At 43.7% G+C, this 72,089-nt stretch overlaps 1 protein-coding gene across 3 annotated transcripts; it reads left to right on the top strand.

The window, feature by feature from the left end:
- The first annotated feature begins 20,952 nt into the window (after window positions 1-20,952).
- rrm2 (ribonucleotide reductase M2 polypeptide) lies at window positions 20,953-46,024 on the top strand. 3 transcript variants are annotated; one of them, XM_078213143.1, is made up of 11 exons: window positions 20,953-21,017; window positions 27,990-28,085; window positions 28,181-28,255; window positions 28,597-28,749; window positions 31,065-31,181; window positions 31,275-31,408; window positions 31,495-31,589; window positions 33,047-33,180; window positions 36,499-36,603; window positions 45,283-45,396; window positions 45,478-46,024. In XM_078213143.1, exons 2-11 carry the CDS (start codon window positions 28,002-28,004, stop codon window positions 45,628-45,630), a joined length of 1,164 nt encoding a protein of 387 aa, XP_078069269.1. In that variant the 5' UTR covers window positions 20,953-21,017; window positions 27,990-28,001; the 3' UTR covers window positions 45,631-46,024. The 3 variants fall into 3 exon arrangements, with proteins under 3 accessions (XP_078069269.1, XP_078069270.1, XP_078069268.1); XM_078213144.1 differs by lacking the exon at window positions 20,953-21,017 and adding an exon at window positions 27,185-27,203; XM_078213142.1 differs by lacking the exon at window positions 20,953-21,017 and adding an exon at window positions 27,770-27,868.
- Window positions 46,025-72,089: the final 26,065 nt, after the last annotated feature.

Raw genomic sequence — 72,089 nt, 5'->3', positions numbered from 1 at the left:
AGAGTTTTAACAACACCAGGTTAAAGTCCAACAGGTTTATTTGGTAGCAAATGCCATTAGCTTTTGGAGCGCTGCCCCTTCGTCAGATGGAGTGGATATCTGGAGTGGATGAACGACACCAGCTTCTCTAATGTATCCCTGTTACTGAAATCTCATTGTCATAAACATTTTCTGTGTCATCTCTAAGTCTTCAAGTCCTTCCTACAGAGCAGTGCTCACAATTGGACATAATACTCCCATAAAGACCAAACTAATGTTTTGCAAATGTTTATCAGAACCGCATTATTTTTGTATTCTATGCCTGAGACAGATTTGCAAATTAGTGTTCTAAGTGTAGAGTTTCAGATATTAGGAATGGACATCAGAAATCTAACGTGGAAGTCAGCATATCTTGCATGTTTTGTTCTCATCCATAAACTTTATGATCTAAGGACTTTGCTGAGTTTCCTATCGTGCTTCGATCAGCATTCTATTAAATGATTCTATCAGGGTAAATGGCAGTCAGATTTATAATTGGAATAGCATATTGTCTAATGGTGTAAAATGTTTTTTTTAAATTTTATCAGACAAGTTTCAGAATATATTTTTCAGTGTTTGATTTTTAGCTCAGACAGATAACACAAGGTAGAGACTGACAGTATCTTCCCTGATCCTAGTTTTCATTTGTTTTGCTCTTTCCTACAAATTTCTTGAAGTTTGAACGTTTCTCAGTGTTTTGTTGATAATTATAAATTGAGAACTTTGTAATTAATGACAATTATTTTGGCCACAGATCTTTCTGTTTCTCACACTCTCTGGTATCCACCACCTCCAATGTCAATGTCCAGATCCTAAACTATAGAATTTCATCATGAGGTTGGGGAGCTTGTGAGTATTTATTTAGATCTGATCCATAGGCGCTTAATGGGAGCTGTACTTTTCACCCTGCTCCTGTGTAATCACTATAGGCAAAGTGCACACACAGGGGTAACAAATGTTTCATGACAAGCAGTGGGAAGGGACTACTAGAGAATTCTGGCTTTTGTAGACAAGTATGTGAAAAATAATGAATCATGGGATTTCAGTTCCCACAATGCAGTTACAAAATCCAGGGTGTACTTTAATAAACTTGCAAACCATTTACCAATTATAAATTTAAGGCGCCAATGGGTCGGGTCCCCGGGGTCCGCCCCCCCCCCCCCCCCCCCCGCAAAATGCCCGCCACCTTCAGCTTTTAAACAACTCATGCCAGTTCCAGAAAATGCTGGGAAAACTCCGCAGTTCTGGCAGCATCTGTGGAGAGAGAAACATAGTTAACTTTCCGATCCCAATATGACTTCTTCAGAGTCTTACGGACTCCAAACGTTTACTGTGTTTTTATTTCAGATTTCTGGCATCCTCAGTATTTTGCTTTTATTTCATGCCAGCTCGTTCGTGACATTTTTTGTGTTGATCAGAAGGGAAGTTGGGATTTGTGATGGGGTCGGAGGGACATGTTTATGCGGTCCTTCAGTACCAATCTCAAGGCTGTCAGTAGGGTCAGTTACCTCGCCAGGCTTGAAGCATAAAGAATGACCTTTTCAAAAGAAATAAAATGGCTGCATTTAAAGCAAGTTCGAATCCCCCGTGGAAGGTAGACCACGAATGTTATAATGGGAAGATAGTCCGTGGTATGAATTTCCAATCCAGGCACAGAGCGACATACATTGGAAGCAGATATTTGATTTTGTATAATCTACCTTGAGAAAGAATAGCAAAAGTCACTAATCATAACCATGTGTTGTATAAAGGTAGATAAACAATATTACGAGTAGATTTACACAATTTGTACCTTTCACTATCATTAACGTGTATTTTTTTATGAACTTGGACTCAGTCTTGTGAGGTATTGGTTCAGTAAGTTTGCTGCAATGCTGTGGTTGGATGAATTGCATTCACTTTGAATAGCAATATCTCAGGAAACGTCATGTCCTCCAATCCAGGTCCGGGTCTACTGTATCTGTAGGTAACGCCACAAGAGATCTATCAGGGGATCTACTGGGGTGGCACGGTAGCACAGTGGTTAGCACTGCTGATTCACAGCTCCAGGGACCTGGGTTCGATTCCGTTTGGGTCACTGTCTGTGTGGAATTTGCACATTCTCCTCGTGTCTGCGTGGGTTTCCTCCGGGTGCTCCGGTTTCCTCCCACAGTCCAAAGATGTGCAGGTTAGGTTGATTGGCCATGCTAAAATTGCCCCTTAGTGTCCTGCGATGTGTAGGTTAGAGGGATTAGCGGGTAAATGTGTAGGGATATGGGGGTAGGGCCTGGGTGGGATTGTGGTCGGTGCAGACTCGATGGGCCAGATGGCCTCTTTCTGCACTGTATCGTTTCTATGATTCAGTTTTAAATCAATTTGCCAGCGAAAACTAAACATAGCTGCCAATAAATCAATGTTAGCGCGTTCAACGCCCATACTTCAGAATGGATCCGAGTGATCGAATTGCTCATTGGGATTCATTTTCTGAAGAACGACCATGATTCTACCTTATTTTATATATCCACAGTTGTCAGGAAATGACAAGCGTTTATTCTCCTTCAATGATAATCAGAAACCATCGTTCCAACACCTTTTAGCCCGAGAAATCTCAGCCAGTAACATTTGCAGAGATGTTCAGTACAAGTGCTCACTTTTAGTGACCTGATTTAAATGGCGTTTTGTAATTGTTGCTTAGGATCCCGATGGTAAATGATTGAATTTTCTCTTTGTGAAGAGTTGTACATTCCTTCATGGGACGAAGGGCATCCCAGAGATCACTGACAAAGCCATTCATTCAGTATGTTTTTACAACGCTAAGGCAACAGAACGGGTAGATAAATTCCACCCCCGCTTCATCTTTTCATGTTAGTTCGAGTCGGACGTCAGTAGATTGGTATGTTTACTGACAATCTGAACCTTTCCGATGGAAATGGGCAGAGGGTGACACAGTCCTATCTGCACTGGCTTCTCTTGCCTGTGGCATGTTCCCTCCGTTATTTTCATAGATAGCGACTGAAAGTCAGACTGCGCAAACTTCCCGACCCGCCGCCAATGAGATCCTAATGGCCAGCAGTTCTTTAGGAGCGATAGTAGGGGATTATTAATAGACCAGGGTTGGACTATGAACTAGACCCGAATTTTGACGGGACGGCAGAGGAAGCTTTTGATATTTATACCTACTTGGGTAGCTAACAGGATTATGGCAACTTTACGCGAGATCTGCAGAGAGATTCCTTGAAATAAACAGAGACACTCAAAATTGATATTGAATAGAACCAAGATAGACTGCATCACAACCTTTTCTGCTAGCCTCAATGGGGTGGTTGAAACGAGGTCTCCTGCACCAGAGGGAACCTGGCTAGAGTAATGGAACTCACAGGTTGGGATTCGCTGCAGACCCAGCCTAGTGGAACAGCAGTGGATCAGTGGATCAAGTAAGGGTATACTGATGTGTGTAGGGCCATTAATAGTACCATGTGGGGGACCGGGCCTGACCTCTTTTTAGATCAAACCAAATAAACAAACTCAAATTAAGTCAGGACAAAGTAAAAGGGGCAGCTTCGCAAAAGGAGGGGGGACAGCCCAAACAAAAATCAAAGTACAAAGGAAACTTGAAAACATCAAATTAAAATGTGATTATCAGGGTCGATAACGCACCCCAACCCCTGCGGTACCCAACGGGCACGGAAGGCGTCAACCGCGCCCGTGGACACCGCATGCTCCCTCTCCAGGGACACCTGGCCGTGAACATAGCCGCGGTAGAGGGGCAGACAGTCAGGATGGACGACCTCCTCGATCGCCCACTGGCTGGACCTGTAAATGGCGTGTTTTGCCAGGCCCAGGAGCAGGTTCATGAGGAGGTCGCCATCCCGACCCTCCCCTCTCCACACCAGATGTCCATAGATCAGGAGCGTGGGACTGAAGTGCAAACAAAACACCAATAAAAGGTTCTTCAGGAAAACAAAAAGGGAGTGCAACCTAAGACACAAAACATAGACATGGTCCACGGACTCCACAAGGCCACAGAAGGGGCAGTCTTCGGAGCCTATGAACCAGTGAATCCTACGGTTGTGCGGAACTGCTGCATACATCACCCTCCACCCCAGGTCCCCGACGTAATTGGGGGAGATCCCTCCGTAGAGGGACCTCCACCGGGGACCTCCGCCGCCCGGCGGCAACAAGGCCCGCCAAGGTGTATCCGGGCGACGGGCAAGGACGCGGTAGTGGAAGGTGTGCAGCAGCAGCTCGCACAGGACCGGGCCTGAGTCATGGTCTGGATCCTCAAAGACAGTTTTCTCTTCAGTTCCTTTCTGAAGAGGGCTAATACGTAACCTTGTGTCACGTTTTCAGGGGCAACCCAGGATTTCCCCATATTGTGCAGCCTTTTCTTCTGGACCCCTTCCTATCCCCCCCCCGCACCCCCCCCCCCCCCCCCCCCCATTAATTGAACAAATCTCGCTTCAGATTCACAGACTCATCTGCTGTGCATTTCAGCACTTTCTGGTTTAATTTTATGATTCACACTGCAGTGGTTATAAGTTGTTTATTAATCCGAAATCTCGGAGTAATCACTATGGTTCCAAAGTAGCTGCAATTATGACCAGGAAAAATATGTTAATGATCAGCCCTGTGTTGACTGAAGTGTAAAATCAGTTTTGAGTGCCTTCTGTTTATTTGGTCCCTCCAGGAGATTTCTTGGTTTGAGGTAAAGCTCTAATGATTCTTTTGAATATTCAAGCAGGAACATACATCTGAGTATATGGTCCAAGAATGTTGGTACAGATTAGAGAAATGATTACGATGTTCATGATGTGCAACAAAGGTCTTGAATCCAGTAACACAAAAAACAAGTATTGTTCATGAAGATTTTATCTAATTCCTATCATTATTTTTCTTTGCCACTCTTTTAACCAATTACGCTTTCTATCCAGAAGGCATTATTTACTTACTTAGATTTAGTTCCTCCTATCCCATGTAATGATGGGCAGCTAGACTCCGCCATTGACCCCAGCTCATTGCAATCTCTTGCTCTCGCCCAGATGGAGCCCAGCTCTTGGAGGCTCGTTAATTCCTTAAAGGCATTAACTACTTATTTTTTCCTATTTATCCATGCTCTACAGGCATTGGAAGTAAGGAGACATATATTGCCCATCTCTAGTTGCCCTTGAGAAGATGGTAATTAGCCTTTTTTGTGAACTACTGCAGTGAATGATATTCCCGCAGTAATGTTGGACAAGGAGTTACAGGCCTTTGACCCAGCAATGATGAAGGAATGGTGATATCATCTGGTTCATCAATGTCTTTTGGGAAGGAAGTCTGCTGTCCTTACCCAGTTTGGCCTACATGCAACTCCAGATCCACAGCAATGTGGTTGATTCTTAAATGCCCTCTGAAATGGTCGAGCAAGGGCAATTAGGGATGGGCAATAAATGCTGGCTCAGCCAACGGCACCTACATCCCATGAATGAAGATAAATAGAAATTCCAAGTCAGGTTGGTTTGTGACTTTGAGTGGCATTTGGATGGTGTTCCCACGCACCTCCCATCCTCGCCCTTCTATATGTATAATGTTCCAAGTAAGGAAACATTTGGTATCTTGCAGTGACTGTTAGCGAGTTAATTGACCACAAAGACATCACAAATTAGCCTGATCAAGTAGAAATACTAGTTTTATGTTCTCTTCTGTAATGTAGGGTGCTGAGAGTTGTGCTCCTGTTACCCTGCCTGATGTCAGTTCACTTAGCACAGGACCTTTCTAGTCTGTTTGCTTCGACAACATGCTATTATTGGCCAACACTAATGGGATAGATTTTGACTTTCTGCAACAGCCTGCTTTACATCCCTGCTGATTTGCCATCACCCATTTAACACTTTCTCACATAGTCAAGACCTACTCCAATGAGTCAGTTAGTAGCTTACAGGTATGGTTAAATAATAAAGACAAACTGTACAGAACAACAATGTACACTAACACGCAGAGCAGACTTCCTCATAGTCTGTTACTTATAACATTTGTAAAATTTGGATGCTGAATCTTCAGCATATTTTGGGATAGTTTTCCCATAAGTTGTGGTGATGGGGGTTTCTCCAATCTCCTAATGTGACTTTGTCAGAAGGCCAGCTGAAGCATTTTAGTGTTGTTTTGCCAAAATTTCTGCCAAGGGCCCATCAGATGCTCAGATGAATCCAGACCAAAATGGCTGACACTTGTGTCAAAGCCATTTCCGTTCCTTACATAAGAACAATATAGTGCTGGCTGTATAATTTGGGTCTTCAGATTCTGTATCAATCTAAATGAGTACAAATCTTAATTACATTTGGCAAAAGAGGCTAACAAAAATTGAGGGGTTGTGGTGCTTCATAAATTCCAAAAACCCCTTTATTTACTTTGTACTCTGCCAAAGCCATATAGAATCCCTACAGTGCAGAAGGAGGTCATTCAGTCTATCGAATCTGCACTAATTTTTCGACAGAGCCTCCTACCCAGGCCCTATCCCCATAACCCCACATATTTACCTTGCTAATCCCCCTAACCCACACTAAGGGGCAATTTAGCATGGCCATTCCACCTAACCTGCACATCTTTGGATTTGATTTTTACAATAATCTATTATGATTCATAGTTTCTGCCACAGTTTCCCTAGAACTCCTTGCTCATGTTTACTAAATCAAACAGATTCCATAGACATGTCAGTGCTTCCCATAGACTGAAACCTTACCTCAATGTATTATTCATAGTATGGGAAATAGTGGGCTATCAGATGAGCAAGTTACTTTTCACTGTGAACTCATCACTGCACAGTGTGTAGAATTCCATGTTATTTACTTCACTCAGGAGATGGATGATTTCAATGATGTAAAAACTTTTTATAACATGTTAATTCAATGTTTGAGATGTATTATATTTATATAGCAGCTTTAATGTAATGAAACATCCACAGAAACATTCCAAAACGAAGTATGAAACTAAGCCACGTAAGGAGATGCTTTGTTTTCTTCATTATTTCATGGGTATCACTGATAAGGCCAGCGTTTGTTGCCCATCTCTAATTTCCCTTGAATTGAAGGCTTTTTATGCTATTTCAGAGGGCATTTAAGAGTCAATCACATTGCTGTAGATCTAGAGTCACATGCGGGCTAGACTGGGTAAGGATGGCAGATTTCCTTCCCCAAAGGACATTAGATTTGATTTGATTTGATTTATTATTGTCACATCTATTAACATACAGTGAAAAGTATTGTTTCTTGCACGCTATACAGACAAAGCATACCTTTCATAGAGAAGGAAATGAGAGTGCAGAATGTAGTGTTACAGTCATAGCTAAGGTGTAGAGAAAAATCAACTTAATGCGAGGCAGGTCCATTCAAAAGTCTGACAGCAGCAGGGAAGAAGCTGTTCTTGAGTCGGTTGGTACGTGACCTCAGACTTTTGTATCTTTTTCCCGACCGAAGAAGGTAGAAGAGAGAATGTCCGGGTTACGTGGGGTCCTTAATTATGCTGGCTGCTTTGCCGAGGCAGCGGGAAGTGTAGACAGAGTCAATGGATAGGAAGGAGGCTGGTTTGCATGATGGATTGGGCTACAATCAACAATGGTTTTGTGGTCAATATTACTGAGGTTAGCTTTATATTGTGAAATATAAATGTGAATGTAGCCTAGTCCATCACACAACCTCTGATCCATTGATTCCGTCTACACTGGGGTGGCACGGTAGCACAGTGGTTAGCACTGCTACCTCACAGCGCCAGGGACCTGGGTTCGATTCCCGGCTTGGGTCACTGTCTGTGCAGAGTCTGCACGTTCTCCCTGTGTCTGCGTGGGTTTCCTCCGGGTGTTCCAGTTTCCTCCCACAGTCTGAAAGTGCTGGTTAGGTGGATTGGCCATGTTAAATTCTCCCTCAGTGTACCTGAACAGGCACTGGATTGTGGCGACTAGGGGGTTTTCACAGTAACTTCATTGCAGTGTTAATGTAAGCCTACTTGTGACACTAATAAATAAACTTAAAACTTAAACTTAAACTTCCCGCTATCTCAGAAAAGCAGTAATAAAGGACCCCGGGCATACTCTCTTCCACCTTCTTCCATCGGGAAAAAGATACAAAGTCTGAGGTCACTCAAGAACAGCTTCTTCCCTGCTGTCATCAGACTTTTGAATGGACCTATTATGTATTAAATTGATCTTTCTCTTCTTCCTATCTGTAACTGCAACACTACATTCTCCACCTTCCCATTTCCTTCTCCCCTATATACTCTATGAATGGTATGCTTTCTCTGTATAGCTCATAAGAAACAATACTTTTCACTATATACTAATACATGTGACAATAATAAATCAAATCAAAACATTCTAGATTTACTAATTGAATATGCCATGGTGGATGCAAACCTCCATCTCCAGACCATTAACCTGGCCCTCTGGATTACTAATCCAGCAACATTACCCCTACACTACCTCCATTCAGTCAAATTGTGACCAGAAAGATAGGATTTCTGAAAGGAGAAAAGTGAGGTGGAGAAACAGAGAGGTGTAGGGAGGATATTCAAGAGTTTGAGGCCTAGGCAACTGAAGGCATGGACACTGTTATGATTGTGGTGATTATCCTGTAGCCAACTAGAGCAAGGATCTCGGTTAACTGTCCCTTTAAGGGCAACACAGCAGAAGCAGGTCACCTGGCTTGAGGGACCAATTGGGACTGAGAGTGGGTAATCACCCCAGGGATTTCAATCCTCTTTTAGGCAGTAGACATCCAGAAGACATGTAGAAGACATGTAGGGACTGGGGCAGCCTGTGGGCTGCTTCAGGACAGCCAGGGAGACTGCAGCCTCTGTACAGTTTTCCTAATTAACAAATAACCTTGTGTTCCTGACAATATCTGTGAACATGCATTATTACACGATACCATGGATGGAGCTATTAAAATCAAGGATATTCAAAAAGCCAGAATTAGATAGCACAGTTGGACAAAGAACAACAAAGAACAGTGCAGCACAGGAACAGGCCTTTCGGCCCACCAAGCCTGTGCTGACACATGACGCCTTCCTAAACCAAAGACTTTTTGCCACTATGTGGTCCATATCCCTCTATTTCCTACCTAATTATGTATCTATCAAGATGCCTCTTAAACGTTGCTATTGTGTCTGCTTCTACCACCTCCTCTGGCAGCACATTGCAGGCATTTACCACCCTCTGTGTAAGAAAGGGTTATGGGTTCAGAGGAGATTACAGAGATGGGGAGGGGCAAAATCATGGAAGCATTTGAAAACAAGGATGATAATTTTAAAATCAAAACATTACTTGACCAGGGGCTAAAATGTAGGTCAGTGAGCACAAGGGTAATAGGGGAATGGGCCTTGCTACAAGTTAAGACATAGGCAACAGAGTTTTGGATGATCTCAAATTTACAGAGGGTAGATCAGCCAGGAGTGCCTTGGAATAATAAATTCTAGAGGTACAAAGACATGAATGAGGCTTTCAGCAACAGATAAGACCATAAGACCATAAGACATAGGAGCGTAAGTAAGGCCATTCGGCCCATCGAGTCCACTCTACCATTCAATCATGGTTGATTTCAACTCCAGTTACCCGCTCTCTCCCCATAGCCCTTAATTCCTCGAGAAATCAAGAATTTATCAATTTCTGTCTTGAAGACGCTCAACGTCTCGGCCTCCACAGCCCTCTGTGGCAATGAATTCCACAGACCCACCACTCTCTGGCTGAAGAAATTTCTCCTCATCTCTGTTCTAAAGTGACTCCCTTTTATTCTAAGGCTGTGCCCCCGCGTCCTAGTCTCCCCTGTTAATGGAAACAACTTCCCTACGTCCATCCTATCTAAGCCGTTCATTATCTTGTAAGTTTCTATCAGATCTCCCCTCAACCTCCTAAACTCCAACGAATACAATCCCACGATCCTCAGACGTTCATCGTATGTCAGGCCTACCATTCCTGGGATCATCCGTGTGAATCTCCGCTGGACCCGCTCCAGTACCAGTTTGTCCTTCCTGAGGCGTGGGGCCCAAAATTGCTCACAGTACTCCAAATGGGGCCTAACCAGTGCTTTATAAAGCCTCAGAAGTACATCCCTGCTTTTGTATTCCAAGCCTCTTGAGATAAATGACAACATTACATTTGCCTTCTTAATTACGGACTCAACCTGCAAGTTTACCTTTAGAGAATCCTGGACTAGGACTCCCAAGTCCCTTTGCACTTTAGCATTATGAATTTTGTCACCGTTTAGAAAATAGTCCATGCCTCTATTCTTTTTTCCAAAGTGTACGACCTCGCACTTGCCCACGTTGAATTTCATCAGCCACTTCTTGGACCACTCTCCTAAACTGTCTAAATCTTTCTGCAGCCTCCCCACCTCCTCAATACTACCTGCCCCTCCACCTATCTTTGTATCATCGGCAAACTTGGCCAGAATGCTCCCAGTCCCGTCATCTAGATCGTTAATATATAAAGAGAACAGCTGTGGCCCCAACACTGAACCCTGCGGGACACCACTTGTCACCGGTTGCCATTCTGAGAAAGAACCTTTTATCCCAACTCTCTGCCTTCTGTCTGACAGCCAATCGTCAATCCATGTTAGTACCTTGCCTCGAATACCATGGGCCCTTATTTTACTCAGCAGTCTCCCGTGAGGCACCTTGTCAAAGGCCTTTTGGAAGTCAAGATAGATAACATCCATTGGCTCTCCTTGGTCTAACCTATTTGTTATCTCTTCAAAGAACTCTAACAGGTTTGTCAGGCACGACCTCCCCTTACTAAATCCATGCTAAGATAGGACTGAAGTTGGGCAACGTCTTGGAGGTGGAAATAGGCAGTCTTAGTAATGGTAGGAATATGAGGTTGGCTCATCTGAGGATCAATTGCTTCTAAAGTAAAAGGGTGTGAGATCAAGCCGCACTACACAAGAAAGATCATCATTAGTGAAGATTTAGTTCCTGAGAGTTAAATACTACTGATTTTAAAACTTTAACCTTTTATTTTGACCTATTGTGAAGTCCACACTGAAATAAGATATTCTCAGTAGTTAAATATTTCCGTTGCCAGTATAGAAGTGTCATAATGGCTAGGCTCAAAATTTAACGTATGAGGAATTTATACTGTATTATATAATGGCATGTAGTGATACATATTCCAAATCCATGATCCAGTACTGCTGAATATTATTTCATATTAGACAACAGCAGTTCAAAGACCATTTCCAAACGATGGAGGTACCAACTCTGAAAGGCTGACTTGGTATAATAGTGTTTTGCTTCAGCTGCTCGTGGTTCAAACTGGCTGACTTCCACTGTTAGCATGCTTGTCTATCTGCTTATTTCTGAAATTTGGAACTTTATTTTTCAGAGTTCTTTTAGCCCTGCAGAAATACAACACTCTAATAGCAATGCTCCAGAATCTTTTGAAAATCTGGCATGCAATCTGATTCGTACCACCGAGTTTTAATAAACTCTGCAGTGAAGTAACACATGAGAATGGAGCCAGACGTGAAAAAAACGATTTGGCCGTAAGCATGCTTGAAAGGATTTTGAAATGGTTTTCGGAGGTGGGAAGGGAAGTACCGAGACAAGGAGGTTTAGGGCGAGACCTCCGGGTGTTAGCACTCAGCACTTTCTCTAATGGCCTTAGAGAAAGGCCATTTGGCTCATCTGGCTGCATCCATCCAGAGAAACCCTGTATCCCGTCATCCATCCATTGCTGCATCTCATTGTTTCTTGAATGATTCCAGGCTGTACGATACACACAACATCAATCCGTATTCTGTGTGAAGAAGGACTTCCTGATATTATCAGTGAAGTTATGTTTTATGAGTGTGAGCCTGCACTAACAGAATGCTGGAAATACTCAGTAGGTCAGGCAGCATTTGTGGAATGTTTCAGTTGAGAATTTCTCACCTGCTGTAAGGTTTCTGACTTGCTCTCTTGCTGACTTGAGAGCTGCTTGTTTTCTTATCCTCAAATACTTGCTGACCAGCCGACTTGCTCGCCTACTTGGCCTGCCCAGCCCAGGTGCTTCCTGACCTGCTGCCCCAAGCGTTCCTTGCTTGTCCACTTGAAGTGTTTACTGACCTAGTCGAACTGAGAAGAACTGCTCACTGGGCTTCCCTGAGTAATATTATCCTCCTGCTAGGGTTAAATGCTCCCAGTTCACTGCTGATCCACCTGGTCTACTTGAGTGTTTCCTAACCCACTTGACCTCAGTGCTTCTAGGTCCTGCCATCCTGTTGAACCAGGTGAGCTATTGTTTCAAATTTCTTTACTCTTTAGAGTGTTTAGATACAACATCAATAAATTATTTAAGTGATATAGTTTTGTTACAGATGCCATACATGCAACTCAATACTCACAATGGCCAATTCTTCTGTTTGAGGTGAATAAGAGAGGTTATTACTTTAATGTCTTCCTTGGAGGTCTTCTGGAGTTTGGTTGAGATCTTCTTGTGAGTAGGATTGCCAACCCTCCAGGCTAATACTGGAATCTCCAATATTTGAAGATCAATCTCCAGGACACTGCTGTATGCAACCCTGGAGAAAAATTATAGGGACAGTTAAAAAGCTAGTATTTTTGGTCATTTTCTTTGAACATTTCTCTTTACCAGATATAAAACTGTTGAAAATGGGGGGAAATATCTCGTTGACAGTCATGCATCGTTCAATTGGAAAATGAGTCTTTTTGCTTTCCATGGTGTAGGAAGGCAGTATATGTCATAAAGATTAATGCGTTGGTCGACAAATGGTTGAAGCATGGGGAAAAGTCATGTGATAAAACTTCCAGGAATACATTTAACCATGTTGGCAACCCTACTTATGGGCTATTTCTTTATTTGACTTTAGAATGGCTGCTTGTGTAACATACTAACTGAAAGAAAAATCAGAATAATACTTTCTGCTATTAAAACAGCACCCCCTGCAGTGTTTACAATGGTTTCCCATGGTCTCTCAAGGCCTCCTTTGCCTTATATTTCCAGACAGTCTAAATAACACTTTCTGAATTTGGCCAACCTTCCCAGCATGCTGCCTTGAATAATCAATTTAGAAGTTCCTTTGTTGAATTAACACTTTGAGCTTGTTAAGCAGATCATTTCATTAATCCAGGTTCCTGGCTGATCTTTTACTTTCCTTAAAATTGAGAAGTCCAAAGTCCTTCACTGATCTGTCCAGAAACCTTCACTACCCAGCATGCCACCAGTGACTTGGAATCATTCTCACTGGAACTTGCACATTTAATTGTGTGCCTTTAGTGGGTGTTGGGATCGTCTGAGGTCATTAAAGATGATTTATAAATGCAAATCTTTCTCTTTCATCTGCATTCAAAAATACACACACAACAGAAATTTCTAGACATTTGGGATAAAACAGTTTTGTGGTGTCCTGACTTTTCTGCTCTTCTTAAACTACTCTCTTCTATCAGAATGTCACTTATGAATGGTTAATAGAAAAATGTAGGACATGACCAAATGTGACTCACCCACTGATCATTTTACCACATGTCTCTTCCAGATTCACCCAGTTTAATCCTTCCACAGCTCAGTATAACCAAATTTCATTTGGTGTGATTTCTGCCTCATGGTATGACAGGAAGAAGGTAAAAAAATCAGATGGTATGTTGGAAAAGGTACCAGTCTGTCAGGCAGTCTCTTTCTTTTTGTAATTGCTCAGTATTGGTATTGGTGGGGTGGAAAGGGATTTAGGGGAAAGGGAAGGATAATGCCCATTTGTACCTGGTCAAATCCCTGAGTACTAATGTGGACTACATTGTTATTTCTGCACAAAGACACAACATAAACTATTTAACCTTCACGCTGCTAAACAGACCTGTTGACAATAAGAGTCAAATCAGCAGCCACATGCCTTGAAATAAGTCTTCAGTTTTATTAAAAATGTTTATCTACTGGATGTGCAAAGCAGAATCTTCATTGTGTTACACCCCGTAGAGTACCATGAATCCCTACAAAAATTAATCCAAGTAATTCTGGAAAATCGTTTTTGACAAACACTGCTGTGAAACACCTTGCTCCATTTTGCTGTATTAAAAGTGTTTATGAATGCAAGTTGTCGTTGCTGAATAACCTAACACTTTCCGTAAATGAGATTGTTTTCGACAGGCTTTTTGCATTGCCTATTAGGCTCTCCCAGCTACAATGTTAATGCAAAGCTACTGGAAATAGTGGCAGCATATCTGCTGTAACATCAGAGAGTCAGCGATTTCACTCGGCTTGAAAAACAAACTGAGTCCCGTTGAACAACTTTCCAAAGTGTTCTGCATGATTGAATGCTGCTCCTTATTAAATGTTTCGGTTTATCTCACCCTAACCTCTCTCCTCTATCCTTTCCAGTGGAATGCAATAAAAATACTTTAAGCTCTGTTGGGGGAATTTGCTTTCTCTGCTTAACTTTATAATCAAATGAATTTGAGTGGTTCTGCTCTGGCACTCCCTCCACATTAGTAAGAAATGATATCATATCACATATTTGTGCTGTCTGCCTGAGGATCTCAACAAAAAAGAGTAAACTGTAGTCACCATGGCAATCAATAGTTATTCACTTTAAACACATGTTTAAATAACATGGTTTGGTTAAGGATCCTACTGGGGATGCTTGTAAAAAAGATCATTTGCCTTTTCCTCGAGTCAGATTTCAATGCATTATTCAGTTGAATAATGGACTGTAATATTGATTGTGGTTATCCATCTTGCCCTTTGTATTGATACTGCCATTAAATACCATGGACTGCTGCCACATCCATCATCTTGTTATTTTGTTCAATTCTTAACCCGCTTTTAACAGTTTGTGAACATTTGAACATCAAATCCCCCCACAGCAAGATTGTGGGTTGATCCAGTCTCAATGTAAGCTCCTGAAAATTGTGCTGACCTTTTCTCTTTAAATCAGGCCACTCATTAGGCAATGTTGAAGGGCTGAGGTTGTTCCAAAAGCTATTCAGGAAATTTCTATAATGACTCACTGAAACACATACTGTCCCCAGACAGACTCACTGAAATACATACTCTCCCCAGACAGACTCACTTAAATACATACTCTCCCTGGATAGACGTTGCAATGCAGCCTGGTTGACACAGTGAAACATAGTCTTTTGGGCGACACGGTAGCACAGTGGTTAACACAGCTTCACAGCTCCAGGGACCTGGGTTCGATTCCTGGCTTGGGTCACTGTCTGTGTGGAGTTTGCACATTCTCCTCGTGTCTGCGTGGGTTTCCTCCGGGTGCTCCGGTTTCCTCCCACAGTCCAAAGATGTGCGGGTTAGGTTGATTGGCCATGCTAAAAATTGCCCCTTAGTGTCCTGGGATGCGTAGATTAGAGGGATTAGTGGGTAAAATATGTAGGGATATGGGGGTAGGGCCTGGGTGGGATTGTGGTCGGTGCAGACTCGATGGGCCAAATGGCCTCTTTCTGTGCTGTAGGGTTTCTATGATTTTCTATGACTTGTACAGCCACTGTTGCAAATAATGTCTGCCTGTTTGATGTAGTTTGGCTGCATCTCCAGGTTGTTTACTCAGAATATAGGATTACCCAGCAGCCAGCCAGGCAGTCACTTAAACCAATGCTGACGGAAGCACAGCACTTAGAGTGCAGGAGTCCTGGAGTCTCCAGGAATTAGAGACTTACCTCCACATCAGTTGTGTCAGCAAACAGGGAGAAAAATCATAGGGATTTTTAAAAATGGTCCCACTTTTCTTAACTTCTTTGAACACTTTGTTTCTCGCAGTTTTATTTAATAGTTGTCATTCTTTGGGATGTGGACATCACTGACCAAGCAAATATTTATTGGCTATCCCTAATTGCTCTTGACAAGGTGGCAGTGGGCCACCTTCTTGAACCGCTACATTCCATATGGTGAAGGTGCTCCCACAATGCTGGTAGAAAGTCCCTGTATATTGCTCCAGCCACAATGAAGGAATGGCCATATGAGTACGAAGAAATGGAGAAAAGACTTTTGTTTGGGTGGGGCTGTTGAAAGTCATGTGATGAACCCTACGGTAATACGTCCAACCAGTATTGGCAATTCTAACTACATTATGGCTGGACCTGAAGGTGTCCTTCAGGGTTGTGGAGATGAACAATTTTCTCCTCTTCATGTGGTCAGCACAGAATGCTATCTCAGAATGGGAATATTCACCTGATAACATCTAGTTTGGAACATAATGTCCTGGCATGGGACCGTGTGATGATATCTCTTGAGTATTATCTGCAGTATTAGAGTGTGATTCACTTACACAGCAAATAAACAAATGACACTGATTGGTGTCTTAAGTATAAGGGATTTTCAAAGGGTTCTGGAATTGAGACCTGGTACAAGCGGGATTTAAAAATCACTGTGTCAGAGATCATCTCGACACCCCAGGAGGGATTTGAATATTCAAAACGTCAGCAGGCGTGGGGGTGGGCGAGAACATCCTTAAGGAGCTTGTAAAGGGACATGTGCATTCACGATTGCAATATTGAATCTTTAGTTTGGAGAATTGAAATATTCTGGTGCACGTTAACAAACCTTTCTGTTCTTTGATTTAAAACTTTTCCTGGATTTCCTTGCACCAGTTTCAGTATTCTACTATCATCTAGCCTGCATGTCCCCTTTTATTGCCATGGACGCTTCTGGTCCTCTAGAGAGCTGTCTGCTTTAATGGACAAAGAGACAACAAGCCCCATTTGCAGCATGCAGATATCTATCCCCCATCTCCTGGAGGTGCTCAGTATCACTTGTTTTACACCTCCAGCCCAATTAGACATTTGAATTTAAAAATAGTGTAGTAAGAACAACATAGTGGGATCAGGACCCAAAATTCATCAGGATTCCTGACCCTGCAATGAAAACCGGCCCAAAGTGTTTAATTGGTACAAATAGCTTTGTGTTGCTGGAAAATGCACCTGCATCAGTATGCCTTTTTACACAAAGACCAGGAAAATTGTATCATGTATTTACGCTGGGTCTGGACAGAACATATAAAAGGATTGGCGCAGTCTGCATCATGTTACATCTACTGCGGCCTGCCCATTGTGAACAGATTCATATTTAATGGATGAGATTAAAAGTATTGAAAATTCAAGGACTTTTCATGTTTCTCTATCCAAAGCTAATATAGTTGAACAGGAAGAGTTAGCTGTCAAACTGTTGGACAAACATACAGCCTTTTCTTTACAAATTCACATTTTTAATGTAAAAGAAGGAGATGTGGACTTCTAATCCATCAAGAATGGCGTTCTAGTTGGTTGTACTTGTCCTCTGATAACATGCAAACAAATTATTTTGTTTTGTTTCTACCTTGATTTAAAAAGTAATGTTTTACAGCAGATCTGAATTTACTGTTTTAATTTGAATACAAAATTTAACACCTATTTCTGGCATTTGCCTTTAGTGGACTTTTGAATCCATTGGCTGTCCAATGATCATATTTTATCACAAAGTGTCAGGCCTGGAACTCACTAGCCCCAGGAAATTTGGCAGTTTTAAATGTGCATCTGTGGATGGTCAAGGACCTTATCTCTCTTTAAGAAGTCACTTCCCACATTTTATTAACTGTAGGGCAGGGGCAGTACATTGTACACTTATAATTCAGTGATTGAAACCACCAGTCATACTATCTCAGACGTTAAAACGAACAAACCCCAAATTATTTCCCCCTTTTCAATCTTCTCCCCAACTAAAATATTTTTATGCTATATTTTTAATTTAGAACATTAAGGAAGTGGGAAGTCATTTGATCGATTTTAGTTCGCCCAGAAATTCACACCTTTACAGCACCTAACTGATTCTTAAACAATTGCTGGGTTTTTGCCTCTCCCATACTACCCAGAACCCAACGCCAAGTATTTGTGAAGGGAACATTCCTGACATTCATTCTAAGTTTGCCTCTCACCAGCTGGAACTTTATCTATTCCCGCAATTTATTTTAAAGTAATTTTCTGGATTGACTTTCTATATCGTTAAATACCTTTTAATCTTCTATGCGATCAGGTCTTGAATGTTTTCTTTCAAGGATTCTGCTCAGACCATACTTTGGCCACTGACCACTGGGAAACAAGGAAAATATTCAAGTGCTGGAGACATTTCAGAGAAAATCATTGGGATAGAAAGATACCTAGAAGACATTAAACCTGTATAGAACCTTGTTTAGATCATACTTAGAGTACTGTGTGCAGTTCTGGTCACCATATTATAAAAATGATATTGAGGCAGTGCAGAGGGTGTGGAGAAGATTTATAAAGACGATACCAGAAATGTGTGGGTATGCGTATCAGGAAGAGACTAGGCTTGGTTTCCTCTGTGTTGAAAAAGAAGACCGAAGGCTGATCTGATAGAGGTCTTTAAAATTATGAAAGGTTTTGATTGAGTGAATAGAAAAAGAATGTTTTGTCATGTGGGGAAGAACGAGAAGCCGTCTATTTAAGACAGTCACCAAGAAATCCATTAGGGAATTCAGAAGAAATGTCTTTACACAAAGAGTGATGAGAATGTGAAACTCACTTCTGTGGGGAGTAGTTGGAGCAAATTGCATAGATGCAATTAAGGGGAAACTAAGCAACCATATAAGGGAGAAGGGAATAGATGGTTACAGATTTACGTGAGGCTCAAGTGGAGCATAACCACTGGCACGGATGGTTGGGCTGAATGGCCTGTTTCTGTATTTTATATCCTATGTAATCCTAGATTCAACTGGATCCAATATTCAAGTGGTGGTCTGGCCAGAGCACTAGACAGTTTGGTCAAAACTTCCCACTGATCAGGCAACAGAAGTTCAATATTATATTGACTTTATTGGTTATTGCTCTGCATTAGATGAACATATTGAATGTTGAGTTGACTCCAAGGTTCTATCCTTAGTTACTTCATGGACTATCGATTTTCTTACTGCCCTTTTCTGTTTACAATTGTCTGCATTAAATTTAATTGGCAACATCACTGCCTACTTACATCTTTTGTCCAATTATTTTGGTAGAACTTGTAATGTCTTCAAATCCTGCTGTCTTTCTTTTGACATCATCTGCAAATTTGACTGGTTTGCTTTGAGTTTCTGAATCCAAGTAATTGATGCTAATTAAAAATGGGAATGGCCTCACAGGTATTTCCATTTTCTCTTGTTATTTCAGATTTCGAGCATCCACAATATTTTGCTTTTTTATTGTGGTCCCAAAACTGATATCCAAGCCATCCCAATTAATACTATTCCCCATCCCAACACAGTTCCTCTAATAAGCACCCATTGCAGATATTTTGCTTATTCAATCCATTGAGTTGTATTTTGCAATACAATTAAAAGAGCAATGAAACTTTAAATAAAGATTTAGCTGAAAATATAACTTTTTTCTTTGAGTGCCGTATAAACAAAATTAAATTGGGAAAATATAAATAAATTATGTCCCACATATAAGGAATATTAGACCGGAATCAACTGCATGCCACAAATTTGTTTGTTCTCTATATACACAGTTCTTGAAAGTGCATCTGCAGCACTTAGGGGCTGTGTAACTGCAAAATAGAAATGCCTCACAGCCCAACACCACACTTCTCAAATTTGATTTTTATTAGTTTGATAGGAGGAATGATTTGGCTGGTATTAATTCAATCTGTTATCCTGTCCACAGTTTCTCTAGTTTGGCACACCAGCCTATGTGTAAAGCCTGGCAACAATATAATGGAGAATGTGATTTATCACTTTGGACAATCCATCATGTTGTGCCACATTCCAACAATAGCAACCCACTAATAAACATTGCTGATGGCAGGATGGTGACTTAGTTTTGTGTCTGTAAAGACTAGTAATGAGTCTTTGACTGGTCTGGATGCTGATTAAAATACCATGGAATCAATGTTCAGAGCTTTTGTATCTCTGCAATACTATTTTGTGTTGTCTTCCACCTCAGATTGCCTCTGCAGAGGCTTGTACAGGTAATTGAATTCATAAGGAGCATTCAGTGGGTCACAAGAAACTCCTGCAGCAGTGGCTTGATGTTCTCAGCAAATGCTGCAAGTAATTTTGCTTACTGTCAGACTGAAATTTTATAAATTGATCTATGAGCTACCTTGTTTGCACAAAATATTGTATTAAAAAAAGAAAATCTTTAAATTTAGCAAGTTTTGTTGGCTGCAACTAGCACCACTTTCTATTGTCATGTATATTAACAACCTCGCAATAGCTGGCCATTTAATCTCTTGCGTCTGCTCTGTCACTCAATTGGATCAAAACAATATAGCTGCCTTGCTTCCATATTTCTTAATATCCTTATCTCCCATTCTTAACATTTTTCTTGAAGAGAAAAATTAAATGAATAATTGCATTCCTGACAATTTTTTTCCTTCCTTGACTGGAAAGTAATGATTTGTATCTCTCAAGTTGCATCCACAAGATTAAACTGGTCCCACTTTGACACTGATTGATAATCTCACAACTAGAGGCTGCAAGAAGGTAGTTTTGGAAAATGAAAAATGCCATAACCAACATCCATCGGCAGCCTTTTATAAGTTCACATACACAACACTAACTGGGGGTAGGGGTGGAGGTGGGGGTGGGGGGGGGGGGGGGGGGTGGGTGGTGGCGCTCTCCTCAACAGTCAACTTTGTAGCACCTACAAAATCAACCAAGTAGATGAGATTGGATCACCTTTTCCAAAACCCTTGCTGATAATCCTTAATCGTACCTGTTCTTTCACAATATTCCTATAATGCATCCCTAATTATCCCCTTTGATTTTGTTTATTTGGTTGGACAGAAAAAGATGTCCCTGATGTGTCCTAACAACAAAAGATGTCTCTAATTATCCCCTCTAGCAACTTGCCTATAATTAATGAGACCATAATTTTCTGATTCTAATTTGCATCCCTTTTTAAATATAGGCACCATGTGGATCTTTTTCGTGTACCTGCCAGACCTCAAAAAGCAACTAAAGATCTACACACAGAAGAATCAGTAACCAGATTTAAAGCATTTGGCAAAAGACCCAGAGGGGAGAAGAGGAGATTTTGATGCAGCGAGTGGTTATTGTTTGGAGTACACTACCCGTAAGGTGATAGAAACTGATTCATTAGTAACATTTAAAAGGTAATTGGATACTCACTTACATAGGAGAAATTAACAGAGAAATGGGGAAAAAAATTAATCAGATAACTTTAGCAAAGCTGACATGAACACAAAATTTGATTTTGATTTATTGTCACATGTATTAGTGAAAAGTATTGTTTCTTGCGCGCTATACCAACAAAACATACTGGTCATTGAGAAGGAGAGAGTGCAGAATGTAGTGTTACAGTTATAGCTAGGGTGTAGAGAAAGATCAACTTAATGCAAGGTAAGTCCATTCAAAAGTCTGATAACTGCAGGGAAGAAGCTGTTCTTGAGTTGGTTGGTACGTGTCCTCCGACTTTTGTATCTTTTTCCCGACGGAAGAAGGTGGAAGAGAGTATGCCCAGGGAACGTGAGGTCCTTAATTATTCTGGCTGCTTTTCCGAGGCAGCGGGAAGTGCAGGCAGTGTCAATGGATGAGAGGCTGGTTTGCGTGATGGACTGGGCTTCATTCATGACCCTTTGTAGTTTCTTGTGGCTCTATGCTGTACGATTATGATTTCATGATACGAGTCAATAGAATGCATTTCTCTGAGGGTCCCAGGGTGGCCGCCATTAGGACAACTGCCTCATCTGCAGCGAGGGCTGTAATTCTATTAAGGACATGGCTACATCCAATTTACATGTTCAATTTGAATAACTACCAGCTCAGCATCATCCTCACGAGGGAAAACTGACACAAAGAATGCATTCAGGATCGAAACAGGAGCAAATTCAATTTAAATTATACTAGGGTTGAAATCACTTGAGGTTTGCTCTTGTATCTTTTATCATTATCTGGTCCTCCTGATTAGGTTGTTGCCTTGCAATGATTCCTGATATTCACTAATCAATTACAATCAGCTATTAAGTGATACAGGTAAGATGATCAGTTTACTAACTCTTCTTTTTAGAAACAGGGGAAGAAACTATTAACAAGTTACCAAGGAGACAGAACAATAATTGACAACACCCCCTCCCCCCCAAACCCCCCCCCCCCCCCCCCCCCCCCCCCCCGCCCACCACATATACTGCTGAGGTGATTCCAATAGCTGTCAAAATCAAGTTTGCCATGGTATTGAATATTCCGAACTCATTGAAAAATTAACACCAGTTATTAAGTGTTTTTTGAGGTAGGTTTTGCCTCTTCTTTGAATTGACCCTTAATTCAAGAAGCAGCTGTAATGGTTAGCTTCACTCACTTATCAAGATAAGAAAGAAACATAAGGGACTTGTTACCTACATTTGATTGATTCTGCCACATATGCATTAATGTATTACATGGACTTATTGCCCTATGGAGCAGTGTTTTTGATCACTCATGCAGAGTAGTGTGATCACAGTATGCCTGAATTTTTTGCTGTGCTATTTCACATTGCCAATATTGATAGCACCATATCACCCTTGCCAATGATCTGTCTGACCAAAATACAATGGGAACTATGGGCTCTCAGAATCATCCTATTATGGTTGTCTATAATTATTCTTCAAATGAATTGAAATTGACCATGGCTGCATCTTGGAGTTTGGACCCCAATAACACAACTATGAGAGATTTCATGAGAGATGTTTCTATTGTACCTGTGACTTTTGTGGCTGAAGTAGCAGCAGATATATTTCTGATGTTTCAATCACAGTACAATTCAGCACAGGAACTCACCATTCAGCCCACCACTTTGCTTCAGTGTTTTTTTCCCCCTTAATCCATTTAGTCTAATCCCACTCTCCTACTGCAACAACATCTTGAATTGATATAACACCTTTAATGTAGTAAAATATCCAAGGCACTTAACAGGAATGTTATCAAATTAAAATTTGACACTCAGGCACATGAGATCTTGAAGGGATGCAGGGCTGGAGTAGGTTACAGAGATAGGGAGGTACAAGGCCATGGAGCGATTTGAAAACAACAATGCACTCCCCATACTCATTAATATTTCTCTTTTTCATGCAGCTAATACCTTTATAAAATGTCTGGGTTCTGCTTCAACATCAGTTGTAACAGAGAATTTCACAATGTGTAATGGGATTTTTCTAATCTATCATGACCTCTTTATAATTGTTGAACTTCTGTCAGGTCATCTTTTAACTTCCTCGCGGAAATATTCTAAATCCTCAAGTCTCTCCTTGGTAACTTTGAATCTATGCTGCACCATTTCCATTGATTTAATATCCTTTTCAGAATAAGTATTTCCCAAACTACACACAATATTCTCAAGTACAACTCGATAAGAACTATGTACGTGTTTGACATTGCCTCCTTGTTTCTGGATACCTCGAGAAACAAGCCAAAGATTTAAGTTGTCCTTTTTGTGACCATATAAATGCCTGCTTTTGTTTTTTTTTCCTAAATAAGCTACATGGCAGATGTTCCAGCATCCAGAATAAAAAGAATAAGAGACAAGGCTGAGGAATGAGTGCCAATTCACAATACAACTTTTCAGATTTATTGAGAGCCTTTTGAAAATGTGTTGCCATGTGCTCAGTAGCAGATTTCCACTTGTTGAAGATGGCATCAGATATCCGGCTTTTGACAGCTCCAATTACCCGGGCTTTATTTCACTGTTGTCTGCAAGGATGACTGTATGACTGCTGAAAATAATCTTGCTGCTGTGCCAAACAAACTCTCATAGCGGGATCATTAGTAAATGTATCTTTTGGGAAAAGGCAAAGCATGTGTAGAACTAGGCTATACACATCAGAAGGTTCTTGATTTAATCCTTGGTCTATCCTACAGCAGCTGGTTTCACCGAGGGAAGCATTGACCTTTCATTCCACCGAACAAAAGGACCGAAAAACCTCGTGTTTATATATTTGTATTCCAGAGCCTCAGGATGTCCAAAGCATCTTAAAGTGAATGAAGTTCTTTTGCAGGATTTCAATGATTTGTGTTTTAGACAACCAATCACTTTGTAGATTTGCTGTTGCAAGTCACGACTGATAAAACACATCTGCAGAGACAGATTTTTGCAGATATTCTGGCTGTACGCTGATGCTTATTTATAGCAAGCATAAGGGCTTGAAGTTCAGCCATTTCTTGCCCACATGGCTGTCTTCCAAATATCTGATCTAACCACCATGCATCAATTACTTAAGAATGTAAGACTTTATTTAAAGGTGAAATATTCATTAATAGGGGTTAACTGACTTTGATGTCACTTGTACGTCAATCAGTTCAGTGCTGTCAGCACAACTTTGTTAACAAACCATGCGCGGTACAGGGTGGGAGGTGCTACTTAAAGCAATACTCACCAATTCTCATGCAAAAATGCTGCAACTGCTAGGGAGATATTTTGCTGCAAAATTATCAAAGTTTAGCTAGTGAAATGACTTTAAAATCACCAGCTGCACAACTTTCTGAATTGTTAACATCCTTAAATCGATGGACTTCCTTCGTTGCATGGGGATCCTTCTGGCAGTTGGGCTCCAGCTAGGGGAAGAAGACCAGGTTTGCAACTGCAGGTGGACCAGTTAGAAGGAGGCAAGCTCATAGGAATCCTTATTCTCACAACAAATACTTGAGGTTCAGGACTACATATCTGCAATTCTCTGAGGAACAGTGTATAAGGAGGTTGTGCTGCCTCAGGAAGACTATCAGAGTGATCTTGCCACTTGCAACAAGACCTGCTACCCATAGCAAAAAGCTGGTATTGCAGTAATTCCGTCAGTCTAGGTCACTGCAGCCTGAATTTCTTTGCCTCTGGCATCTTCCGCCAGCAACAGGGTTTTTTTTTGTTATTTATTCGTTCATGAGATGTGGCCATTGCTGGCTAAGCCAGCATTTATTGCCCATCCTTAATTGCCCTTGAGAAGTTGCTGATGAGCTGCTTTCTTGTACAGCTGCAGTCCATGTGGTGTACACCCACAGTGCTGTTAGGGAAAGACCTGTAAAGACTCGCATTCCAACCATTATTTTGTAAATTGAGTTTGTGTCTTTATATGCCCTGTTTGTGAACAGAACTCCCACTCACCTGATGAAGGGGCAGCGCTCCAAGAGCTAGTGGCTTGTGCTACCAAATAAACCTTTTGGACTTTAACCTGGTGTTGTGAGACTTCTTACTGTGTTTACCCCAGTCCAACGCCGGCATCTCCACATCATTGCTGCATTTGGACATGGACTGCTTCTGTATCTGAGGAGTTGTAAATGGTTCTGAACATCGTGCAGTCATCAGTGAACATCCCCACTTCTGACTTTACGATGGAGCAAAGGTCATTGATGAAGCAGCTGAAGATTGTTGGGCCTTGGACACTGAGGAACTCCTACAGTGATGTTCTGAGACTGAGGTGATTGGCCTCCATCAACCACAGCTTCATTTTTGAGCTGCATGTAACTCCAATCAGTTGAGCGTTTTCCCGATTCCCATTGACTTCAGTTTCACGAGGGCCCCTTGATGACACATTTGATCAAATGGTGTCTTGATGGAGCAGTCGCTATTATCTCACCTTTTGAGTTCAGCTCTTTCATCTATGTTTGGGCCACGTAGTGTGGCAGAACCTAAACTGAGCATCAGTGATCAGGATATTGCTGAGTTAGTGCCGCTTGATAGCACTGTTGATGACCCAATTCATCACTTTGCTGATGATAGTAGACTGATGCGGGCATCAATTGATCAGGTTTGATTTGTCCTGCTTTTTGTAAGTAGGACATATCTGGGCAATTTTACATATTACCGGATAGATGCCAGTGTTGTAACTGTGCTGGAACAGTTTATATATGGGCGGCACGGTGGGCGGCACGGTAGCACAGTGGTTAGCACTGCTGCTTCACAGCTCCAGGGACCTGGGTTCGATTCCCGGCCTGGGTCATTGTCTGTGTGGAGTTTGCACATTCTCCTCGTGTCTGCGTGGGTTTCCTCCGGGTGCTCTGGTTTCCTCCCACAGTCCAAAGATGTGCGGGTTAGGTTGATTGGCCAGGTTAAAAATTGCCCCTTAGAGTCCTGAGATGTGTAGATTAGAGGGATTAGCGGGTAAATATGTGGGGGTAGGGCCTGGGTGGGATTGTGGTCGGTGCAGACTCGATGGGCCGAATGGCCTCCTTCTGCACTGTAGGGTTTCTATGATTTCTTCTATGATATATGTGTAACATGTGCAGTTTATGCTTGCATTAAGCAAATAACTAATACCCTGTTTGCTAACACTATAATGCAATGCACAACTGATATATAATTGCAAAGTATGCCAGGCGGACTGTGCCCATTTTACAATGCAGCAATCCTCCATGTATGTCCCCACAACACCCCATAACTGGCCTTGCCCATGCATAGCAAGTGACAGGTTCACTGCTTGGGATGTGGGCTATCCCCGAGACACTCAGCACAGGGATCCCCTCAAGAACCAACATTTATCTACAATCACATCCATATGCCAAAGAAAGTGAGTAGATAATTGAGTCCTCAAGCAATGCCTGGTGTCTTTCTCCCACATGACCCAGAATGAGTGTCCTGTATGATATTGTTCCAATGTACACTGTACAACATTGCTTGGATTGTGAAACCACAAGGAACCACCTTTGGACACCGTTGACTTTTGGTGCTCTGGTCACTAGATGGTGCTGAAAAACGCTATGGTCTTACTTTTAGCGAGGACTGTTAGACTTTGGTTTTTTTAAAATTTCAGATTTGTTTTGCTGGTTGAAAGAAAGTCAATTATAACTTCTGCGCGCGTTTCTAAATGTAATTACTTGAATATTGATCTGGAAAGAAGCATATTACATTATAGATGATGGACCATTCCCTCTATTATTGCACTAAAAATATTCATACTTTAAATGTTTAACAGTCAGTATTTTGTCCCGGGTTGTGAACGAATAGATTGATTGACGCAATTCAAATGTGTACACTAAAACCACGGGATTAAAACTCATCTGAAGAAAATCGATAAACGCTCCGGTTAAACCTGTACCGACCTTACAATGTCCGTCACTGTTCCTTTAATCATTTAATATTTAACCTAATAACTTCTTCAAGTTTGTATTACAATTTCCGTTTCTTAATTTGAAACTTTTAGAAAAATGTAATCGCGGTAAACGAACATCATTTAATAATATTTCAATTAAAAGTCGCGGTACTTAGCTTTAAAAATCGGAGGCGTTCACTTTATTTAAAATCGTTGAGTAATCCGGTAATGACTTTGCAAACTTTTGAAAGGAACGGTTAGTACCCGTTTAAAAAAATCGGAGGCGTTGACTTTATTTAAAACCGTTGAGCAATGACTTTGCAAGTTTTATTTTTAGAGGGACGGTTAGTGCCCGTTTGAAAATAAACTCTTGTATTTATTAGAATGTGAGGAGCCCGAAACCTTGAACACAGGTTTCTCTGGCTGGGTGGGTAAAGTTAACCTGGTGTTGTGAGACTTCTTACTGGGTAAAGTTTTGTGAGACTTCTTACTGGGTAAAGTTTTGCAGTGGTGTTAAGATGAGTTTTATTTTCCCGCCGCCCCGGGTTTGCCGTGTGCGCGGGGCGCGCTCTCCCTCCCCGGGCGCGCGCTCTCTCCCCGGGCGCGCTCTCCCTCCCCGGGCGCGCTCTCCCCAGGCGCGCTCTCCGCGCTCAAACCATCCCCAGCGGGAAATCGGAATTGCCGCCGAAGTTCGGCGGCCGCTGATTGGCCGGCGGGTGCTGGGTACATCACAATCGGGGCGGTCCCTTCCTTTGCCGATTGGCGGACGGGATTCCGCGCCAAATTCTGAAGGGTATTTGAGAGGTAAACTGGCGGGATAGCGGCGCACAGGGAGAGAGACTGACCTAGGCACTACAGCACAGAGACACTGACCCAGGCAGGAATCCAGTTCTACAGCACAGCAGGCCATCTCACACTCTGGTAGATTAGTGTCACTTTAACCTTTTATTTAGTTTTACTAAACTAGCTGGATAACCTAGCTAGTTCCTCTGATTTTGTACTTTAAGTACACACTTTAAAAACCCAATCAATCCGTCCACAGTTATCAAAAAAGATGTCAGTCCGCACACCTCTCGCAGTCAGGAATGAGAATGTCATCTCTGCACAGATCAGCAAGCTCTCTCTGAAGGAGAACACGGTGAGTGAAGGCGGGAGGTTAAGCTTTTTTGTTGTTGCAGAAAAGCCTTTAAACTCCAGTGGCGTTAACTGTTCCTCTTTTTCCCCCCTCTGCAGCCGCCTTCTTTGAATAGCACTCGAGTCCTGGCCAGCAAAACCGCTCGCAAGATCTTGGTGGAAGCCGATGTGAAGGTATTTTAGTGCAGAAGTTTTAATGTGAAGCTTAAAACAAAAAACTACTCTTCTCTCTTCCCCCCCCCCTTAATTAGTGCGCCAATTATATTCTGGCGCCAAATAACTTTCCTGGCTTCCCTATCCTCCACCCCAGGCTTACGGCAAGGAATTCCTTTCACTTTCCTGAGGGATGATTGTTTTCATTAAACTGACCATTACACATTTTTAAATAATTTAACATCAATGCTTTAAACTCGGGGTCACTTTGTTGGGATGAAGTGAATGGCGCCAAATGTAAATAAATGAAGTAGCGTTTTGTGACTTTGTAAGTTGATAAGCTTTTAACTTTTTGTTCGCAGGTGAAACCTGAAAAGTTGGATCATTCCTCGAGGTTAGCCGATGAGCCTTTGTTGAGGGAAAATCCGCGCCGTTTTGTTATCTTTCCTATTCAGTACCACGACATCTGGCGGATGTATAAGAAAGCAGAAGCTTCCTTTTGGACCGCAGAAGAGGTAGACCTGATAAAATCTCCATTCCGACAAACAGCGATTATTTAATCAATTTTGGTGTCTATTCTGTTTCATGAACTCCCCTATACAGAATGTCTTGAATTAAAGTGGCCCCTCTATAAATCCTCTGGCAATATTATCCCCGTAAGAGTTTTAACAACACCAGGCTAAAGTCCAACAGGTTTATTTGGTAGCAAATACCATTAGCTTTCGGAGTGCTGCTCCTTTATCAGATGGAGTGGAAATGTGCTCTCAAACAGGGCACAGACACAAAATCAATGTTATCCCAAACAGGCCACTAGGAGAGGGTGTCCTCTCTAACTCCTTGCTTTTAATTTCCTCATGCCTATTGCATAATGCCCAACTGCTTGAACAAAATGAAAAGCTCATTTGGGAACTCGGGCTGTTGGATAAAATACATTTTAATCCTGTCTGGAATATACTGTGGACACAGTTGGGTTAGTTACTGACCCTGTTGTCTGGTCAAACCTTTTCATTTGTTTCCACTTGGCTACTTTCCAACCTAATTGCCCAATGCTCCCACTCACTGACCTTCCCACACAAAGAAAATAACACAGGAACAGGCCCTTCTGGCCTCCAAGCCTGTGTGAATCATGATGCCTATACTTGGTCTGTATCCCTCTATTCCCTCCCTATTCATGTACCCATCCAGGTGCCTCTTAACTGTTGCTAATGTGCCTGCTTCCATTGCATTTGCTGGGAAATGATTTACATTGCTTTGCATCTGCCCTTCTGCAGTAACCCTATGCCATCCATGACCTTAACGTGGATGGTTGCATCAGTATCATGAGACCTTCACCAATATTTTAACTCAGCTGGTGCCACCTCTCCATCCTGACATGACGTTTTCATGCGTGGCTATACTTTCCACTGCCTTGTCTAAACCATTAGTGTTGATGTGACCATCTTCACCAAATGTCTCCCTACTTTTGGCACCTCTGACTTCATATCAACTTGCTTTGTTTCTGCTCATAAATGTATGATTCAGGGGCAGCCTCCCATCCACTGACTGTCTACACTTCCCGTTGCCACAGCAAAACAGCCAGCATAATTAAGGACCCCATGCACCCGGACATTCTTTTCCACCTTCTTCCTTCGGGAAAAAGATGCAAAAGTTTGAGGTCACGTACCAACCAACTCAAGAACAGCTTCTCCCCTGCTGCTGTCAGACTTTTGAATGGACTTATCTTGCATTAAGTTGATCTTTCTCTACACCCTAGCTATGGCTGTAACACTACATTCTGCACTGTCTCATTTCCTTCTCTATGAATGGTATGTTTTGTCTGTATAGCGCGCAAGAAACAATACTTTTCACTGTTAATACATGTGACAATAATAAATCAAATCAGAAGTAGGCTGTTCTGAATTCGCATAACCTGCTGAGAAAATTCTCATCGCCATCCTAAAGGAGTGACCCCCAATTTTCAAACTGATACCCCCAAGATGAGAAACATCCTTTCCTCCACCATCATATCAGGACCATTCAGGATCTTGTATACTTCAATCAAGGCACCCTCATTCTTCTTAACTTTAGTGGAAGCAAGCCCAATCTGTCTCGCCTTTTCGCATAAGGCTCCCTGTTTGTTCCAGGTATCAATTTAATAAATCTGAACCACCTTCAACAAACTTGCATCCAGTAGCATAACATCCTTTTTATGCAATTAAGACTTTTCATTAGTCTCAATTGCTTGCTGTACCTGCATACTGACTTTGTGATTCATGCTGTAAACCACCTGGATCCCTCTGCATCTTGAAATTCTGCGATTCTCATTTAAGTAATACTTCAATTCTTCTTGCCAAAGTGGACAACTTCACATTTCCCACATTATACTCGCATCTGCCAGATTTTTGCCCACTCACTCAACCTATTTAAACACCTGGATATGTCCTCTTCACAACATATTTCCTATATTTGGAGTTTGCTATCCACCCTTAACCTAGCCCCCCTCAGGTGGTGGCTGCTCCCATTGTCTCAATCACAGATAAGGGATGGAATTTTCCTGTCCTGCCCTCCACAGGAATTGTAGCGGGTGGAACAGGACCATGTGTGTGCGGCTGGAAAATCCAGCCCAAGCTCTTTGTAAATACATGGTGCTTCCCTTTCCCTCTGCGCTCCCACCTCCCAGTGTTCAGAATTCTGCAGTTACCAATATATTCGTGCTTGGAAGATAATAAAATCTACATTAGGACTCGTACTTTTGTAACAATTTGAGTCTCTCTCCCTGAATAGCAAACAAGGTTTTTTTTACTCATGAATTGTGTGCAATATGACTAATGAATGTAAATAACATTTATAGGTTGACCTATCAAAGGATCTCCAGCACTGGGATTCCCTGAAGTCTGAAGAGAAACACTTCATTTCTTATGTCTTGGCATTCTTTGCAGCAAGTGATGGCATTGTTAATGAAAACTTGGTAAGAATTTTTTGGCTGGAATTCCTTTCCTAGAGGGGCACTAGGCATCTTTGTTAGCTTTGGTGATCATATCGTCATTTTATTTGTCAACAGGTGGAACGTTTCAGTCAAGAAGTGCAAGTGACTGAAGCTCGCTGTTTCTACGGATTCCAGATCGCTATGGAAAATATTCACTCGGAAATGTACAGTCTCCTCATTGATACTTATATTAAGGATCCTAAGGAGAGGTAATTGGATTCTCTGCATGGGGTTCAAGATGCATAGACTATTCTATTCATTTAAGTATTTTAAAATCAATTATGTTTCTTCCTAGGGAGCATCTGTTCAATGCAATTGAAACTTTGCCCTGTGTGAAAGAGAAGGCTGACTGGGCACTGCATTGGATTGGTGACCGTCAAGCAACATTTGGTAAGCACAGTGAGAGTGTATTGTATGTGGAGGAGAAATAGACACTTTTTTATCAAGCTGTGTTCATCACTCTTCAACACATTGCATGTTTACTCCAGACAGCATCTACAATCCGGCAAATGGCACTAACCATTATGATTGAAATTGGTTACAAGGAAGGAGGTGGTGCCATAAATTCTAATGTCACTGGATTAGTAATCCAGGGACTCGGGCTAATGTTCAAGGGACAGGGGTTCAAATCTCACCAAGGCAGATGGTGGAATTTATTAATATATCTAGGATATAAGCTAGCCTCAGCAATCATGACCATCAAGCTATCATAGATTGTTGCAAAGACCCATCTAGTTCACTGTCCTTTAGTGAAGGAAATCTACAGTCCTAACCTGGTCTGACTGACATTTGACTCCAGACTCCGAGCAATGTGGTTGATCCTTCACTGCTGTCAGCAGTAGCCCCGCAAGCGTCTGTCAAGGGCAGTTGGGGGTGGGTAACAAATGCTGACCTTGCCAGTGAAAAGGCTTTAAGAAAAAAGGCACAATTTATATCACTGGTCTAAAAATGTGGTATGTGAATTGTAAGACATGCAAGTTGGGAGATGTCAATGCCCTGTGGAAGTCCTGACAAGTGCATGTGCTGAAATTCCCCAGCAAATTTAAACCAGCGATGGTATGTGCTACACAGGTTTCTCTAATTTCTCCAATATAATTCGAAGTGGGGACCTTGCACCAATGTGCAGAATTCACCTGCATGCTTGCTCTGAAAGTATTAGTTTAATGCCTAGCCTAACTGATCAGTCTGGATACCTGAACTGAGACACGAGTAACACCACACCAATCACACCCTCCCTGGACCATCAACTACTTACCCATACTAACTCGATCAATTACCTGAATATAGTGACTACTGTTGCAATAAGGGTATGTTTTCCCTGGCATTGGCTGGTCTCCAGTTTTGCCTGTGCTGACCCATTGTTGCTTCAACTGGGAACAGAGCTGGTTGAAGATTTGTGTAATGATTGCTACACAGAAATCTCCACATGCAGCATTAACACCGACTGCGTGACCTAGGCCCTGCAGTTTGCCAGGACGTTGTTAAATGCTGACAGTTACCATTGAACTATCCTCTTTCGTTTTATACCCCAGAAGCAACTAAGTCTATTCTGACTGCTTTCAATAGTAACAGTGCAAAGAGCTGATTAACATTGTACAACATCTCCATCAGCTGTTTAGTACAGACTTGACCAATTTTTAAACTGGATTCAGCATCCTAGAATTTGCCCCTTCAAAACCTTGTGCACTAAGGCGACAAATGAATTTTAACAAATGCGTTATTATGAATATGTCCCTTATGGTTGAAAGTATATTACTTTGGGATAATTTACTAAGCTTTCGATGAATATACTATTTTGATCATTATTATATAATGGTTTGATCACATTTGAATATTTTAATCACCAGGTGAGCGAGTCGTTGCATTTGCTGCTGTTGAAGGAATCTTTTTCTCCGGATCTTTTGCTGCTATTTTCTGGTTGAAGAAACGTGGTCTAATGCCTGGGTTAACATTCTCCAATGAACTTATTAGCCGAGATGAGGTATGACTGAGTTAGTTGTTCATCATGTGCATTCAAGTCTTGTGTTTTGGATTTGACCATAATTTGGTTAACATCGTTTCCCATTAGCACATTCTTGAGCTGCTCCCATTGGTGCTACTGTGCTTTCCTTTTGGTCTTCTCTGTTAATTAAGGAGAACATCAGGGCGGTAGTGAGAGATGATATAGGCTCTAAGGAGCAAAATGTGGAATCAATGTGGGTGAAGATAAGGAATAGTAAGGGGAAAAAGTCACTGGTGGGCGTAGTCTATAGGCCCCCAAATAATAACTTCAAGGTGGGGCGGGCTATAAACAAACAAATAACAGATGCATGTAAAAATGGAACAGCAATAATCATGGGGGATTTTAACCTCCACATTGTTTGGTTGACTCAAGTTGGACGCGGTGGACTTGAGGAAGAGTTCTTAAGAGTGCTGTCGCGATAGTTTCCTCGAACAGTATGTTACATAACCTACGAGGGAGCAAGCTATCTTGGATCTGGTCCTGTGTAATGAGACAGGTAAAATTAATGATCTCCTTGCGGGGGATCCTCTTGGAATGAGTGATCACAATATGGTTGAATTTCTAATACAGATGGAGGGTGAGAAAGTAGGGTCCCAAACCAGTGTCCTCTTTTTGAACAAGGGGGATTACAATAGGATGAGGATGGAGTTGGCTAATGTAGACTGGGAACACAGCCTAATTGGTGGGACAGTGGAGGATTTTTAAGGAGATTTTTCTCGGTACTCAGCAAAAATATATTCCAGTGAAAAAGGAGGAATGTAAGAAAAGGGATAACCAGCCATGGATAACTAAGGAAATAAAGGAGAGTATCAGATTAAAAACCAATGCATAGAGTGGCCAAAATTAGTGGGGAACTAGAAGATTGGGAAGGCTTTAAAAAAACAACAAAAAACTACTAAGAAAGCAATAAAGAAAGGAAAGATAGATTATGAAAGTAAACGAGCACAAAATATAAAAACTGATAGCAAAAGTTTTTACAAATATATCAAACGGAAAAGAGTGGCTAAAGTAAATGTTGGTCCCTTAGAAGATGAGAAGGGGGATTTAATAATAGGAAACGAAATGGCCGAGGCCTTAAACAAGTTTTTTGTGTCGGTCGTCACAGTGGAGGACACATAACATACCAATAATTGACGGTCATGGGACTGTAGGGGGTGAGGACCTTAAAACGATCACTATTACTAAAGAGGTAGTGCTGGGTAGGCTGATGGGACTGAAGATAGACAAGTCCCCTGATCCGGATGGAATGCATCCCAGGGTACTAAAAGAAACGGCAGAAGTAATAGCAAATGCATTAGTTGTAATTTATCAAAATTCACTGGACTCTGGGGAGGTGCCAGCTGATTGGAAAACAGCTAATGTAATGCCACTGTTTAAAAAAGGAGGTAGACAAAAGGCAGCTAACTACAGGCCGGTTAGCTTAACATCTTTAGTTGGGAAAATGCTGGAATCTATCATTAAGGAAGAAATAGCAGGACACCTGGAAAAGAATGGTTCAATCAAGTAGACATAGCATGGATTCATGAAGGGAAAGTCATGTTTGACTAATTTACTAGAATTATTTGAGGATATAACGAGGGGAACCGGTGGATGTGGTGTATTTAGATTTCCAGAAGGTATTTGATAAGGTGCCTCAAAAGGTTGCTGCATAAGATGAAGGTACACTGAGTTGGGGGTAAAGTGTTGGCGTGGATTGAGGATTGGCTATCTAACAGAAAGCAGAGAGTCGGAATAAATGGGTGCTTTTCCGGTTGGCAATCGGTGACTAGTGGCGTGCCGCAGGGATCGGTGCTGGGGCCTCAACTATTTACCATATACATAGACGATCTGGAGGAGGGGACCGAGTGTAGGGTAACAAAGTTTGCGGATGACACAAAGATGAGTGGGAAAAAAAATTGCGTGGAGGGCACAGTCTGCAGAGAGATTTGGATAGGCTGAGTGAGTGGGCAAGGATCTGGCAGATGGAGCATAACGTTGGTAAGTGTGAGGTTATCCACTTTGGAAGGAATAATAGTAAAATGGACTATTATTTAAACGGTGAAAAATTACAACATGCTACTGTGCAGAGGGACCTGGGGGTCCTTGTGCATGAATCACAAAAACTCAGTTTCCAGGTGCAGCAGGTAATCAAGAAGGCAAATGGAATGTTGGCCTTTATCGCGAAGGGGATGGAGTGTAAAAGCAGGGAGGTCTTGCTGCAACTGGACAGGGTACTGGTGAGGCCGCACCTAGAGTACTGTGTACAATTTTGGTCCCCTTATTTAAGAAAGGATATATTGGCTTTGGAGGGGGTACAGAGAAGGTTCACCAGGTTGATTCCGGAGATGAGGGGGTTAGCTTATGAGGAGAGATTGAGTAGACTGGGCCTGTACTCATTGCAGTTTAGAAGGTTGAAGGGAGATCTTATAGAGACATATAAGATAATGAAGGGGCTAGACAGGGTAGAAGCAGCGCGGTTATTGCCACTTGCAATGGAAACAAGACCTAGGGGGCATAGCCTCAAAATACGGGGGAGTCCATTTAGAACAGAGTTGAGGAGAACCTTCTTCTCCCAGATGGTAGTGAATCTTTGGAATTCTCTGCCCAATGAAGCAGTAGAGGCTACCTCGTTAAATATGTTTAAGTCACAGATTTTTAACCATTAAGGGAATTAAGGGTTATGGGGAGCGGGTGGGTAAGTGGAAATGAACCCACTATCAGATCAGCCATGATCTTATTGAATGGCGGAGCAGGCTTGAGGGGCTAGATGGCCTACTCATGCTCCTATTTCTTATGTTCAATTTGCAAACTCCTCACTTTTGTTGGCCAGTACTTATTGCCTGCTTCTGAAAGCATCATCTCTGGGGTAGGTTTTTGGGCTGCTTTTCTTTTTTCTCCACTTATTTCAGCTACTTGACTGGAGGGATGGCGAGTTTGCCAGTCTGACCTGTTTAGTGCCTGCATTGGCAGCTTACTGCACTGGTCATCAGTGAATCCCTCACTTTGTATCTTGTAAGATGGACTGATTTTGCAGCTCAATTAAGTATGTCTGCTTCTTTTGACCAGCTAATGCTTGCAATTTGGTGTTCTTTGAAAAAATTCACCCAGTTTAAATAAGTTTTCTGTCTAATCACAGAAGTATCTATAATGTAGTGACTCTGAAGTTTGAGATGGTTGAATATTTATGGGGCATTTCTAATCTGCTAAACTCAGTTTTTGTATTGTGGCTGTATGATGTACCATTACACACAGTCGTATGTGTTCTCAGTTCTCAATACATTGCAATTTGAATTTTTTTCATCACCTCTAATGTTACAGGGTCTACATTGTGACTTTGCATGTCTGATGTTTAAGCACTTGGTACACAAACCATCAGAAGAGAGAGTGCGGGCAGTTATTCAGAATGCTGTTGAAATTGAACAGGTAATTGTTATTTTTGACCTTCTGAACTGCAAAGTAGAAATTGACACTTTCTGAAATGGTAATTTCTTTATTGAAGCACACCTAGCCCTGCTACTTTACTTGGGTCTGGATCCCAGCACCATATTACTGATTCATAGAAACCTTACAGGACAGAAAGAGGCCATTCGGCCCATCGAGTCTGCACCGACCACAATCCCACCCAGGCCCTACCCCCATATCCCTACATATTTTACCCACTAATCCCTCTAACCTACGCATCTCAGGACACTAAGGGGCAATTTAAGCATGGCCAAACAACCTAACCCGCACATCTTTGGAATGTGGGAGGAAACCGGAGCACCCAGAGGAAACCCACGCAGACACTAGGAGAATGTGCAAATTCCACACAGACAGTGACCTAAGCCGGGCATCGAACCCAGGACCCTGGAGCTGTGAAGCAGCAGTGCTAACCACTGTGCTACCGTGCCGCCCGCATGGCGGTAATAGAACAAAGAACAGTACAGCACAGGAAACAGGCCCTTCGGCCCTCCAAGCCTGTGCCGCTCCTTGGTCCAACTAGACCAATCGTTTGTATCCCTCCATTCCCAGGCTGCTCATGTGACTATCCAGGTCAGTCTTAAACGATGTCAGCGTGCCTGCCTCCACCACCCTACTTGGCAGCGCATTCCAGGCCCCCACCACCCTCTGTGTAAAAAAACATCCCTCTGATATCTGAGTTATACTTCGCCCCTCTCACCTTGAGCCCGTGACCCCTCGTGATCGTCACCTCCGACCTGGGAAAAAGCTTCCCACTGTTCACCCTATCTATACCCTTCATAATCTTGTACACCTCTATTGGATCTCCCCTCATTCTCCGTCTTTCCAAGGAGAACAACCCCAGTCTACCCAATCTGTACCCCGAAACCCCCATCGCTCAACTCCCCACCCTGACACCCCCACACACACAGCGTCTCTCCCTCACTGTACCCCGAAACCCCCATCGCTCAACTCCCCACCCTGACACCCCCACACACACAGCGTCTCTCCCTCACTGGACCCCCGAACCCCCATCGCTCAACTCCTCACCCTGAAACACTCACACCCCCTCCCTCACCGTGCCCCTCACCCCCCTCCCTCACCGACCGCCCTCCCCGACCGCGCCCTTCACCCCCTCCCTCAATACGCCACTCACCTCCCTCACTCCCCATCCTCACCACGCCCCTCACTCCCTTCCCTCACCGCGCCCTCACCCCCCTCCCTGACCACGCCCTTCACCCCCTCCCTCACCACGCCCCTCACCCCCCTCCCTCACTCCCCTCCCTGTTGGGTAAGGTGTTGGTCACACCCGGTGATAATACACCGCGCACTTTTGAAGCTCTCTGGAACGTTTCAAGGATTGTACAAATCTTTCAGCCAACCCATTGGTTGATGGATATGACGGAGGCTTTAATCCTCAAACTCCTGTGAATAAAACTGAACGGTTGTCATTAACAAGCTGCGCCTTTTCACAAACGATTTCAGCGACTTTTCCCCCTGGTTTTTTTCAGATGTTGTCAACCTCACGCTAATTTCTGGCCACTCTGAGTGTGCATCAACTCTCTTTACAAACATGTCACCCTCAAACCAAGCGGCACAATCTATATGCAGTGTTTCAGCCAATCACAATGCTGCTGTCTTTCTTATTGGTGCACAGGAAGGGTATTCTCCAATCTTTCTGCAATCTCAGCATCAAGACCGGCCACTAAAAATAACTACAGCACTAATCCCTTCATCCAGACTATAACTACAGTACTAATCCCATCATCCAGACTATAACTACAGTACTAATCCCTTCATCCGGACTATAACTACAGTACTAATCCCTTCATCCAGACTATAACTACAGTACTAATCCCTTCATCCGGACTATAACTACAGTACTAATCCCTTCATCCGGACTATAACTACAGCACTAATCCCTTCATCCGGACCATAACTACAGCACTAATCCCTTCATCCGGACCATAACTACAGCACTAACCCCTTAATCCAGACTATAACTACAGTACTAATCCCTTCATCCAGACTATAACTACAGCACTAATCCCTTCATCCGGACGATAACTACAGCACTAACCCCTTCATCCAGACTATAACTACAGCACTAATCCCTTCATCCAGACTATAACTACAGCACTAATCCCTTCATCCAGACTATAACTACAGTACTAATCCCTTCATCCAGACTATAACTACAGCACTAACCCCTTCATCCAGACTATAACTACAGTACTAATCCCTTCATCCAGACTATAACTACAGTACTAATCCCTTCATCCAGACTATAACTACAGTACTAATCCCTTCATCCAGACCATAACTACAGCACTAATCCCTTCATCCGGACTATAACTACAGTACTAATCCCTTCATCCAGACCATAACTACAGTACTAATCCCTTCATCCAGACTATAACTACAGCACTAATCCCTTCATCCAGACTATAACTACAGTACTAACCCCTTCATCCGGGCTATATCTACAGTACTAATCCCTTCATCCAGACTATATCTACAGTACTAATCCCTTCATCCAGACTATAACTACAGCACTAATCCCTTCATCCGGACTATAACTACAGTACTAATCCCTTCATCCAGACCATAACTACAGTACTAATCCCTTCATCCAGACTATAACTACAGCACTAATCCCTTCATCCAGACTATAACTACAGTACTAACCCCTTCATGCGGGCTATAACTACAGTACTAATCCCTTCATCCAGACTATATCTACAGTACTAATCCCTTCATCCAGACTATATCTACAGTACTAATCCCTTCATCCAGACTATAACTACAGTACTAATCCCTTCATCCAGACCATAACTACAGTACTAATCCCTTCATCCGGACCATAACTACAGTACTAATCCCTTCATCCAGACTATAACTACAGCACTAATCCCTTCATCCAGACTATAACTACAGTACTAATCCCTTCATCCAGACCATAACTACAGTACTAATCCCTTCATCCAGACTATAACTACGTACTAATGCCTTCAGTAAGAAGTCTCACAACACCAGGTTAAAATCTGCCAAAGCAATCTCATGTCTTCTTTTAGCCCTCCTGATTTCCCTCTTAAGTAGCTTCTTAGAACAGAGAACATAGAACAGTACAGCACAGAACAGGACCTTCGGCCCACGATGTTGTGCTGAGCTTTATCTGAAACCAAGATCAAGCTATCCCACTCCCTATCATCCTGGTGTGCTCCATGTGCCTATCCAATAACCGCTTAAATCTTCCTAAAGTGTCTCACTCCACTATCACTGCAGGCAGTCCATTCCACACCCCAACCACTCTCTGCATAAAGAACCTACCTCTGATATCCTTCCTGTATCTCCCACCATGAACCCTATAGTTATGCCCCCGAGTTACCGCTCCATTCACCCGAGGAAATAGTCTTTGAACGTTCACTCTATCTATCCCCCTCATCATCTTATAAGCCTCTATCAAGTCTCCTCTCAACCTCCTCTGCTCCAAAGAGAAAAGCCCAAGTTCCCTCAACCTTTCCTCATAAGACCTACCCTCCAAACCAGGCAACATCCTGGTAAATCTCCTCTGCACTCTTTCCAGTGTCTCCACATCCTCCTTGTAGTGAGGTGACCAGAACTGCACACAATATTCCAAATGCGGTCTCACCAAGGTCCTGTACAGTTGCAGCAAAGCCCCACGGCTCTTAAACTCCAACCCCCTGTTAATAAAAGCTAACACACTATAGGCCTTCTTCACAGCTCTATCCACTTGACTGGCAACCTTTAGAGATCTGTGGATATGGACCCCTAAGATCTCTCTGTTCCTCCACAGTCTTCAGAACCCTACCTTTGACCCTGTAATCCACATTTAAATTAGTCCTACCAAAATGAATCACCTCACATTTATCAGGGTTAAACTCCATTTGCCATTTTTAGCCCAGCTTTGCATCCTATCTATGTCTCTTTGCAGCCTACAACAGCCCTCCACCTCATCCACTACTCCACCAATCTTGGTGTCATCAGCAAATTTACTGATCCACCCTTCAGCCCCCTCCTCTAAGTCATTAATAAAAATCACAAAGAGCAGAGGACCAAGCACCGATCCCTGCGGCACTCCGCTAGCAACCTGCCTCCAGTCCGAAAATTTTCCATCCACCACCACCCTCTGTCTTCGATCAGACAGCCAGTTACCTATCCAATCGGCCAACTTTCCCTCTATCCCACACCTCCTCACTTTCATCATAAGCCCACCATGGGGGACCTTATCAAACGCCTTACTAAAATCCATGTATATGACATCAACTGCCCTACCTTCATCAACACACTTAGTTACCTCCTCAAAAAATTCTATCAAATTTGTGAGGCACGACTTGCCCTTCACGAATCCGTGCTGACTATCCCGGATTAATCCGCATCTTTCTAAATGGTCGTAAATCCCATCTCTAAGGACCTTTTCCACCAATTTACCAACCACCGAAGTAAGACTAACTGGTCTATAATTACCAGGGTCATTTCTATTCCCTTTCTTAAATAGAGGAACAACATTCGCCATTCTCCAGTCCTCTGGCACCATCCCCGTGGACAGCGAGGACCCAAAGATCAAAGCCAAAGGCTCTGCAATCTCATCCCTTGCCTCCCAAAGAATCCTAGGATACATTTCATCAGGCCCAGGGGACTTATCGACCTTCAGTTTATTCAAAACTGCCAGGACATCCTCCCTCCGAACATCTATTTCCTCCAGCCTATTAGCCTGTAACACCTTCTCTTCCTCAAAAACATGGCCCCTCTCCTTGGTGAACACTGAAGAAAAGTATTAATTCACCTCGCCTATCTCTACTAACTCCATACACAAGTTCCCACTGCCGTCCTTGACCGGCCCTAACCTCACCCTGGTCATTCTTTTATTCCTCACATAAGAGTAAAAAGCCTTGGGGTTTTCCTTGATCCGACCCGCCAAGGACTTCTCGTGTCCCCTCCTAGCTCTCCTAAGCCCCTTTTTCAGCTCATTCCTTGCTAACTTGTAACCCTCAATCGAGCCATCTGAACCTTGTTTCCTCATCCCAACATAAGCTTCCCTCTTCCTTTTCACAAGACATTCCACCTCTTTCGTGAACCATGGTTCTCTCACTCGGCTATTTCCTCCCTGCCTGACAGGGACAAACCTATCAAGGACATCCAGTATTTGTTCCTTGAAAAAGTTCCACTTTTCATTAGTTCCTTTCTCTGACAGTTTCTGTTCCCAACTTATGCCCCCTAATTCTTGCCTAATCGCATCATAATTACCTCTCCCCCAATTGTAAACCTTGCCCTGCCGTACGGCCCTATCCCTCTCCATTGCAATAACAAAAGACACCGACTTGTGGTCACTATCTCCAAAGTGCTCTCCCACAACCAAATCTAACACTTGGCCCGGTTCATTTCCCAGTACCAAATCCAATGTGGCCTCACCTCTTGTCGGCCTATCCACATATTGTGTCAGGAAACCCTCCTGCACACACTGCACAAAAACTGCCCCCTCCGAACTATTTGACCTAAGGTTCCAATCAATATTTGGAAAGTTAAAGTCCCCCATGACAACTACCCTGTGACCCCCACACATATCCATAATCTGCTTAGCAATTTCTCCCTCCACATCTCTATTACTATTTGGGGGCCTATAGTCAACTCCTAACAACGTGACCGCTCCTTTCCTATTTCTAACCTCAGCCCATATTACCTCAGTGTGCAGATCCCCCTCGAAGTGCCTTTCCGCAGCCGTTAAACTATCTTTGATTAACAATGCCACTCCTCCACCTCTTTTACCAGCTTCCCTACACTTAGTGAAACATCTATACCCCGGAACGTCCAACAACCATTCCTGTCCTTGTTCTACCCACGTCTCCGTAATGGCCACAACATCGTAGTCCCAAGTACCAATCCACGCCCCAAGTTCATCTACCTTGTTCCGGATGCTCCTTGCATTGAAGTAGACACACTTCAACCCACCTTCGTGTCTACCGGTACCCACCCTTGACCCTGATACCTTCCCCAATACCTCACCACCCTCACTGACCTCTGGACTACAACTCCTTTTCCCACTCCCCTGACAAATTAGTTTAAACCCCACTGAAGAGCCGTAACAAATTTCCCTCCTAGGATATTGGTGCCCCTCTGGTTCAGGTGCACCCCGTCCTGTTTGTACAGGTCCCACCTTCCCCAGAATGTGTTCCAATTATCCACGTATCTGAAACCCTCCCTCCTACACCATCCCTGCAACCACATGTTTAACTGCACTCTCTCCCTGTTCCTCAACTCGCTATCACGTGGCACCGGCAACGTACCAGAGATGACCACATGTTTTGTCTTGGCTCTCAGCTTCCAGCCCAGCTCCAGAAATTCCTGCTTTAAATCCCCGTCCCTTCCCTTACCTATGTCATTGGTACCAATGTGTACCACGACTTGTGACTGTTTCCCCTCCCCCTTCAGAATCCGGAAAACACGGTCCGAGACGTCACGGACCCTGGCATCCGGTAGGCAACATACCATCCGTGAGTCTCTTTTGCTGCCACAGAACCTCCTATCTATCCCTCTAACTAACGAGTTCCCAATAACTATTGCCCTCCTGCTCTCCCCCTTACCCTCCCGAGCCACAGAGACGGACACAGTGCTGGAGATCCTCCCACTGCGGCTCACCACTGGTATGTCATCCCCCTCAACCGTATCCAAAGCGGAATACTTGTTGCTAAGGGGAACGACCACTGGGGATCCCTGCACGGACTGCTTCCTCCCAGCCCCTCTCACCGTCACCCATCTGTTTTCATTCCTCGGAGTAACTGTATTCCTAAAGCTTCTGTCTATGGCCACCTCTGCGTCCCTAATGATCCTAAGTTCATCCAACTCCAGCTCCAGTTCCCTAACACAGTTTTGGAGGAGCTGTAGATGGGTGCACTTCCCACAGGTGTAATCAGCAGGGACACTGTCGTCGTCCCTCACCTCAAACATAGTGCAAGAGGAACATAGCACTGCCTGCACACCCATCCCCTCTAGATACCTTGCCAGTACCAGGTAGAAACAGCAAAAATGAATTTAAACTTACCCCTGCTCGCCCTTTCTGCTTAAGCCCTGTGAGCCAAAGCCTTATAGCTCACACTCTGCTTCCCACTCACTCCACTGCCCGCTCCCGACGCTGCCCGCTGTATACTGCAGCCTACCTTTTATACTTCATGCGCTTAAAAAACCCTTCCCAGACTCCTTAGAAGCCCACTTCCAGTTTTCACTTTAAACTTAAAATACTACTGCAAAAGTAAAGGCCAAAAAAAACACACACTAGCTGACTAATTAAATAAATAAACAATTCAGTTAATCTCTCACCAGCACTGCTGCCTCCAATCACTCCCTCTCAGCTTGCTCCAGTGGAACAATCTTACCAAGGTGTGACGTTAGTGAACCTTACCAAGGTGTGACGTTAGTGAACCTTTGCTGCTTCAATGGTTTAAATGGGGTTTTGGTTATTTTTACTCTGGGCCTCAGGAACTTTCTGGGATTTGTTATATGGTGCTGCATTGTTTGGGGGGTGGGGGGAGGAGGGGTGAGGAGACTGGTTGATAGATCATGTGACAATCCTTTTCACAGTATACTCATACAGGTGACAATAAATCAAATCAAATAACAGCTTCCACCCTTTTTAGTTTTTACCTGGTCTTCTAAAGCATGATCTTTAATCGTGTTATTGATTTCCCCAGCCTTCTGATATTCAAAGTGTGAGAATCCACTCGGGTTTCCCTTCCAATTTACAACTTCTCAGTGAAACAAAATCTAGACTCGTCAAGGTTGTGTGTGTAATATCTGAGCGATGTTAGCGGTTGTGGGCTTTAAACAAAAGATGTGGCTTTCACACACAGACCCAAACTAACAACAATAGATTTACTGTCAGACATCTGTACAAACTAAAATAGCAGCCTGTAAAACACCGTAATGACATCACCATCAAATCATGTGACCCATTCTTAAAGTAATCCAACAACTACTTTGTATAACAGCCTGAGCCTTCCCATACACACTGCACTGAGCGCCACTCCATGTTAGCCCATCAGTGCCGCAGGGGGCCCTGTCCCCCACACCTCAGTGCCGCAGGGGGCCCTGTCCCCCACACCTCAGTGCCACAGGGGGCCCTGTCCCCCACACCTGTGTCACCTCACTAATGTGCTGTAATTTTCAAATAGGTGAGGTTAGTGGCACCTGGTGCCACATGGAGATTGGAACCAACTCTGGACTGCAATGCTCAAGGCAGATGGCAGCCAGGACAGAGCTTGCAGGCAGGAGATCAATGAACCTGCACTATCATGTGCATAAGACTCCTGACATGCAGCTGGTCTTCACTTGGATTAACTGTTAACAAGCCATTCATTGGAAGACAGTAGTTTTCCCGCTCTTCCACTACCCTCTCTGAAAATGGCAGTTTTTCCAAATTAATCCTGTGGAATCTGTAACTTGTACCTCTAGAAGCACCCTCGCTCACCTGATGAAGGAGCAGTGCTCAAAGCTCGTGATACCAAATAAACCTGTTGGACTTTAACCTGGTGTTGTGAGACTACTTACTCTGGAAGCATGGATGAAGTGTATTTTACTATAGGATGAACAGAATTGGTAGAATGATGCAATGATGTGAGGGTTTAAGTGTTAAATGTTTTTCTTTTCCAGGAATTTCTGACCAAATCTTTGCCTGTAAACTTGATTGGGATGAACTGCACCTTAATGAAACGTTATATTGAGTTTGTAGCTGACCGCTTGATGTTGGAACTGGGTTTCAGTAAGGTACGTTGTAACTAGATTAAATCTACATGGCCAAATTCAACGAGAAGGAACCAAGTTAATGACTTGTGTTTCTTTTTATAGATCTATAAAGCTGACAATCCATTTGACTTCATGGAGAACATTTCTTTGGAAGGCAAGACTAACTTTTTTGAAAAGCGAGTTGGAGAGTACCAGAGAATGGGTGTGATGGCTAAGACAGCTGACAATGCATTCACACTGGATGCTGACTTTTGAAAGGACTTGGTGATTTGCATACATCTGATGCAAAGTGGATGGGGGGAAACCCCGCTTGAGCTGGTGGTCCTGTGGGCTTTATCACTAACTTGTATGATCTACATTTCAGAATTAGTGAATTGCACATTGTCTTTCGATAGGCTTCAGAGCTAGGTGGAAGATTCCACATTACCTCCGGATATGTGATTATAAAATTGCATAGTTTACAACAATCAAAACTACATTGGTGCAGGCCGTATTAATGGCTCAGGAACATTTTGGTTATGCAATGGTATTAAGGATCAGAATGGTTTCAGCCGCCAAGGTGTTTGTTTAATAGGCGTTGGTTTTTAGTTTTAAAACTGTACATATTTTAATGAAAATGCACTTTCTGAATAAAATTCAAAACCTCTTACTTTACGGTGCTTTCTTTCACTGGCCAGTTTTTAGTGTGCAGTAGGATGTTTAGATTGATTGGGTAGAAAAGAGTGACACTCAGTAGGATAACTAATGAAGGTGGGTGCTTTCCACTTTTGACAAAGGTTTAATAGATGGTAAGCCTTCCTAGTTTGCTCGCCCATTCAAAAAGATCATGGATCCCCTTCCCACACTATCCCTTAATTCCCATAGTATCTAAACATCCACTTTGCCTTGGTTGCTCAATGACTTGGCATCCAGCATTCTTTATGTCAGGGTGGGATGGAGAGTTCTCTGGAGCTTGTGAAATTTTCCTACCCTGTTACTGTGTCCTTAATGATAAATTAAAATAGGAGTTAATGCTGGAAATACCGAGCAGGTCTTTCAGCATCTGGTAAAGCAGTAGGGGGTGATTCTCCCAAAAATAATTCTAAAAGTGTCAAATTTGTATAACTGGAGTAAATCGCATTGTTTTTTTTTCAGTGGGAGTTTTTAGAGAAGAATCTTTGGCACGCTGCACTGCTGAGTGCATTAGCATGAATCATGTACAAGATCTGTGGGTAGGGCCTATTCCCACCCAGGAAGCTGGCAGCATAGGGCTGAGTGGGTATGCACCCATCTGTTAGTGCATGCACAGTGGCCCCTGTCTGCTGGCCTCCCGATTGCTGGCCAGCCCCACAACGCCTCAACCCTCCCCCACCCCACCACCAATCCTGACTGCACAAATTGTTCCCTTGGCACTGCCCCATGCCCAGTGGGCAGTGCCAAGGTGCTCCTTGGGCAGTGCAGAGGGCATCGCTGCCCAACCCTCTGGGGGCCCACAGTTGGCACCCCCCTCATTCCAGTGGGGTCGGGCCACTAGTTCCCCGCAAGTGGGGAGCTACAGTAATCCCTGCTGGAGTGAAATACTCCTGGCTGTGGGTGGAGTGATGTAAAGAGAGGCTAGCAGGCCCGGAGATTTCAATCCGAGGCCCATTGATGTCATTTAAAACATGCAAATCAAATCCTGTGCTGGGAGATGTGCTTGGGGCTGGATGCCCAGCGTGGATCATGTTAATCCGGTGCCATCCAAATTCCCAGGACTAAAAAATCAGTGCAGTGGGATGGGAGAATTGCTCCTTTTAATATTTCAGACCTGTAACCTTAAATTGGAAATGTAGTTGGTTTTGACCAAAGGAAGGGTGTGCGGAGGAAGAACAAAAGGGAAGGTGTGATGAATGAAATTAAATAATGGTGCAAGATCAAAGTGAGTGGTGATATGAGACCTGGAAGAGATGAATAGCAGGATAGATTTATCTGAACACACAGTAAAGAATAAAGTAGAAACCAGAAAAGAAAATTGGCAGATAAATAAAACTTGCATGATTTTGAATGCAATGCAATTTTCTGGCATGTTTCCTGATTACATCGTGTTCAGTACATAGACATTGAAGCTGTCTGCCTGCATACAACAAAACCTAGACAAAATTCATGCTTGGGTTGAAAAGTGACAAGTAACAGTGCCATGTTAGTCCCAGGCAATGACCATCTCCAACATGAGAATCTAACCACATCTGACTGGCTCTAATCTCTCGCCACAGATGCAATGTTTCAAGTCCAGATGACCCATTGTCAGAACATTTCTGACAAAGGCTCATCTAGACTCAAAACGTTGCCTCTATTTTCTTGTTAAAGATGCTGTCAGCCCTGCTGAGATTTCCTGTTTCAGATTCCAGCATCTGCAGTTTTTTTACTTTTATTTAAGAAAAACTAACCATTGCCCCATGACATTCAATGGCATTGATATCCTTATCAACATTGCCCCGCCAAAAGACTTTCTGCTATTTACAAGTCAGGAGTAAGAAGTCTCCAACATCAGGTTAAAGTTGGAACCACAAACTTTTGGGGGATTGCTCCTCCTTTGCCTGAGAGAGCTCGTGATTCCAAATAAACCTGTTGGACTTTAATCTGGTGTTGAGACTTCTTACTATGCCCACCCCAGTCCAATGCCAGCACCTCCACATCAAGTCAGGAGTGTTATGGATAAGTGCAAATCTTGCGCCACAAGCTCAAAGCCATCCAGGACAGAGCAGCCTGTTTTGGTCTGCACTCCACCACCTTGGGCATTTACTCCCTCTGCCACTGGTGCAGTTGCAGTTATGTACTATATGGGGCAGCACGATGGTTAGCACTGCTGCATCTGTGTCAGGGACCTGGGTTCAATTCTGGCCTTGGGTGACTGGGTTCCCTCTGCGTGTGCCGGTTTTGGTTATGCTAAATTGCCCCTTGGTGTTGGATTAACGGTAAATATGTGGCGTTACAGGGTCTGGGTGGGATTTTTGTTGGTGCAGGCATGGTGGGCCGAATGGCCTCCTGTACTGTGGGATTCTATGTAGATGTATTGCAGCCTCCTTTGACTGCACCTTCCAACTTCCCGCGTAGAAGAAAAAGCAGCAGACACATGGCAACAACACTACCTGCAAGTTTCCCCCCTAAATCACCTTGGCTGGAACAATATCACTGTCCTTCACTCAGAGTCAAACTCCTTAACTAATTGTTCCAGCCTTTACATAAATTCCTGTTATTTTAAACCGGTCATTTAGCTGCTCACTTGTGTGGTTTGTGATTCTTAACCAATCTTACATTTACGCTGAGCTTTGGCAAAGTGTCATCTGGATTCAACATCAGCTCTTTTCTCTCTCAAATGCTGCCAGACCTGCTGAGATTTTCCAGCATTTTCTCTTTTTTTGGTTTCAGATTCCAGCATCTGCAGCAATTTGCTTTTATTATATTTACACTTGGTTTACACCATCCTGACCACCTGTGATTAGTTAAGTCTTTTTCTTTCAGTACTATTGACATTCTTGTATAGGCTGTGCGGTCAAATTGTAACTGGAAATTGTGTATAGATTAGGTATGGACATGGCTGCTAACGGCATGTACTGGGGATGATAGTGTTCTCTGAAGTTGCTCCATCTGGGGTATGATGCTGATATGTTTGTAACTAATAGCTAGGTTGCTTAACAATTAGTTTCAGTGACCAGTGAATATAATAGTAATCGTTGTGTTTTTACTTTAGCATTGCACATGCTACTATCTTTAAAAAATGTTTGTTTATTCGTCACAAGTAAGACTTGCATTAACACTGCAATGAAGTTACTGAAATTCCCCTAGTCGCCACAGTCCGGCGCCTGTTCGGGTCAATGCACCTAACCAGCACACCTTTCAGAGCTTGGGAGGAAACTGGAGCACCTGGAGGAAACTCTGGCAGACACTGGGAGAATGTGCAAACTCCACACAGACAGTGACCCAAGCTGAGAATTGAACCCGGGTCCCTGGCGCTGTGAAGCAGCAGTACTAATCACTCTGCTACCGTGCCACTTGTGGTAAAGGCGGCACAGTGGTTAGCACTGCTGCCTCACAGTGCCAGGGACCCAGTTTGATTCCCACTTGGGTCACTGTGGTGATCGCACATTCTCCCTGTGTGCGTGGGTTTCCTCCTACAGTCCAACGATGTGCAGGTTAGGTGGACTGGCCATGCTAAATTGCCCCTTGGTGTCAGGGGGGGACTAGCTAGGATAGATGCATAAGGATAGGGCCTGGGTGGGATTGTGGTAGGTGCAAACTTGATGGGCTGAATGGCCTCCTGCATTGTCAGGATTCTATGGATGATGACAAAGATATGATCTGAAGTGCAGTTCAGTCACATATCGCACCAAGGTATCAAATAATCGGTTCAATCTCAGTTGGGTGGAAGAGGGATGGAGTTGGTGACTAGGAACTGATTATGGACGGGGAGGTGAAAATAATGGTTTCTGTCTTCCTAATATTTATTCAGGAAATTCCAACTAGTCTGGAACTGGATATCAGAGTCTGATTTTAAGGCAGTGGAGGGTTGAAAGAAGTAATGCTGAGGTAGACCTGGTATTCACGTAGATGAGAAAATGTATCCAAGTCATTAACATAGATTGTAAATAGCTGGGGCCCAAGGACAGAACGCTGTGGCACCCCCTAGTTACTTCTTGCCATCCAGAAAAAAAACCATTTATCCGAGTCTCTGTCTTCTATCCATTAGTCAGTCATCTATCTAAGCTAATCCCAAATCCCATGTGACCTAACTTTGTGAATTAATGTTTTGTGCGGCATCTTATCAAACGCCTTCCGGAAGTCCAGATATACTACATCTACAGGATCCCCATTATCCACTTTACTTGTTACATCCTCAAAGAACTCTAGCAAATTAGTCAAACATGATTTGCCTTTTATAAAACCATGCTGACTCTGATGGATAGTGTTTTGACTTTCCAAATGTCCTGATATTGCTTCCTTGATAATTGATTCTAACACTTTCCCAACAACAAATGTTAAACTAACTGGTTGTAATTTTCCAAGTTTTGCCTTCCTCCCTTTTTGAATAAGGGCGTTACATTAACATTTTTTCAAACCATTGGAACCTTTCCTGTGTCTACAGAATTTTGCAATATTATAACCAAAGGATCCACTATTTCCACTGCCACTTCTTTTAATACCCTAGGATGTAGGCCATCAGGCCTGGGGGACTTATCTGCCCTGAATCCCAATAGTTTTCTGAGTACCTATCCCCTGTTGATGTTGATTGTTCTAAATTCTACCCTTTCTATTACCTCCGACTTGCCCGTTCCTATAGGAATGGTACTAGTGTCCTCCTCCGTTCCAAGCCCATGACCACTTCCATCCAGAAGGGTAAGGGCAGCAGATAAATGGAAACATCGCCACCTGTAAGTTCCACTCCAAGCCACTCACCGTCCTAACTTGGAAATATATCACCGTTCCTTCACAGTCGCTGGGTCAACATCCTGGAATTCCCTGCCTAACGGCATTGTGGGTCAACCCACAGCACATGGACTGCAGTGATTCAAGAAGGTGGCTCACCACCACCTTCTTAAGGGCAACTAGGGAAGGGCAATAAACACTGGCCAGCCAGTGATGCCCATGTCCCACGAATAAATGAAAAAAATCATTATCCTCAATAATTTAAGCCCTTCGCTGTTCATGACCTCAGTTACTGTTGCTCCAATGACAGCCAGAACTGTCTCTGACAATGGGGTGCAGGCAAGCAGCCCTGTCTGTACTTTGCCAGTTAGGCGCTGCTGTCTGCATAAAAGGGCCACCTTGTCCCATTAGGTTGCGTTCCAAACCTAATTGTTCCGCTGGGGAGTTTAAAACAATAATTCTCCCGAGGTTGGTCCAGATCTAGCTCGGAATGATTTGAGTGAATAATTCATTGGTTCACTCTATACACTGTCCATATGATCTTCATATGCACACTTGGTACAGCAGAGGGTGCTGTAAACTCAACTAGAATTTTGTGATGTTCCCATTGCCAACAATATACAGAAGCGAATACAGTTAGAGTGTCTCAAATCTGACTGTCCAAGAACAGAAGTTGTCGGAAAACTGGACACCTCTATAATGCTCCAAGTGTCAATTTGAAATGAGTAAAATTTAAAGAAAAACTTTACTATTTGTCTAGATGTTGCATTGGCACGGCTTAGCTCCAGACTAACTATCAGCTTCGCCGCTCTATACCATGCTCCAAGAGACCCGTGACCCCATCTGACCCAAACTACCCATGGCCCAAAACTACACGACCCAAAATTCGGCAAGATCCAAAATCGTTCACAGCCTCCTATCAAGGTTGCCGGATTTGAAGTACTTTACCTGTAACAGGTTGGCAGTATTAATGAAGGATTTATCTTATGTAAGGCAATCCATAGTTCACTTAGAAACAAGGTCATTCACTTTTTATTTTGTGTTTCTGATCTGCACAAGTATTGAAACATTGTGCTTGGATGATGGGACAGTTGACTAGCTGACGGTTTATCAAGCTGAGAGATTTGGGTGTGAAGCTTGCAGAAGTGTGTGAGGATGGGGTGGGACCCGATGAATGTCAGGTCTGATTCATCCTTGGCACAGATCGATGGGTAAGTGAAAGGGGTTTAGTGAATTAAGCAGTGTGAGTTTCAGTATCTTCATCCATTACACTGGAACTTAAACAACACCAAGAAAGAAATGCTGACTCTTATAGATCCAGACTAATTTTCACCTGAGATCTTCCCTCCTTGTGTACAGTTCAGGTCACCCTATTATAGAAAGGATATTATTAAACTAGAAAGAATGCAGAAAAGATTTACTAGGATGCTACCGGGACTTGATGGTTTGAGTTATAAGGAGAGGTTGGATAGACTGGGACTTTTTAGGAGGCTTAGGGGTGATCTTATCGAGGTCTATAAAATAATGAAGGGCATAGATCAGCTAGATAGGGAGGTCTAAAACTAGAGAGGATGGGTTTATGGTGAGAGGGGAGAGATACAAAAGGGTCCAGAGGGGCAATTTTTTCACATAGAGGGTGGTGGCTGGAACAAGCTGCCAGAGGTAGTAGTAGAGGCGGGTACAATTTTATCTTTTAAGAAGCATTTAGACAGTTACATGGGTAAGATGGCTATAGAGGGATATGGGCCAAACGCGGGAAATTGGGACAAGCTTAATGGTTTAAAAAAAGGGGCGGCGTGGTCGATAAGTCCCCTGAGCCTGATGAAATATATCCTAGGATTCTTTGGGAGGCAAGGGATGAGATTGCAGAGCCTTTGGCTTTGATCTTTGTGTCCTCACTGTCCACGGGGATGGTGCCAGAGGACTGGAGAGTGGCGAATGTTGTTCCTCTGTTTAAGAAAGGGAATAGAAATGACCGTGGTAATTATAGACCAGTTAGTCTTACTTCGGTGGTTGGTAAATTGATGGAAAAGGTCCTTAGGGATGGGATTTATGACCATTTAGAAAGATGCGGATTAATCCGGGATAGTCAGCACGGATTTGTGAAGGGCAAGTCGTGCCTCACAAATTTGATAGAATTTTTTGAGGAGGTAACTAAGTGTGTTGATGAAGGTAGGGCAGTTGATGTCATATACATGGATTTTAGTAAGGCGTTTGATAAGGTCCCCCATGGTCGGCTTATGATGAAAGTGAGGAGGTGTGGAATAGAGGGAAATTTGGCCGATTGGATAGGTAACTGGCTATCTGATCGAAGACAGAGGGTGGTGGTGGATGGAAAATTTTTGGACTGGAGGCAGGTTGCTAGCGGAGTGCCACAGGGATCAGTGCTTGGTCCTCTGCTCTTTGTGATTTTTATTAATGACTTAGAGGAGGGGGCTGGAGGGTGGATCAGTAAATTTGCTGATGACACCAAGATTGGTGGAGTAGTGGATGAGGTGGAGGGCTGTTGTAGGCTGCAAAGAGACATAGATAGGATGCAAAGCTGGGCTGAAAAATGGCAAATGGAGTTTAACCCTGATAAATGTGAGGTGATTCATTTTGGTAGGACTAATTTAAATGTGGATTACAGGGTCAAAGGTAGGGTTCTGAAGACTGTGGAGGAACAGAGAGATCTTAGGGGTCCATATCCACAGATCTCTAAAGGTTGCCACTCAAGTGGATAGAGCTGTGAAGAAGGCCTATAGTGTGTTAGCTTTTATTAACAGGGGGTTGGAGTTTAAGAGCCGTGGGGTTATGCTGCAACTGTACAGGACCTTGGTGAGACCACATTTGAAATATTGTGTGCAGTTCTGGTCACCTCACTATAAGAAGGATGTGGAAGTGCTGGAAAGAGTGCAGAGGAGATTTACCAGGATGCTGCCTGGTTTGGAGGGTAGGTCTTGTGAGGAAAGGTTGAGGGAGCTAGGGCTGTTCTCTCTGGAGCGGAGGAGGCTGAGGGGAGACTTCATAGAGGTTTATAAAATGATGAAGGGGATATATAGAGTGAACATTCAAAGACTATTTCCTCGGGTGGATGGAGCTATTACAAGGGGGCATAACTATAGGGTTCATGGTGGGAGGTATAGGAAGGATATCCGAGGTAGGTTCTTTACGCAGAGAGTGGTTGGGGTGTGGAATGGACTGCCTGCAGTGATAGTGGAGTCAGACACTTTAGGAACATTTAAGCCGTTATTGGATGGGCACATGGAGCACACCAGGATGATAGGGAGTGGGATAGCTTGATCTTGGTTTCAGATAAAGCTCGGCACAACATCGTGGGCCAAAAGGCCTGTTCTGTGCTGTACTGTTCTATGTTCTATGGACAAGTCGGGCTGAGGGGCCTGTTTCCATGCTGTAAACCTCTATGACTCTATATAAAATTCCCATTCCTATGCTGTTTAGCTCTCAAATTTCCTAATGCCAGTTGCAGCCTCTGCTCCATTGAGAAAATGATGAAATCTATTATTGAGGAAATAATAGCAGGACATTACAAAAAAATCATAACACCATCAAGCAATGTGATTTTAAGAAAGGGAAATCATGTTTTTACAAATTGTTACGGTTATTTGTGGATGTAACAAGTAGAATGAATAAAGGGGAACCAGTAGGTGTATTGTATTTGGATTCCAATAGGCATTTGATAAGGTGCCACATAGTAAATTACTGCACAATACAAGAGCTCATGATGCTGGGGGAAATATATTGTGATGGAAAGAGGATTGGCTAACAGGAAACAGAGCTGGGATAAATGGGAGATTATTAGGTTTCCAAACTGGAAACTGCCTGCCATAAGAATCAGTGCTAGGGCCTCAGCTATTTAGAATCCATATTACTGATTTGGACAATGTGGGTGGGGGCATTGAATTTTGTTCATTAACTGTTTCACTGCACTGATGCAACATGACCTGCTGAGTGTTTCCAGCATTTTTTGTTTTTATTTCACTAACAAATACTGTTAGTAAATTTATTTTCTTAATTTTAAACTGAAAACCAGAAGTGGGCTGCTAAGGAGTCTGGGAAGGGTTTTTTTTTAAGCGCGCGAAGTATAAAAGGTAGGCTGCAGTATACAGCGGGCAGTGTCGGGAGTGGGCAGCATAGTGAGCAGGGAGCAGAGTGTGAGCTATAAGGGCTTTGGCTCACAGGGCTTCGGGGGACAGGGCGAGCAGGGGTGAGTTTTTTCATTCTTATTTTCTTTTCTCTGTGTATCTTGGTATAAAGGGGCAAATATGAGTGTGAAGCCAGTGTGTTGTTCCCAGTGTAGGATGTGGGAGGTCCTGGAGGCACCTGGCCTCCCGGACATCCATATCTGTGAGGGGTGTGTCGAGCTGCGGTTCCTGAGGGACTGTGTTAAGGAGCTGGAACTGCAGCTTGAGGATCTTAGGCTGTTAAGGGAGAATGAGGAGGTGATAGACAAGAGCTATCATCACGTGGTCACACCAGGGCCACGGGTGGAGGCCAAGTGGGTGACGGCCAGGAAGGGTAAAGCTCGGGTGATTGAGAGCACCCTGGTGGATGTGCCCCTACACAACAAGTACTCCTGCCTGAGTACTGCTTGGGGGGACAGCCCGCCTGGGGGAAGCAGCAGTGTCCGTGTCTCCGGAATGGAGTCCGGCCCTGTAACTCAGAGGGCTAAGGACAAGAGGAGGAAGGCAGTGTTAATCGGGGACTCGACAGTAAGGGGGTCGGACAGGCATTTTTGGGGAGGCAGGCGGGAGTCTCGGATGGTGGTCTGCCTCCCTGGGGCCGGGATCCAGGATGTCGCTGGTCGACTCCCAGAAATCCTGAGGGGGGAGGGAGAGGAGCCAGAGGTAGCGGTACATATTGGTACCGCTGATGTGGGAAGGAAGGTGGAAGGGGTCATGAAAAGAGAGTATAGGGAATTAGGGAGACAGCTGAGAAGGAGGAAAGCAAAGGTAGTAATCTCAGGATTGCTGCCTGTGCCACGGGAAGGTGATGACAGGAATGGAGTGAGGTGGAGGATGAATGTGTGGCTGAGGGACTGGTGCAGGGGGCAGGGATTCAGGTTCCTGGACCATTGGGACCTCTTTAGGGGCAGGTGTGACCTGTACACACAAAACGGGTGGTACTTGAATCCCAGGGGGACCAATATCCTGGCGGGAAGGTTGGCTAAGGTTACTGGGGAGAGTTTAAACTAGATAGGTTGGGGGGAGGGGATCAAGATGAGGTGACTGGGAGGGAGGAAGTTAGCTCGCAAACAGAGAAGGGTTATAGACGGTGCAAGAGGGAGGATGGATGGAGGATAGAGAAGGGGAGAGCTCAGACCGAAGGATTGAGATGAGTTTATTTTAATGCCAGGAGTATAGTGAATAAAGGGGATGAGCTCAGAGCGTGGATCGATGCCTGGAAGTGTGATGTGGTGGCCATTACGGAGACTTGGATGTCTCAGGGACAGGACTGGATACTACAGGTGCCGGGATTCAGATGTTTCAGGAAGGACAGGGAGGGAGGCAAGAGAGAGGGTGGAGTGGCACTGTTGATCAGGGATAGTGTCACAGCTGTAGAGAAGGTGTATGCTGTGGAGGGATTGTCTACAGAGTCTCTGTGGGTGGAAGTTCGGAGTGGGAAGGGGTCGATCACTTTGCTGGGAGTTTTCTATAGGCCGCCCAATAGTGACAGGGAGGTGGAGGAGCAGATAGGGAAACAGATCCTGGAGAGTTGCAATAATAGCAGAGTTGTTGTGATGGGAAACTTTAATTTCCCAAACATAGATTGGAATATCCCTAGGGTAAGGGGATTGGATGGGGAGGAGTTCATTAGGTGTGTTCAGGAGGGTTTCCTGACACAGCATGTGGATAAGCCTACAAGAGGAGAGGCTGTACTTGATCTGATACTGACCAATGAACCTGGACAGGTGTCAGATCTCTCAGTGGGAGAGCATCTTGGGGATAGCGATCATAACTCTATCTCCTTTATGCTTGCATTGGAAAAAGGGAGGATCAGGCAAGCTAGGAAAGCGTTTATATGGAGTAAGGGGAAATATGAAGACATAAGGCAGCAAATTAGAGGAGTAAATTGGAAGGAGGTATTCTCGGGGCAATCTACCGAAGAGAGGTGGCAGGTTTTCAAGAAATGCCTGTCTAGGGTTCTACAGGACAATGTTCCGAGCAGACAGGGAGGAGTTGGTAGGTTAAAGGAACCGTGGTGCACGAAAGCTGTGCGGGACCTAGTCGAGAAGAAAAGGAAAGTGTACAAAAGGTTCAGAGAGCTTGGCGAAGATAGGGATGTAGATGAGTATACGGCTTGTAGGAAGGGACTAAAGAAGGAAATTAGGAGAGCCAGAAGGGGTCATGAGAAGGCCTTGGCAGGTAGGATTAAGGAGAACCCTAAGGCGTTCTATAAATATGTGAAGAGTAAAAGGATGAGACGTGAAGGAATAGGCCTATAAAAGGTGAAGGCGGGAAAATCAGTACGGAACCAGTAGAAATGGCAGAGGTGCTTAATGAGTATTTTGCCTCAGTTTTCACAGAGGAAAAGGACCTGGGTGGATGTACTGTGGGCGTGCGGTGGACTGAAAAGATTGAGTATGTGGACTTTAACAAAGAGGTAGTGCTGGAATCTTTGAATGGCATCAAGATAGATAAGTCGCCGGGTCCGGATGGAATGTACCCCAGGTTACTGTGGGAGACGAGGGAAGAGATTGCAGAGCCTCTGGCGATGATCTTTGCGTCATCGATGGAGATGGGAGAGGTGCTGGAGGATTGGAGGATTGCAGATGTGGTTCCTATTTTCAAGAAGGGGAATAGGGATAGCCCAGGAAATTACCGACCGGTGAGTCTAACCTCAGTGGTTGGTAAGCTGATGGAGAAGATCCTGAGGGACAAGATTTATGAGCATTTAGAGAGGTTTAGTATGCTCAAGAATACTCAGCATGGCTTTGTCAAAGGCAGATCGTACCTTACGAGCCTGGTGGAGTTCTTCGAAAATGTGACTAAACACATTGACGAAGGGAAAGCAGGAGATGTGGTTTATATGGATTTTAGCAAGGTGTTCGATAAGGTCCCCCATGCAAGGCTTCTAGAAAAAGTGAGAGGGCATGGGATCCGAGGTGCTGCTGCCCTGTTGATCCAGAACTGGCTTGCCCAAAGGAGGCAGAGAGTGTGTATAGATGGGTCTTTTTCTAAATGGAGGTTGGTCATCAGTGGTGTGCTCCAGGGATCTGTTCTGGGACCCTTGCTGTTTGTCATTTTCATAAATGACCTGGTTGAGGAAGTGGAGGGATGGGTTGGTAAGTTTGTCGATTACACGAAGGTTGGTGGGGTTGTGGATAGTCTGGAGGGATGTCAGAAGTTACAGAGGGACATAGATAGGATGCAAGACTGGGCGGACAAGTGGCAGATGGACTTCAACCCAGATAAATGCGTAGTGGTCCATTTTGGCAGGTCAAATGGGATGAAGGAGTACAATATAAAGGGAAAGACTTTTAGTACTGTAGAGGATCAGAAGGACCTTGGGGTCTGGGTCCATAGGACTCTAAAATCGGCCCCGCAGGTGGAGGAGGTGGTTAAGAAGGCATATGGTGTGCTGGCCTTTATCAATCGAGGGATTGAGTTTAGGAGTCCGGGGATAATGATGCAGCTATATAAGACACTCGTCAGACCCCACTTGGAGTACTGTGCTCAGTTCTGGTCGCCTCATTACAGGAAGGATGTGGAAAAGATTGAAAGGGTGCAGAGAAGATTTACAAGGATGTTGCCTGGATTGAGTGGCATGCCTTATGAGGATAGGCTGAGGGAGCTTGGTCTTTTCTCCTTGGAGAGATGTAGGATGAGAGGAGACCTAATAGAGGTATATAAGATGTTGAGAGGCATAGATCGGGTGGACTCTCGGAGGCTTTTTCCCAGGGTGGAAATGGCTGCTACGAGAGGACACAGGTTTAAGGTGCTGGGGTGGAGGTACAGGGGAAATGTTAGGGGGAAGTTTTTCACACAGAGGGTGGTGGGCGAGTGGAATTGGCTGCCGTCAGTGATGGTGGAGGCAAATTCAATAGGGTCTTTTAAGAGACTCCTGGATGAGTACATGGGACTTAATAGGATGGAGGGTTATAGGTAGGCCTAAAAGGTAGGGATATGTTCGGCACAACTTGTGGGGCCGAAGGGCCTGTTTTGTGCTGTAGTTTTCTATGTTTCTATGTTTCTAAATAGATGGTCAGGCCATTTATCTCACAGCTTATTTTGGGATCTTGTGCACTGCAAATTGACTGCCACATTTCCTATATTACAATATATTTCCTATATTATATGTCTGTGCTTCAAAAGTATTTAATTGACTGTGAGTCATTTTGGGATGTCCTGAAGTCATGTACCGTGCTAGGCAAAGAGTTGTTTCTTTTGGACTTCAGTACAAATGAGCATCTTTAGAAAGAAAATTGAAAGTAGAGAGAGTAGTCAGTAGAATTAATGTCTGGTTACATATACAGCAATACTTATAGTCCATTGGGTGGTAAATCCAATGATTTTTGAATGAACGTTAAATTTTAATTATAAAATTATCGCCAATCAGTTTCAGAAAGTAAAGTCTGTGTTCAGTTCTGACCAATCCCCAAGTCTGAAGATTGTGAGCTGAAGAGCTGGGTAGAAAATGCCACAGTTTAACTAGAGCTGAAACAAAGAACAATGATCTGATTTGTTGTTCAGATTTGGCTTTGAAACAAATCATAATTGTGACAGTTTAAGGGCTTATCAGTATAAGTGGCAAGTGCACCTACCGCTTAAATCCTTGTCTCGTGTCACCCATATGTCTCCCTCCTATTATGTTACCATCCCCCTTGGGGTAAGTGAAGGAGAAAGTATCAGGCAGAGCCTATGATAGACGTATAAGAATATATACGCTGCGTAAGAATTGTTTGTTGGTGGCAGCACAGTAAAAACATGTGTGTTATGGAAATGTTGTACAGACATTCCTAAACATCCAGACATATCTGACAGAAATGAAAATTAGATTTGAAAGTTGAGATCAGTGCGGAGGCTCTGTCTCTCCGATAGTATAAATCTAACACAGAACTGGGTCATCACTTTCAACTGTTACTGCTGGCAAATAGGCATCACTGAATGTCTAGTCCTTACACAGCAAATCCAACAGAATTACCCATTCCCTCATACAAAAAGCAAAGCTCTTTGACAGATACAAAGACAACACATCTTGCAATGTCCCTGAAGTTGTCACTTCAAATCTTATGATATCCAATATAGAACAATCAATTCCGCTTGCTTCTAAGAAACGTACACATTGTTTACAGGGTGTGACAGGGTGGATGTTGATAAAATATTCTCCCTGGCTGGTGAGCCTAAAACCAGGGAACTTGATCTCAGGATGAAGGTAGATTATTTAAGATGGAGGTGAGGAGGAATTTCTTAATTCAGAGAGTGGTGAATCTTTGGAATTCTCTACTCCAGAGGGCAGTGGAAACTCAATCATTGAGCATGTTCAAAACAGAAATTAAAGATAGAATCCCTACTGTACAGAGGAGGCCATTCAGCCCATTGAGCCTGCACCGATAACAATCCCACCCTATCCCCATAACCCCACATAGTTACCCTGCTAATCCCCCGAAACTAGGGTCAATTTAGCATGGCCAATCAACCTAATCTGCACATCTTTGGACTGTGGGAGGAAACTAGGGCACCCGGAGGAAACCCACGCAGACACGGGGAGAATGTGCAAACACCACACAGTGACCCAAGCTGGGAATTGAACCCGGGTCCTTGGAGCTGTGAGGCAGCAGTGCTAACCACTCTGCCACGGTGCCAGCATAGTCTCCAGAAATTGATCAAATTCTGGAGACTAATGACATCAGGCGATACAGAGATAGCGCGGGAAAAAGGCTTTGAGGTGGAAAATCAGTCATGATCTAATTGAATGGTGGAGTACTCCTTTTCTATGCTTTTGTAATTACTGAACGAATAAACAAAAATGTAGTAAATAGAAAATTAAGCTTTTTCATCCAGCTTTATCATGTATGTATGACACATGTCTACTGATGGAGTCAAACATTAATCCATATTTTTGACTTTAGGATTGGTCAATGAAGCTACACCAGAGTCTGTACCGGTTCCATTATGTTCATCAAATGCAAATTGTGCTCTGGAGAGTTAGTTCCTAAGTCCTTTTACTGGAAAGGGAACCACAAATGGGTTTTATAGATTATGTTGCGGTATATTGAAATATATAATATGTGAATAATCTACGTTCTAGTATTTACCTTTTCTGTTATGCAGCTCCTGTTAAACTACAGGAGCTGCATAACTACCAACAATTTTGATCAGTTAGTAATAAATGTTTAGTATAATTTTTATGATGCTGCCTTTATGAATCTAATTGAGACAAGCAGACTTAATTTTTCTTAGTATTCCTTTGATTTACAAATTAATATTATTGTTGAAAAAAAATTGTTTCTTGTGATCTCTCTGGCCTTTTGAACAGGGTCTACAGGACAGAGGGTTGCGATGCCCAGTTGGTTAGATTCAGTGAGATTAACAATATAGTTTCAACCAAATGACTGAGTGTCCTGAAAAGTGTCTTTTCAATCATTAGAAAATCAGCTGGAGGCTTCTAAGAAGTTGTCAGTGTTTGCAGGTCAGCATGTATGTGTGAAACTCTGTAACATCTCTAGTTCCACGTCACATGAATGGACACAATGACTATTAGTTTTCCGCTTGCTCCATTACATAAATGTGTGAGGTCTGCAAACAATAGCATTGAATATTGTTGGCAGCCAGCTGTGGGGCCAGTGTTGTATCATTCAACAACAACTTGTCTTTATATAGTGACTTTGATGAAGAAAAATGTCCCAAGGTGCTTCGCAGGAACATCACCAAAGAAAATGAGACACTGAGCCACATGAGGCGATAGTATCGAAGGTGATCAAAAATTGTGTCAAAAAGCGAGGTTTTAAGAAACATCTTCAAACAGGAAAGAGCAATAAAGCAGCAGAGAGGTTAAGGGAGGGAATTCGTGAACTTAGTGTCTTGGCAGCTGAAGGTATCATTGGCTTTGAAACGTTTGTCTATTTATCGGCTTCAGAAAACTTTAAACATCAGCGTGACTTTAAAAGCACCGACACACACGCACACACAGACCACACACGCACACATCCGAGTGAGAGTGTTCCAGTGCCCCGACTGTTGAAAGAACTTTAACCAGTTACTCATCCTGAAAAAATTTAATATTGGAGATGAGGGTTGTGCAGTCTGGTGAGAAAATGATAGTGAGGGGGAAAGCTATGGAGGGATTAGAAATTGTGGGTGATAATTTTAAAGTTGAGATGTTGCTTGACTGGAAACCACTATAGGTCAGCTAGAACAGGGGAGGCAAATGGGAGGGTGAAACATGTAACACTAATCAGTATTGCATTGGAATGGTCAAGTCCAGAGGCATGGATGACTGTTTCAGCAGCAGATGAAGTGAAACTGGGTGGAGCAGGGCAATGTTAAGCAGGTAGTGAGAGTCGGTCTGAGTGATTGCAGTGACCTGGGGTCGGAAGTTCATCTCCGGGTCTACTATAACAGCAAAATTTTGAGCAATCTGGTTCAGCCTCAGTCAGTTACAAGAGTGAGGGATTTAATGAGTGTCTAAGGAACAAACTGAGAGAGGAAGTGAAGGCAATGGGTTTGGTCTCCCCATCATTTAACTGGAGAACATTCCTGCATCTCCACTACTGGATGTTGGACAAGCATTGTGACAATTCACAAATGGAGTGGTCAAGGGAGGTGGTGAGGTAGAGCTGAGTGTCAGCAACGTAAACTTGGAATTTGGGCCAGAACTTTACATACAAAGTAATCCAACCTGTACGCATGTGAAAACGTCAGGTGCATGTTCCGACATCATCATGCAATTTTGACACACACACTCTTTATTTATAAGCTAGGAGCTCACTCCAGAGTGGGATGAAAGTTTAGGTGTGTGGGGACTGAGGTCTGTGTATGATTGACCTCAACCATACACAGACGCGCATGGCACAGTTTTGCTTAGAACATAGAACATAGAAGAGTACAGCACAGAACAGGCCCTTCGGCCCACGATGTTGTGCCGAGCTTTATCTGAAACCAAGATCAAGCTATCCCACTCCCTATCATCCTGGTGTGCTCCATGTGCCTATCCAATAACCGCTTAAATGTTCCTAAAGTGTCTGACTCCACTATCACTGCAGGCAGTCCATTCCACACCCCAACCACTCTCTGCGTAAACAACCTACCTCTGATATCCTTCCTGTATCTCCCACCACGAACCCTATAGTTATGCCCCCTTGTAATAGCTCCATCCACCCGAGGAAATAGTCTTTGAACGTTCACTCTATCTATCCCCTTCATCATTTTATAAATCTCTATTAAGTCTCCCCTCAGCCTCCTCCGCTCCAGAGAGAACAGCCCTAACTCCCTCAACCTTTCCTCATAAGACCTACCCTCCAAATCAGGCAGCATCCTGGTAAATCTCCTCTGCACTCTTTCCAGCGCTTCTACATCCTTCTTATAGTGAGGTGACCAGAACTGCACACAATATTTCAAATGTGGTCTCACCAAGGTCCTGTACAGTTGCAGCATAACCCCACGGCTCTTAAACTCCAACCCCCTGTTAATAAAAGCTAACACACTATAGGCCTTCTTCACAGCTCTATCCACTTGAGTGGCAACCTTTAGAGATCTGTGGATATGGACCCCAAGATCTCTCTGTTCTTCCACAATCTTCAGAACCCTACCTTTGACCCTGTAATCCACATTTAAATTAGTCCCACCAAAATGAATCACCTCACATTTATCAGGGTTAAACTCCATTTGCCATTTTTCAGCCCAGCTTTGCATCCACGAGAGGTGAAATCGTTGGGCCTCTGACGCAAATCTTTGTCTCGTCACTGGACGCAGGTGAGGTCCCAGAGGATTGGAGGATAGCCAATGTGGTCCCGTTATTTAAGAAGGGTAGGAAGGATAACCCGGGTAATTATAGGCCGGTGAGCTTGACGTCCGTGGTGGGGAAGTTGTTGGAGAAGATTCTTAGAGATAGGATGTATGCGCATTTAGAAAGGAATAAACTCATTAACGATAGTCAGCATGGTTTTGTGAGAGGGAGGTCATGCCTCACTAACCTGGTGGTGTTTTTTGAAGAAGTGACCAAAATGGTTGACGAAGGAAGGGCCGTGGATGTTGTCTATATGGACTTTAGTAAAGCGTTTGACAAAGTCCCTCATGGTAGGCTAGTGAAAAAGGTTGGATCTCATGGGATAAAGGGGGAGGTGGCTAGATGGGTGGAGAACTGGCTTGGTCATAGAAGACAGAGGGTGGTAGTGGAAGGGTCTTTTTCCGGCTGGAGGCCTGTGACTAGTGATGTACCGCAGGGATCTGTATTGGGACCTCTGCTGTTTGTGATTTATATAAATGATCTGGAAGAAGGAGTAACTGGGGTGATCAGTAAGTTTGCGGACAACACAAAACTGGCAGGACTTGCAGATAGTGAGGAACATTGTCAGAGGCTACAGAAGGATATAGATAGGCTGGAAATTTGGGCAAGGAAATGGCAGATGGAGTTCAATCCTGATAAATGCGAAGTGATGCATTTTGGTGGGAATAATGTAGGGAGGAGCTACACGATAAATGGAAGAACCATAAAGGGTGTAGAGACGCAGAGGGACCTGGGTGTGCAAGTCCACAGATCTTTGAAGGTGACGTCAGAGGTGGAGAAGGTGGTGAAGAAGGCATATGGCATGCTTGCCTTTATAGGACAGGGCATAGAGTATAAAAGTTGGGGTCTGATGTTGCAGATGTATAGAACGTTGGTTCGGCCGCATCTGGAATACTGCGTCCAGTTCTGGTCGCCACACTACCAGAAGGACGTGGAGGCTTTGGAGAGAGTACAGAGGAGGTTTACCAGGATGTTGCCTGGTATGGAGGGGCTTGGTTATGAGGAGAGATTGGGGAAACTGGGGTTGTTCTCCTTGGAAAGACGGAGGATGAGGGGAGACTTAATAGAGGTGTATAAAATTATGAAAGGCATAGATAGGGTGAACGGTGGGAAGCTTTTCCCCGGGTCGGTGGTGACGTTCACGAGGGGTCATAGGTTCAAGGTGAAGGGGGGGAGGTTTAACACAGATATCAGAAGGACATATTTCACACAGAGGGTCGTGGGGGCCTGGAATGTGTTGCCGGGCAAGGTGGTGGAGGCGGACACACTGGGAACGTTTAAGACTTATCTAGACAGCTATATGAACGGAGTGGGAATGGAGGGATACAAAAGAGTGGTTTAGTTTGGACCAGGGAGCGGCGCGGGCTAATTGTTCTTTGTTTCTCGTTTCAAGGCTTCATTCTATGATCAACTTGCTGATGCCAGTACAGAGCGAGACTGCGGATAGTTGGGAACCTGTCTCGGGGGCAGGGAATTCATATGGTGTTCGTGGAAGTGGAAATGACTAGGGTTGGGAAGCATTTTCCGATCAGGGCCAGTGTGATCTCCTGGACTCGTTTCGATCGCCTCAGGGGGTCGGAGAGGAATTTCCCAGATTTTATTTTCCCCATATTGGCCCTGGGGTTTTCACTCTGGGTTTTCGCCTCTCCCTGGAGATCACATGGTCTGGAATGGGGGGGTGGGGGTGAGCTAATAGGTTGTGATGAACAAAGCATCGTAGCTGTGAGGGACAGCTCGGTGGATAGGATATTAGTATGTAGATAGGCTGGAAAATTGGGCGGGGATCCTGGATTCAGGATTCAATCCTGGACCGGGGAGCGGCGTGGGCTTGGAGGGCCGAAGGGCCTGTTCCTGTGCTGTATTGTTCTTTGTTCTTTGTTCTATCTATGTCTCTTTGCAGCCTACAACAGCCCTCCACCTCATCCACTACTCCACCAATCTTGGTGTCATCAGCAAATTTACTGATCCACCCTTCAGCCCCTCCTGTAAGTCATTAATAAAAATCACAAAGAGCAGAGGACCAAGCACTGATCCCTGTGGCACTCCGCTAGCAACCTGCCTCCAGTCCAAAAATTTTCCATCCACCACCACCCTCTGTCTTCGATCAGATAGCCAGTTACCTATCCAATTGGCCAACTTTCCCTCTATCCCACACCTCCTCACTTTCATCATAAGCCGACCATGGGGGACCTTATCAAACGCCTTACTAAAATCCATGTATATGACATCAACTGCCCTACCTTCATCAACATACTTAGTTACCTCCTCAAAAAATTCTATCAAATTTGTGAGGCACGACTTGCCCTTCACGAATCCGTGCTGACTATCCCGGATTAATCCGCATCTTTCTAAATGGTCGTAAATCCCATCCCTAAGGACCTTTTCCATCAATTTACCAACCACTGAAGTAAGACTAACCGGTCTATAATTACCAGGGTCATTTCTATTCCCTTTCTTAAACAGAGGAACAACATTCGCCACTCTCCAGTCCTCTAGCACCATCCCCGTGGACAGTGAGGATCCAAAGATCAAAGCCAAAGGCTCTGCAATCTCATCCCTTGCCTCCCAAAGAATCCTAGGATATATTTCATCAGGCCCAGGGGACTTATCGACCTTCAGTTTATTCAAAACTGCGAGTACATCCTCCCTCCGAACATCTATTTCCTCCAGCCTATTAGCCTGTAACACCTTCTCTTGCTCAAAAACATGGCCCCTCTCCTTGGTGAACACTGAAGAAAAGTATTCATTCACCACCTCGCCTATCTCTACTGACTCCATACACAAGTTCCCACTACTGTCCTTGACTGGCCCTAACCTCACCCTGGTCATTCTTTTATTCCTCACATAAGAGTAAAAAGCCTTGGGGTTTTCCTTGATCCGACCCGCCAAGGACTTCTCTTGTTGATATTTATTTTTCACGGCTCTCCTTGAGACAGTTCGCCAATGGTTATCCCCCTCAGGGAAGCACATTGGAAGCACCAGCTCAGACCCTCTCTTTTCTCAGTGCCTGCCTTCTTCATACCCTCCCCTGGCACTGCTCAGCCATTCACAGCGCATGTTTCACACTGGTTGGCTGTTAATTGACCAGGTGAATTCGTGTTCCGGATCTGACCGCTGTCAGGAATGTGTTTCATGCCCCACCAAGTGCACGCACCAGATGAACAAACATTTAGGACCTGGTGTTCTTTGAAAGATGATGTCGCCAAGGGACAGAATGTAGATGAGCAATAGTGAACCAAGAATAGGTCCTTGTGAAACACAAAGGTAATAGTGCGGAAGTATGGAGAGAAGCTATTGCAGGTGATTCTCTGGCAAAGATGGGTAGGAATAACAGAAAATGCTGGAGTCCCTCAGCAGGTCTGACAGCAGCTGTGGAGAGAGAATAGAGCCAATGTTTCGAGGCAAGATAACCCTTTATCAGAACTAGCCTTTTTGCCTTTTGTCTTTATATGTAGGTAAGAATAAAACTTGGTGAGTGCAGTCTTGTCCAACTGGACAATGGTCAAGTGGGGTGGAGGGGGTCTTTGATGGGGGATTGTGTGGACAACTGTGTAAAAGGCTGCAGTCAGGTGGAGAAGGCCGGAGAGAGAATGTTGTCATTTGCTACTTTGACCAAAGCTATGTCAGTACTGTGGCGGGGACAGGAACCTGACTGGAGGGATTCAAACATCATCACCTGTTTCTGAGGCTCTATGTGTTAGAGTATGATTCTTGTAAAAAATTATTTGTGCAGTTCCTCTATAATTGTAAAAGGTATTGCATGAATGCAGATTTTCTTCTTCTTTCTATGGGTTTAATAGATGATGTGAAGATGCCGGCGTTGGACTGGGGTTGGACTGATCTCCACATCATGACTACCATCGACGCCGCAAACTGCCGGCTCCAAGTGGAGAGGATCTCCAAGGAGATCGCGCATATCGACACAGACATCAAGTTTAATAGATGATACAGAGATGTCAATGGTTTCCAGGGCCTGAAGTTTTCACACAGAAGCAGATGCAAAATGTGCTTCAGCCCTGGAATGTGATTCCATGCTGGCAGGCCGATTAATGGGCTGCCAGTGTGAACCATGCACTGGGAAAGGCTTAGCGGGGCTGGGGAAGGCAAGAAGAGGGCAGGCACCTGGAAAAGGGAGGGTGCAGGCTGGTGTTTCTAATGTGCTTTCTCAGGGGGACAGCTGCTGCTGCAGGACTGCAGGCCTGTAACAAAATAAACTGCAATGAAAAAAAGGAGTGTCTAGGCAGCACATTCAAACACACACCTCAGTCCCCAGATACCTTTTTAAAATTTTATTTCAGCCTGGACATTCCATCCCAGCCTGGATTGGAGGTTGCAGCTGAAATGTAAATGGTACCTGGACAATCGGCCCACCTGCAACTGTAAAAGCAGGCGGGCCATGTAAAATTGTGTTCTATTAGATCCTTAATGGGCTAAATTGCCTGTTTGATTGTCAGCGGGCACGCGTCCGACTCTCAAATGCTGACCGAAATATTGCACGAGTGTGTGATGACATCAGGATGTGCACCTGACATCTTCTTACGCTATTTCACACACTTCTGGGTCAGGCGTGCTCTCACCTGAACAACATAAAACTGCTGGCCACGCCTTCATCGCTGCTGCTTACGGGTGACCTGGTGGCACAGTGGTTAGAACTGCTGCCTCACAGCGCAAGGAACCCGGGTTCGATTCCTGGCTTGGATCACTGTCTGTGCGGAATCTGCACGTCCTCCCCGTGTCTTTATGTGTTTCCTCCGGGTGCTCCGATTTCCTCCCACAGTCCAAATGGTGAGCTGATTAGGTGTATTGGCTATGCTGAATTCTCCCTCAGTATATCTGAACAGGCGCCGGAGTGTGGCGACTAGGGAATTTTCGCAGTAACTTCATTGCAGTGTTAATGTAAGCCTACTTGTGACACTGATAAATATACTACAGTAGTGATGGCAATGCTTCTCAGCTACTATTGCTCTTGAATTCCCATAATTATTACCATCCTTATAGGCTCATCATACGTCTGCATGGCTCTCTCTCAGTGAGTTGGCCTCCTAACACTGAGGCAACAAAGACTTTTGCTGTGTTAGCTTGAATGCCAATGCTTTGTATAGAAGCATTTCTAAGCATTTCCATTCAAAGATAGCAAACTGAACCATTGACTACACAATGCAGCTGTAATTTACATTCGAAAATCTTGGAGCACCAAGATTTGAAAGCTGCAGCTGTCAATCAATGTAACACAACCTAACATAATTACGTAATGACACTCTTGATAGAACATCAGCACATGAGACCCATTTTGGGCCTAACACCTCAAGCTTTTCCAGAGAGTGGGAAGGCTGTTTATATTGAATTACAGATAAATGAAAAGAAATGAAGTCACTTGAAGGTAAGTGGGTAATTATATAGAGATGTCAGTTCTGAAATCTTTCTAAACACTCTCTCCCTGCTGTGAAACTGCAGCAGCCTTTTTATAGGCTCATATGGAGAGGGAAGAAAAGAGTCCACCAATCTTTATGTAGAGGCGTAAAAGCAAATCACTGCGGATGCTGGAATCTGAAACCAAAAGAGAAAATGCTGGAAAATCTCAGCAGGTCTGGCAGCATCTGTAAGGAGAGAAAAGAGCTGAAGTTTGATGGGCTGAACTGATGGGTCATCTGGATGCGAAACGTCAGCTCTTTTCTCTCCTTACAGATGCTGCCAGACCTGCTGAGATTTTCCAGCATTTTCTCTTTTGGTTTATGTAGAGGTGGATAGTTAAATCTGTGGGCAAGTGATGGAGTAGTGTTGCGCCTGGTGAATGGTTGTGACAGTGGACAATCTCCTGCATGATGTGAATGTAAAGAGGTTGTCCTGTTTGTTAGTCAAGGGCTATCTCATTAAGGTGAGAGCAACATAGGAGGAGGGGGAAGCTCGATAATTAGTGCTTCACCTACAAGCCCTGAAGACAAATGCAGATAAATGTTGGTATAATTAAAAGAAGCTGCCAAGATAAATGTACTCAACAGTAACATTAGGATAATTAGGAAAGCTAATAGAATGTTATCGTTCATTACAAAAGCAGGAAGGTTATGCTTCAGTTGTACAGGGCATTAGTGAGACCACATCTGGAGTATTGCGTACAGTATTGGTCTGCTTATTTAAGAAAAGATGTAAATGCATTAGAAGTTCAGAGATGGTTTACTAGACTAATACCAGGAATGGGTTGTCTTATGATGAAAGGTTGTAGAGGTTAAGTTTGTATTCACTAGAATTTAGAAGAGTAAGAGGCGACTTGATCAAAACCTTTAAAGATCCTAAGGGAATGGACAGGGTGGATGTGGAGAGGATGTTTCCTCTTGTCAGAGAATCTAGAACTAGGGGTCACTGTTTAAAAATAGTGGGTTGCTCATTTAAGACCGAGATGAGAAGAATTTCTTTCTCTGAGAGAGTTGTGAGTCTCTGAAACTCTCTTCCTCAAAAGGCAGTGGAAATAGAGTCTTTGAATATTTTTAAGGTTGAGCTGGTTAGATTCTTGATTAACAAGGAGGTGAAAGGTTATTGGGGGTAGGCAGGAATGTGGGGTTGAGGTTACAAGCAGACCAGCCATGATCTTATTGAATGGTAGACCAGGCTTGAGGGGCCAGATGGCCTATTTCTACTCCTAATTTGCTTGTCCGTATATAACATTTATAACATTTATCATCTACATGGCCCATGTATGGGAGCCACACTGCTTTCTTGTAGTCTGTTGGATTCACTGTAGGCCAAGACCTATAGGTCTCATTATTGACTATATATCCCAATGGGAGAAATATTGCAGTCATAACTTATAATTGAAAGTTATTGCACTCCTATAAGGTAATGATGCACAATAAACTTAATCAGGAGCACAAAGGGTATTTATAAGGAAAAACTGTACAGAGACCGGTAGCCACCCCAGCTGCCCAGGTACAGCCGACTGGCTGCCCCTGACCCTACATGTCTTTCGTATGTTTTCAGACTGTCTCCTATCCAAGATAGGACTCCAGCCTCTGGGGTGATTACCCACTCTCAGTCCCAATTGGTCTCTCAAGCCAGGTGACCCTCTTCCACTGTGTTGCCTTTAAAGGAACAATCACCATATCACTCCCCCTTTAGCTCCTTTATACAATCTTCAATAACTAAGTTACTCAATCCGAAACTACGTTGTTATCTACATAACAATGCAGGCAAAGGAACTGTACGGGTCAGAAATTTAACACTCTTGACTCACTTAGCAGAGCCAACCTTGCCTAGGAGTCTGTCAAGAGGGGAAATGAAGGTGAATCCTCAAGCCATGAGCTAGCACCAGGTTCTCTGAAGTTCCACATGGAAAGTCATGCCACATTTACATCAGTGAAAAGTTAGTCGTACCCATTGATAATCTGGAGAGCTATCTGCACTGGCATTTCATAGGTCACCTTTCATATTCAATGAATAGGTGACTGGAATCCAAAGCGCAGCCTTTAAAATCAGCTCTGGCTGATGACTGTAGCAGCAGAGAGGGAGCAGCTGGCAAGCAGCAAAGTGCCTGAGACGCAGTTCACTACCAGATAGTTTAATCTGATGTTTTATGTCTATTTTTATACCACTTTGCAAGGAGGTCGGCCGCAAGAGCTGGTGGATGATGAGGGCGGAGAAGTGGCACTGCATGGTACAGAGAACTAGAGCATCAAAGGGTCAAACCTGCAAAGCTGCTTGAATGAAATAAAGCAGCAAAGAGACAGTGGGAGGAAGTTTCCTAAATATATCTCTTGGGCTGTGAGGGAAGTGGTACTGACAAAATATGCCAACTCTTACTCTGTAGCCTGAAGAACAAGAATGTCTGAAGCTAAGCCTGTTTGAGGGGGGGGGGGGGGGGGGGGCAGGTTTGTGCAGAGCTGTGGAACACGCCAACCGCAGTGAGTTATAAAGCCCCCGCTGACCTATCAAGGTGGTTAATGCTTCCCTTCGAAGGGAACAGTCCGTTGATCTCGGGTGGGATTTTCCAGTTTCGGGGCGAGCATGGCTGGAAAATCCCACCCATGATCTATGAGGGGGTTTGCGTGGTGAAAACATATCAATGCGCTGTTCATTGCTGTAAATATTTATAAAACCTATGGTAACTTAGCCATAAGAAGGTAGTCAAATGTGCTGTGAAATTCAATCTCCTTTACTTATAAAAATATCGAAATACAGCACAGCACCATCACAGAACTGGAGGCAGCTAGTTACACAGATCCCTCGTGATAAGACTAAACCCAGGAAAGCCCGCGTTACCAATGACGCCACTCGCACATACTCATACGTGCTAAAGACATCAGTCGACTCAAATAGGAAGATGCTTATTATAACACTCTATAACAAAACTCTATTCAAAAATATTAAAATCTTGTTTAAATGTAAAGGAGGAT

The sequence above is a fragment of the Mustelus asterias genome, chromosome 5, assembly GCF_964213995.1.
Source record: "Mustelus asterias chromosome 5, sMusAst1.hap1.1, whole genome shotgun sequence".
NCBI classification, from domain to species: domain Eukaryota; kingdom Metazoa; phylum Chordata; class Chondrichthyes; order Carcharhiniformes; family Triakidae; genus Mustelus; species Mustelus asterias.
Note: the sequence above shows the minus strand (reverse complement) of the source record. Positions and strands in the feature narration are given on the sequence as shown.

Excerpts from the sequence above, each read along its gene's own strand:
- rrm2 (XM_078213143.1), top strand. The coding sequence starts at position 28,002 with ATGTCAGTCCGCACACCTCTCGCAGTCAGGAATGAGAATGTCATCTCT. Across the intron at positions 31,182-31,274 it reads GCATTGTTAATGAAAACTTG|GTGGAACGTTTCAGTCAAGA; the intron begins GTAAGAATTTTT and ends ATTTGTCAACAG. Across the intron at positions 45,397-45,477 it reads TGGAACTGGGTTTCAGTAAG|ATCTATAAAGCTGACAATCC; the intron begins GTACGTTGTAAC and ends TTCTTTTTATAG.